Source organism: Medicago sativa, chromosome 1 (genome assembly GCF_051527215.1).
Source record: "Medicago sativa cultivar Bolivia chromosome 1, Bolivia_mono, whole genome shotgun sequence".
Lineage (NCBI taxonomy): Eukaryota > Viridiplantae > Streptophyta > Magnoliopsida > Fabales > Fabaceae > Medicago > Medicago sativa.
The window spans coordinates 56,400,072-56,472,160 of record NC_140749.1 but is presented as its reverse complement, the minus strand read 5'-3'; the positions used below and the strand labels follow the sequence as shown (position 1 = coordinate 56,472,160).

Sequence of the window (72,089 nt, the reverse complement as noted above, 5' to 3'; positions counted from 1 at the left end):
TTCCAATAAAGTTATTTCCAAAATGCCAACCAAAAATATCCCTATGATGAAGAAGATGTATTCCAATGTCATCATCTGCAGATTTGCAACGAATAGTTAAGTCCAAGTTGTCAGCTAAATTGTTACTAATAGTCACATGCACTCCAAGAACATTCTGCAATGATAGCGACGACAATATACATAGCAAGTGAACTTTTTGGGTAAATATTGTCATTTCACCGTCAATTACTCTTTTCTTTGGAAGTGAATAGTCTTTGTTGTATAAAGGTTAAAAACCTGTTAGAAGAAAAGCATATATTTATAGGTTGTTTTTAGGAAAGAATGCAAATAAAAAAAAAAAAAAAGTGTCACGATATTTTTACATGGGAAGTTGTTATAGAAAGCTTCCTTCAAAAAAAAAAAAATTGTTATAGAAAGCTCAAAGGTCGTGAATAATTTGCTTGCATTTTGAGGGAATATATTAAACTAATTTTATTAAGTGTACTATTTTTTTTTTTTTTGAGAAAAATTAAGTGTACTATTTTATGGCGAAAAGTTGGGCTGGGCTCAAGAAACTCGTGTTCTTATGGCGCTGAAAGAATGTTCCTAGGGTTTGAGAACCAAACCTAACATCTTTATAAAACACAAAAGTTTCGATGTTATCATAGTAAATACCAACTCTTCGATTAGGGTTTCAGATTGTGATGTTGACAGCGAGATCATAGTGAAGTGTGATGTTGTTTTTGAAATTGAACTGAGTAAGGGATGCGTCTGTTACGGTGAATTTGACGTAGTTAGGGTGTATGATAAGCCATGAGAAGAAAGCAAAGATTGCTGCAACGACAATGAAGTTGCAGATTACGTTTAATACGTATTCGCAACAGCCAAAGATAGATATGCAGCAGAAGCAGCAACAGCTGGAGAGACATTTGCAGCAGAAGCAGCAAGAGCCGCAGAGACAATTGCAGCAGGAGCAGTCGTCATCACTTTGTAGGTGGGAGGGATTCGGCCGCAAAATGGAAGAAGTGGAGTATGTGTAGTGAAAACTGGCCATGTTTTTCTTTGGAAAAGTGACGAATTTGATTCTAATTTTCAAGTTGGTGAAGTTATTGATGTGAAGTGAAGATTGAACAAAAATATATAAAGGAATGTATGTAGTAACTGCGTAACTTGCAACAAGTTAATGGGGTAGTGCGGGAGCTATGTGTGTGATGGAATATATGTTGGTTACTACAAGTTTATTTCTAATTACATGGCATCAATTGTAACTTCCCTCTATTTATGTAACTGTGTCTCTGCTTGAAGTTATGACAGATTGATTATAATATTTGGATTTAACTTCTGTGGTAAAATTATTTTACAAATGCATCCTATAGTGGGTGGCTATATCGTGTAAACACAGATGACTTGTCATTTTCATCAAAGAGAGGTGCTATATGGCCCGACTCTCTTTTGCCCACGAACACACACGATTTGTATAGAGCGCCTCACATACAATACATGAGGGAGAGAGAAAATTAATCTAGTGCTATGCTTTACATGTCCAAGGGTCATTAAACATTCATGCTTGTTGTCTTGCGTGTTACAGTCGTGCCAACAATCATTATTCTTTATATCGTTACATGTCCATTATTTTAAAATTTATTTATCAGTTATCACTTTTTTTTATCAAGAATCATTTTGCATTATTTTTTCAAAAGTCAAATCTTTTTCCCAGATAATTTTTTTTTTTTTGAGAGGCCCAGACAAATTGGCTATGGAGTTCATTTAAAAAGCTCTCAAAGTTTGTTTATGATTGACTCAAATTCAACCCAAAGTCACCCTTTGGGAACTTACGATAAGTTCAACTTAAATTTGTACAATACATGCTTTGAATGTGAAGATTTTTTTTGTGGTGTAATTTAAAGATTCAACTCAACGTGATTTTATAGAGAGGAAGAAAAAAAAAAGGGGAAAAATGTTCGATACTTCTTTTTTAACAGAAGGGTAAAAGTTCAATTAGGGAAGAAGACTAAGAAACAAATATAAATTTTTATTTTTATTTTTTTTTAACTTTTTTAATGTGTTGTAAGCATATGATTGGTTGTTTGTAAATATGAAGTGTTAGGTGCGCTTTCATGCAAGTATTGGTGTTATATGATGTGGTACATTTTTTTTTTGGGAAAAAATGGTGCGGTAACATATAATTAGATGTATGTGTAAAATGATGTTATACCGACGGTGTATAAAAATTAAACACATAATCTATTGTCAAAGATTATCCCATTCTCATTGAAAATGATTGTTTATAGGAAAATTCTACCATATACAGTTACATTTGACGGTTTTAAAATCGTCATTTTAAAAAATAAAATAAAAATCAATTTAAATATTACATTTTTTAAAAAATTTGAAAAGGGAAGTTGATTAGGAATGAAATAAAATAACACTAGCTACTTTTTTTATTTCTCATAAACGTTTTTAACATTTTTTTTTAATTTATTGTGCATATTATGGGTAAATACATAAAAAATTGTATTAATTAAAAAAATTGATTTAATTTTTTTATTTAACTCCTTAAATGTTATTTAATCAAATAGGAAAGTTTCTAAAGAGAAAAAAAAAAGCTTTTTCTTAATGAATTTTTTTAATAAATATAAAAAAGTGATTTTAAGAGAAAGAAAAAGGTAGTTAGTGTTACGTTAATTCATTCTTAATTTTCCTTCAAAAAAGTGTTTTTAGGTGATTTTTAGTGTTTTTCTCAAAAGTAACGAATTTAAATCCGTTTTTTCAAGACGGGCATAATAGAAGCTCCCTTGTTTATATATTTATATTTAGATAGTTTTTGAAATGGAACTTTTGCTATTAGATTTGCATGATAATTTGAGAATTATCTTGCCAAAGGTATGTCATTACAACTAAGTGAGTGCAATGTGCTGGAACTAAAATATTATCCGACGTATAACATTTGTTACGATAAAAAGAAAAATATCACTACAAGAAATGTGACTTGTGCCTAGGTCTTTTTATCTACGGACGATGTTGTATGTCGGTAAAAGTCCATTTTCATGCATTGTCCATACCAACTGAGTTAAGCTCACGAGGACCGGTAAAAGTCCATTTTCATTCTCAAACTTTAAGTCCCTTTCTATTTTTTGTCTTCACTTTGTATGATTCGTCGAAAGTTAACATCTCTACTCCTCAACAGTCTCCTTCTTTCTCTCACCCGAACTGCCTAGAACCCTACCAAAATCACCCTTTTTTATTCATCTTTATCGACTTTTCAATGAACATGAGATGGAATCGATTTAAGCTTCTCAAAGAAATTTATGATCTCATGCTTCAAACCCAAACACTAGAGTGTAGGTTCTGGTTTTTCCATCTTCGCGTTTGTGCTTCGTCTTCTTTATCACCATCTTCGTGTTTTGTCTCTGAGTGCTGTGAATCCTCAATTTGTGAATAAGAACTAGCGAAGAAGGGAACAACACAATGACTAAATCGAAGCTGTAGTGAGTGTAACGCCTTTTTGGCTTTTGTTCTTCTTTTCTAGAGAAAAAAAAACAGCACACTATTCATTTTTTGGATTCATATTTACTTGCATTGTCGTCTTATATTGTTTGGCTAGTTTCCTTAACTTCACTTTCAAGTACCTCTAGATATGATTTTACTCTTATTTCGGCATTGCAATTCCTTAATTTTATTTTTTTTTCTTGTGTTTGATTTGTTTGCTTAAAACTTAATTTCAAGTGTGTATGTTTTTCTACCGTAAAAAAAAAGTGTGTATGTTTTTCTTTTAACAATTTTGGAGATTCACCACTTTAATTCGCTGCTCAATTTGACTTGCAGTTGTGTTATGGTTGATAGTTGATGACATTGTTAAAGCACTCATCATGTGTGACCGTAGTGTTGTACGCCTTGTTAAATGGTGAATAAGAAAGCATGTTGAAAAGTGCATTAAAATATGTGTTTAGCTATTTTGTGGCCAGACTCAATAGACGAGATGGAGGCATGTTTTGGAGCTATTGCTTTGCGTCCAGGTAAAAACAAACCAACAAAGAAATATAAGCCCCGGTTTATATGATGCATATGAACATATGTCTGCAGTGAATGCTCCCAAATTATGTGTGTTTGCTTTAATTATCACTTCTTCAAAATTACAAACTTAAAACAAAAATTTGAAAGTCATTTAATTATCATCATTATCAAATACTCAAATACTCTCTTTGTCCTAAATTATATGGCATCTTGGACATTCAGCACATATTAAGAAATATAATTAATTTTGTATGAACAAAGATATCATGAGTTGTTATACAAAATTGTCCTTAACAAATAGTATTGGAAAAATAAACTAAACAATTGAAAGAAGAAAGAGTAACAAATAGTCAAAGTTATAATAGAAAAAGTAATATTAATGTTTTGTATCGCAAAACAATTTATAATTTGGGATACATTTTTTCTAGCGACTTATAATTTGGGATGGAATAAAGATTGAAAAATTAACCCTATTTTAGGCAGATATCATTAATACAAATTAAACACACATGCACAAACACATACATGCAAACTCGCACAAATATATATTTTGAGAGAGAGAATTTCCACTAAGATTTCCAATAGATAATACATTGGGTTCTTCAAACTCCGATGTACAACATTTATTAAGGAAAAAAAAAGAAAAATATGTATCACATGATTACTTATTCCACGAAGTGCAATGAGCATTATTTTCATTTGCATCCACCATTCTACACGGTCCTGACTGAGTTATATACCAATTGCAATGAGAATTACATACATGAAAATCTCTACGGTCTGCGTATATATCAAACCATTTTATCTCATCATTCCATTGAAAGGAACAATAGAATCTTGTTTCTCCAAAAAAGTTAGTTCCAAAATGCCAACCAAAAATATCCCTATGATGAAGAAGATGTATTCCAATGTCATCATCGGCAGATTTGCAATGAACAGTTAAGTCCAAATTGTCAGCTAAATTGTTACCAATTGTCACGTGCACTCCAAGAACATTCTGCAGTGATAGCAACGACAATACACATAGCAAGAGAGTTTTTTGAGTAATAAAAGTCATTTCACCTTCAATTACTCTTTTCTTTGGAAGTGAATAATCTTTGTTGTATGAAGGTTAAAAAACTGTTAGAAGAAAAGCATATATTTATAGGTTGTTTTTAGGAAATAATGCAAATATAAAATAAGTGTATATTTACTAATATATTAAACTGATTTTATTAAGTGTACTATTTTATGGTGTGTAAAATAAGTGAAAATATGATCGCCAAAATAAAAATAAAAAATAAGTGAAGATATTACTATATATTTGTAGTAATATACTAATATTCAGTAAAATCAAATCATGTACCTAGTAATATCCTTGTTTCTTTTTATTTATTTCGACAAAATATCCTTATTTCATGAAACTAGTAAATTTATGTCTATGTGAATCTGTCTATCAAATCATGCAACTTTACAAATTTATGGTAAAAGTCCGTCAAATGAAATCCTGATTTTATTAATATCTTTATTTCATGCAACTAGCAAAAATATGTCTAATGTGAATTTGTCTATCGAATCATGAAAATATTAAAATTTCTTAATTCAAACTAAATCCTAATAAACTTATTAAAAGATAAACTTTTTTTATAAGTATGAAATTCTAATCTTATGCACACTTTCATGGTTATTTTTTGAGACCTCTCATTTTATTTTATTTTTGAAGAAGCTAAACTAACCCCCTCAAATTGGCACCAGAGAGAATCATTAAAATTTCTTAATTCAAACTAAATCCCAATAAACTTATTAAAAGATAAACTTTTTTTATAAGTATGAAATTCTAATCTTATGCACACTTTCATGGTTATTTTTTGAGACCTCTCATTTTATTTTATTTTTGAAGAAGCTAAACTAACCCCCTCAAATTGGCACCAGAGAGAATCATTAAAATTTCTTAATTCAAACTAAATCCCAATAAACTTATTAAAAGATAAACTTTTTTTATAAGTATGAAATTCTAATCTTATGCACACTTTCATGGTTATTTTTTGAGACCTCTCATTTTTTTTTTTTTGAAGAAGCTAAACTAACCCCCTCAAATTGGCACCAGAGAGAATCGAACCTGAGACCTTGAGGAGAAGCATACTCCCAGGTTCCAAGCCAATACTACTAGGCCAACTCAAGTGGGTTTTTTTTTGAGACCTCTCATTATTAAAAGGTTTGTACTCAATTTCAAAAGTCCCTTAGTGCTTAGCTTGTCTGATCTATATATTGGTCGAGTTAGTATCTAGAGGGGGATGAATAGACACCCCGAATGTTCTTTCAGAATTTAAAAAAGAATGTTTGTCGTTAAGAGAATAATTGTTAAACACACATGTTAAGATAATGATTGTGACCTCTTTTTACAGTGCGACACTTATGCATCGATGTGGCAGCTGGTCCGATCCTGGTTATGTGTTTCATGCGTGGATCCCTCAAGTCTACATGAGGGTATGTACTTCATCGTGCATATCTCATGAACTGTATTCCCTTATCAAAGCACATACTCTTCCTGACTAACCAACAGCTCCTCTACGCATTCGACATCACCAATCAAGCAACCCGATACTTCATTTGGGATGACTCTAGTCTTCCTTGTCTTACTAAGGTGAAAATACATCCTTTATACCTTTACCTTAATCATTATTGACTGTGTGAGTATCATTACTTACTTATCATATCGAGAACTCCTTGCTTGTCTCATATTACTTCTCACTAAACTGCATCACTATCCTGAACATCCTTCACGAAGATTCTTACTACCAGATTCCATGTTCCATGGTTACTGTCAACAACTTTACTGATTAACTTCTGTTGCGATACTCTGATTCCCACCGGTTGGCTTAACTCAATACTCTGACCCGTTGAGACGAGTGATCACACTTCTGTTCATCTCTTGATTATTATGTTCTTGAACTATTCTTAATATTTCCTATGTTGCAACCTACTCTGCAACCTTGTACTACCCTTTGCTTGTAAGGTTAAATCTTAAGGTAAACTTACCTCTTGACATATCAATGCCATAACTACACTTGTCTTCGAGCAATCTTGATTCTTAGCGCACATCTTTGTTACCACATATCTACTATTCCATGAATCGTTCTTACAACTTCCCATGATAACTCATCTTATACTAGGGTTTATCTTCTTTGAACATCTAACATTGCATCTTCGCATTTCTCGCATACTAGGTTTTGCTTAATCATTCTGTGCTTGCTCGTTAGTTTTTCTTTTAAAGAAAATTTCATAAATTAGCGTACGGGTTATTGACGTTGATGATATATATATATATATATATATATATATGTATATATAAATATACTGGATTTAGGCCCCAGTCGTTACTCTAAAATCAAAGAACGAGTTGATAACACATACGTGCCATCAAGTCTTGCTTCTAGTGAGTTTAGCCCACTCTACGCGAGTCGTAACAGACTGGTACCCACAAAATTTCTTTTTGAGTTTCCAAAAATGTCAACTTCAATCACTCATGCGCGTATATCTTTCTAAACTCAAGTAAACTTTATGATTTAATATCATAACGAGCCTTAGCAAGTCAATCAAGCAAAACATAGGTTCGAGGGGTACTCATAACTTTGCAAAATCCAAGAACCTTGTGATTTCATATAACTCTTCACCACTTTAACTTCTTTCTTCAAGTCTTCACATCCATAACGTCCATTCTAGACACCGAAACCTCTAAACTCTTTGTCTAAGCTCCTTCTTAACTCTTAACACATTAATTTCCAAAGTTACCTTAAACCGAATCGATTTTGTTAATGATTGCCCATGCCTTTTTCCTTAAGAAATATTAGGATGTGATATGCATTCGTTACTTGATGTTATAAAGGGTGTTTATTGTATAAATGATTGTGAAAACAACCCCCCCCCCCCCCCCCCCAATAGCCACTACGGACCCTAGGGACGAACTGACAGTTTTTGAGAAAAACTGAAATTTTTCCCCAGGTTCGCTATCATCAAAATTCTCTGGAGTAATTTTGTTAATAGCGAAAATTTCGCTATTGGCGAGTTTCTTTAACTGTGTTTTCTAGAAAACATCTTTTGCATGAAAATATTACTTCTCAAGTAACCCAATGCACATCAATCATTCTAAACTTCATAAAAACATTCTATAACGTATGCATGGCAAGCATCAACCTATTCGATACACTTCTCGGCACGTTAGAAATTAATGCCTTAGTTCTGATAATATAAAACTTTCACTCAAATACTTAACTTCTTCCATTACGAGTAGTTTACCTCGTCACTTTGCCGGTTAAAGCAACTTCCCGAACACTAGAACCATGTCCACTCTGAACATACAAATCCTTAGCTTCAATTACATAGTGTTATTCCTGAGAGTCTACTTATTCCGTCAACCTACGTCGACCTCTTTCTATCATATAGACTTGCACTTGCGTTCCAGAACACCATTCTTTTCTATATCTTATACCCGTTCCAACTACGACTCTTACCAAAGCTTCATATCATACTCAGATATTTCCAAACTCTTTACTTACGGGTATATGAAGTATACTTAACATCTTACCCGACATTGTCGGAACGTTCCTTCTTAACTTTACCTTACATTTCCGGAGGATTCGCACTTCTACTACTTAGTTCACCGGCCACCTACCGGTACGATCAACTTCTTACTAATACTCATTTCAAGTTCTTACTTCTGGGTTCACACTTTCCAGTGCATCTTCATCACATACTTCGTTCCTCCAGGGTCCTATTTAGCTCTCAAGCATCCGTCCTAATCGTCAAATGTTAAATTGAGTTGATCACGCTCAACTAACAACAACAACTAGAACATTTACCCGGAACCCAATGGTCCCACTACCTATGTTGTAACTTAATGACCCAAGGCATGATCTGAATCAACCTGCTCTGATACCAAATGTAACACCCATACTAGACGTATCTAGAAAGTCTAGCATGTGCGTTACTTTGATATTGGATACATTAAAATTTACAACAATAAAAACTTCGAATGAATATCTTATACAACAATTGTGCATTCGTATTATAATATTACAACTCAACTTTTCTAAAACATAGTAAAGGTGTCCTTGCATAACCATATCATCCTGCAGCGGGTACGAACGAACACTTGCTGAAACATCCATTCGGCAAATAGCTTGCCATCCAACCTGTTTATCTGAAACAAATAAGGATTGGGATGAGACATAATGTCTCAGTGAGTTCTACCTAATCCTAGGCTATTGGTAACCTCAGGGAAAACCTACGGTCACCACGTGTCTAAAATACAACCTGCCGGTTGATTATACGTGTGTGGGGACTTGCTTATTTAGACGATCATGCATACTAGGGCCGTCATAATCTCATCTTAACTTGTTATAGGCTTCTCTTCTTATACGTGTCATGGCGGTTAAGGGGAAACTAAAACCGCAATCCCAAGATACGCTCTACGCATCGAGGCCTAATCATACTAAAATCATGACACGATTCTAAACCGGACGATTAGGGGAAACCAAAGATCGTCATCAGAATAACTTCCTTTACTTGCTTCTACTTGCTCGAATATGTTGCATCTAACAACATATCATAACTTATCACAAAAGTGATCTTGCTGACTTGCTATTTCTTGACGATCTACGCCAAGTCTCTACTTGTTCTTGACGATCTATGTCAAGGCTCTATGACATAACATAAACATGTCTATAATGAATATGCATAGTCAACTTCATTGATTATGTTAGCGTTGAACAAACAAACATTTTCTGAGTTCATTTTATGGATTAGTCCCAGGTGGAGTAACCCCGGAAGTTAATCCCTTACTACCGGTGAAATGCTTAGCAAGAGCGCACCGGGCTCCCTTAGTGATGTGCGGGTTCCTTATGGCTTACCTCGTTCCCCTTGGAGAACCTTTTATATCCAACCTTGGAAGGAATACAAAAGACACGACACCTTAACTTAGTGACATGCGGCTCCCTTGCGGCTTAACCATTCCCCTTGGGGAACCCCTTGAATCCAATTTGGATTGCAAGAGACATGACACTCTTATCTTAAAAAGTCTTAGTCTTATGCATGAATGAAGGTTAAACTTATACATGCTTGCTCTTTTACCTCGGATCCTTAAACGATCCAACTAGAGGTAAACTTATGTTTGCTTAACCCACTTTGTGAATAGATATCAATCGATTCACATCTTGCCATACTTGTATGGTACTTTTCTTCTATGCGAAGATAATACTCTTATCACCCCGCGTCTTATCAAGCATATCTCTAATGCATAGCATTCTATTCTTTCTAACTAGTCTAGTTCTCGACAAACTATGTCGAGGCTCTACTTTAATCCCTTTCTTAGTGCTTTCTACCCGAATAATTGGCTAAAACTCTCTTGTTCCTTTCTTGGTGTACATGTTAAGATTACCATGATTCTTGATTCAAAGATCATTTGATGTTATGTGCATTGCCTAGATGTTGTTTTGGGGTTATAAAGTTGTAATACGTTGATAGAAAGGCTTTGGAATGCACCACCGGCCCTAAAATGGGCCAACAAGTCAAAAACATGTTGGCTGGGACAGCAAGGTTCGCTAATAGCGAAAAATTCTGGCCTGTTGTCTGAAGAATTTTGCTATTAGCGAAAATTTCGCTAATAGCGAGTATCTTCAGGTTTGTGGTACAAAATTTGCAATTTTGACCCAAAACTCGTCAAATTCAATCCTGAAATGCACTATAAACATCCAGCAACTTATATAACATTATAAAACATCTTTCATGGTAGTTTTAACATGAACAAAGCAAGATCAAGGCTAGGGTACTAAAAATCTTATTTTCTAAACTTAACTAAATTCATGTTTTCCTTGCAAAATTTAGCACATAAACCCATAGGTAGGTTCTATCTAGGAACTCACATGATATTTGCATCATCTAACAAGCTTCAACATCATCTTGTTCAAGATCAAACCCTAACTTCAAGTTTCCTCAATCATGCTAAACTTCTCCTTCTTGATGTTTCTTGTCCCTAAAGCTTCCACAATCCTTGTTGGTTACCACTTGTTGATTCTTGAAAGAGTTTGAGTGGATTGGGAGAAAAGGAGGGGGCGCATATTTAGAGAGAAGGTGGAGAGAAATATCTTCCCAAAACCTAGAGAGAGAAGTGAAATGGAAAGTGAGATATTTGGTGCCCAAACATACTTATATACCCCGTTGTGGGAGATTACTTAAATGTCCTTCGTCTTGGTCGCATTTAGCCTGACACTGATACATAAACCCTTGCTTGACTGATATTTCATAATAATTCATTATGTCGTACTAACACTCCATGAACATTAGTCCTCTGGCACAAACGACTGGTAATATTCCGATACTGATAAGCGGGATATTACAAAAAAAAAGTTTTTTTATGAGTTTTTTTATTAAATACAAAAAGATAAAAGTGATTTTAAGAGAAAGAAAAAGGTAGTTAGTGATATTTTAATTCATTCCTAGTTTTCCTTCAAAAAAGTTTTTTAAAAAGTGTTTTTAGATGATTTTTAGTGTTTTTCTCAAAAGTAACGAATTTAAATCCGCTTTTTTAAGACGGGCATCAAGCTTCTCAAAGAAATTTATGATCTCAAGCTTCAAACCCAAACACTAGAGTGTAGGTTCTGGTTTTTCCATCTCCAGGTTTGTGCTTCGTCATTTATCACCATCTTCCTGTTTTGTCTCTGAGTGTTGTGAATCCTCAATTTGTGAATAAGAACTAGCGAAGAAGGGAACAACACAATGACTAAATCAAAGTTGTAGTGAGCTTAACGCCTTTTTGTTTTTCGTTCTTTTCAAGAGAAAAAGAAAAAAAAGCACACTATTCATTTTTTGGATTCATATTTACTTGCATTATCGTCTTCTATTGTTTAGTTAATTTCCTTAACTTCACTTTCAAGTTTCAACCTCTAGATCTGATTTTACTCTTATTTTGGCATTGCATTTCCTTCATTTCATTTTTTTTCTTGTGTTTAATTTTTTGCTTAAAACTTAATTTCAAGTGTTTGTTTTGCTTTTAACAATTTTCGAGATTCACCACTTCAATTTGCTGCTCAATTTGACTTCAATTTGGGGCTATTGTTTTGCGTCCAGGTGCAACCTATTTGTGTCAAGACGCAAATGTGTGGCCAAATTTTTTCTTTTCATATAATTATCACATCTTCAAAATTACAAACTTAAAACAAAAATTTAAAAGTCATTAAATTATACTCACTATCAAATACTCTCTTCGTCCTAAATTATATTATATGATGTTATCGACAATCCACACGTATTAAAAATGTAATTAATTTTGTATGATAAAAATATATTTCGAGTTGTTTTACAAAATAGTCCATAATAAATACTATGAGAAAGATAAACTAAAGAATTGAAAGAAGAAAATAATAAATAGTCAAGGGTAGAATAGGAAAAGTAACATTAATGTTTCATTAGTATTGTAAAATGACTTATAATATGAGACATTTTTTTTTCTCAGAGCGATTTAAAATTTTGGACGAAGGGAGTATAAAGATTGAAAAAATAACCTTATTTTATGCAGAAAAATCATTAGTCCAGTCTAAACACATAGAAACATATACATGCGAATGCGCACAAATATATATATATATATATATATATATATATATATATATATATATATATATGTATGTATATGTATATGTACATATATGTATATGTACATATATTTATATGTACATAGATATATGTACATATATGTATATGTATATATATATGTATGTATATATATACATATATATATATATATATATATATATATATATATATATATATATATATATTGAGAGAGAAGGGGGGAGAGAGAGAGAGAGGGAGAGAGAGAGAGTTTCTACTAAGAAGATTTCCATTAGATAAATACACTGGGTTCTAAAAACTCCAATGTACAACATTTATTAAGATAAAGAAAAATATGTATCACATGATCACTTATTCCACGAATAGCAATGAGCATTCTTTTCATTTGCATCTACCATTCTACATGGTCCTGACTGGGTTACATACCAATAGCAATGAGAATTTCAATGATGATGATCTCTAAGTTCTACGTATATATCAAACCATTTTAACTCATTATTCCATTGAAAGGAACAATAGAATAATGTTTTTCCAATAAAGTTATTTCCAAAATGCCAACCAAAAATATCCCTATGATGAAGAAGATGTATTCCAATGTCATCATCTGCAGATTTGCAACGAATAGTTAAGTCCAAATTGTCAGCTAAATTGTTACTAATAGTCACATGCACTCCAAGAACATTCTGCAATGATAGCGACGACAATATACATAGCAAGTGAATTTTTTGGGTAAATATTGTCATTTCACCGTCAATTACTCTTTTCTTTGGAAGTGAATAGTCTTTGATGTATAAAGGTTAAAAACCTGTTAGAAGAAAAGCATATATTTATAGGTTGTTTTTAGGAAAGAATGCAAATAAAAAAAAAAAAAAGTGTCACGATATTTTTACATGGGAAGTTGTTATAGAAAGCTTCCTTCAAAAAAAAAAAAAATTGTTATAGAAAGCTCAAAGGTCGTGAATAATTTGCTTGCATTTTGAGCGAATATATTAAACTAATTTTATTAAGTGTACTATTTTTTTTTTTTTTTTGAGAAAAATTAAGTGTACTATTTTATGGCGAAAAGTTGGGCTCAAGAAACTCGTGTTCTTATGGCGCTGAAAGAATGTTCCTAGGGTTTGAGAACCAAACCTAACATCTTTATAAAACACAAAAGTTTCGATGTTATCATAGTAAATACCAACTCTTCGATTAGGGTTTCGGATTGTGATGTTGACAGCGAGATCATAGTGAAGTGTGATGTTGTTTTTGAAATTGAACTGAGTAAGGGATGCGTCTGTTACGTTGAATTTGACGTAGTTAGGGTGTATGATAAGCCATGAGAAGAAAGCAAAGATTGCTGCAACGACAATGAAGTTGCAGATTACGTTTAATACGTATTCGCAACAGCCAAAGATAGATATGCAGCAGAAGCAGCAACAGCTGGAGAGACATTTGCAGCAGAAGCAGCAAGAGCCGCAGAGACAATTGCAGCAGGAGCAGTCGTCATCACTTTGTAGGTGGGAGGGATTCGGCCGCAAAATGGAAGAAGTGGAGTATGTGTAGTGAAAACTGGCCATGTTTTTCTTTGGAAAAGTGACGAATTTGATTCTAATTTTCAAGTTGGTGAAGTTATTGATGTGAAGTGAAGATTGAACAAAAATATATAAAGGAATGTATGTAGTAACTGCGTAACTTGCAACAAGTTAATGGGGTAGTGCGGGAGCTATGTGTGTGATGGAATATATGTTGGTTACTACAAGTTTATTTCTAATTACATGGCATCAATTGTAACTTCCCTCTATTTATGTAACTGTGTCTCTGCTTGAAGTTATGACAGATTGATTATAATATTTGGATTTAACTTCTGTGGTAAAATTATTTTACAAATGCATCCTATAGTGGGTGGCTATATCGTGTAAACATAGATGACTTGTCATTTTCATCAAAGAGAGGTGCTATATGGCCCGACTCTCTTTTGCCCACGAACACACACGATTTGTATAGAGCGCCTCACATACAATACATGAGGGAGAGAGAAAATTAATCTAGTGCTATGCTTTACATGTCCAAGGGTCATTAAACATTCATGCTTGTTGTCTTGCGTGTTACAGTCGTGCCAACAATCATTATTCTTTATATCGTTACATGTCCATTATTTTAAAATTTATTTATCAGTTATCACTTTTTTTCATCAAGAATCATTTTGCATTATTTTTTCAAAAGTCAAATCTTTTTCCCAGACAAATTTTTTTTTTTTTTTGAGAGGCCCAGACAAATTGGCTATGGAGTTCATTTAAAAAGCTCTCAAAGTTTGTTTATGATTGACTCAAATTCAACCCAAAGTCACCCTTTGGGAACTTACGATAAGTTCAACTTAAATTTGTACAATACATGCTTTGAATGTAAAGATTTTTTTTGTGGTGTAATTTAAAGATTCAACTCAACGTGATTTTATAGAGAGGAAGAAAAAAAAAAGGGGGAAAAATGTTCGATACTTCTTTTTTAACAGAAGGGTAAAAGTTCAATTAGGGAAGAAGACTAAGAAACAAATATAAATTTTTATTTTTATTTTTTTTTAACTTTTTTAATGTGTTGTAAGCATATGATTGGTTGTTTGTAAATATGAAGTGTTAGGTGCGCTTTCATGCAAGTATTGGTGTTATATGATGTGGTAACATTTTTTTTTTGGGAAAAAATGGTGCGGTAACATATAATTAGATGTATGTGTAAAATGATGTTATACCGACGGTGTATAAAAATTAAACACATAATCTATTGTCAAAGATTATCCCATTCTCATTGAAAATGATTGTTTATAGGAAAATTCTACGATATACAGTTACATTTGACGGTTCTAAAACTGTCATTTTAAAAAATAAAATAAAAATCAATTTAAATATTACATTTTTTAAAAAATTTGAAAAGGGAAGTTGATTAGGAATGAAATAAAATAACACTAGCTACTTTTTTTATTTCTCATAAACGTTTTTAACATTTTTTTTTTTAATTTATTGTGCATATTATGGGTAAATACATAAAAAAATTGATTTAATTTTTTTATTTAACTCCTTAAATGTTATTTAATCAAATAGGAAAGTTTCTAAAGAGAAAAAAAAAGCTTTTTCTTAATGAATTTTTTTAATAAATATAAAAAAAAAAGTGATTTTAAGAGAAAGAAAAAGGTAGTTAGTGTTACGTTAATTCATTCTTAATTTTCCTTCAAAAAAGTGTTTTTAGGTGATTTTTAGTGTTTTTCTCAAAAGTAACGAATTTAAATCCGTTTTTTCAAGACGGGCATAATAGAAGCTCCCTTGTTTATATATTTATATTTAGATAGTTTTTGAAATGGAACTTTTGCTATTAGATTTGCATGATAATTTGAGAATTATCTTGCCAAAGGTATGTCATTACAACTAAGTGAGTGCAATGTGTTGGAACTAAAATATTATCCGACGTATAACATTTGTTACGATAAAAAGAAAAATATCACTACAAGAAATGTGACTTGTGCCTAGGTCTTTTTATCTACGGACGATGTTGTATGTCGGTAAAAGTCCATTTTCATGCATTGTCCATACCAACTGAGTTAAGCTCACGAGGACCGGTAAAAGTCCATTTTCATTCTCAAACTTTAAGTCCCTTTCTATTTTTTGTCTTCACTTTGTATGATTCGTCGAAAGTTAACATCTCTACTCCTCAACAGTCTCCTTCTTTCTCTCACCCGAACTGCCTAGAACCCTACCAAAATCACCCTTTTTTATTCATCTTTATCGACTTTTCAATGAACATGAGATGGAATCGATTTAAGCTTCTCAAAGAAATTTATGATCTCATGCTTCAAACCCAAACACTAGAGTGTAGGTTCTGGTTTTTCCATCTTCGCGTTTGTGCTTCGTCTTCTTTATCACCATCTTCGTGTTTTGTCTCTGAGTGCTGTGAATCCTCAATTTGTGAATAAGAACTAGCGAAGAAGGGAACAACACAATGACTAAATCGAAGCTGTAGTGAGTGTAACGCCTTTTTGGCTTTCGTTCTTCTTTTCTAGAGAAAAAAAAACAGCACACTATTCATTTTTTGGATTCATATTTACTTGCATTGTCGTCTTATATTGTTTGGCTAGTTTCCTTAACTTCACTTTCAAGTACCTCTAGATATGATTTTACTCTTATTTCGGCATTGCAATTCCTTAATTTTATTTTTTTTTCTTGTGTTTGATTTGTTTGCTTAAAACTTAATTTCAAGTGTGTATGTTTTTCTACCGTAAAAAAAAAAGTGTGTATGTTTTTCTTTTAACAATTTTGGAGATTCACCACTTTAATTCGCTGCTCAATTTGACTTGCAGTTGTGTTATGGTTGATAGTTGATGACATTGTTAAAGCACTCATCATGTGTGACCGTAGTGTTGTACGCCTTGTTAAATGGTGAATAAGAAAGCATGTTGAAAAGTGCATTAAAATATGTGTTTAGCTATTTTGTGGCCAGACTCAATAGACGAGATGGAGGCATGTTTTGGAGCTATTGTTTTGCGTCCAGGTGCAATCTGTTTGTGTCAAAGACGCAAATGTGCTGCCAAATATAAATATTTTTCTTATAATAGTGATTGAAGAGAGTAAAAAATAAACCAACAAAGAAATATAAGCCCCGGTTTATATGATGCATATGAACATATGTCTGCAGTGAATGCTCCCAAATTATGTGTGTTTGCTTTAATTATCACTTCTTCAAAATTACAAACTTAAAACAAAAATTTGAAAGTCATTTAATTATCATCATTATCAAATACTCAAATACTCTCTTTGTCCTAAATTATATGGCATCTTGGACATTCAGCACATATTAAGAAATATAATTAATTTTGTATGAACAAAGATATCATGAGTTGTTTTACAAAATTGTCCTTAACAAATAGTATTGGAAAAATAAACTACACAATTGAAAGAAGAAAGAGTAACAAATAGTCAAAGTTATAATAGAAAAAGTAATATTAATGTTTTGTATCGCAAAACAATTTATAATTTGGGATACATTTTTTCTAGCGACTTATAATTTGGGATGGAATAAAGATTGAAAAATTAACCCTATTTTAGGCAGATATCATTAATACAAATTAAACACACATGCACAAACACATACATGCAAACTCGCACAAATATATATTTTGAGAGAGAGAATTTCCACTAAGATTTCCAATAGATAATACATTGGGTTCTTCAAACTCCGATGTACAACATTTATTAAGGAAAAAAAAAAGAAAAATATGTATCACATGATTACTTTTTCCACGAAGTACAATGAGCATTATTTTCATTTGCATCCACCATTCTACACGGTCCTGACTGAGTTATATACCAATTGCAATGAGAATTACATACATGAAAATCTCTACGGTCTGCGTATATATCAAACCATTTTATCTCATCATTCCATTGAAAGGAACAATAGAATCTTGTTTCTCCAAAAAAGTTAGTTCCAAAATGCCAACCAAAAATATCCCTATGATGAAGAAGATGTACTCCAATGTCATCATCTGCAGATTTGCAATGAACAGTTAAGTCCAAATTGTCAGCTAAATTGTTACCAATTGTCACGTGCACTCCAAGAACATTCTGCAGTGATAGCAACGACAATACACATAGCAAGAGAGTTTTTTGGGTAATAAAAGTCATTTCACCTTCAATTACTCTTTTCTTTGGAAGTGAATAATCTTTGTTGTATGAAGGTTTAAAAACTGTTAGAAGAAAAGCAAATATTTATAGGTGGTTTTTTGGAAATAATGCAAATATAAAATAAGTGCATATTTACTAATATATTAAACTGATTTTATTAAGTGTACTATTTTATGGTGTGTAAAATAAGTGAAAATATGATCGCCAAAATAAAAATAAAAAATAAGTGAAGATATTACTATATATTTGTAGTAATATACTAATATTCAGTAAAATCAAATCATGTACCCAGTAATATCCTTATTTCATTTTATTTTATTTTGACAAAATATCCTTATTTCATGAAACTAGTAAATTTATGTCTATGTGAATCTGTCTATCAAATCATGCAACTTTACAAATTTATGGTAAAAGTCCGTCAAATCAAATCCTGATTTTATTAATATCTTTATTTCATGCAACTAGCAAAAATATGTCTAATGTGAATATGTCTATCGAATCATGAAAAGATAAACTTTTTTTTTAAGTATGAAATTCTAATTTTTGTTTGAAACATAAGTTGGATATTTTTTAATCTTTAAACCACTAAGATCTTATGCACACTTTCATGGTTATTTTTTGAGACCTCTCATTATTTTTTATTTTTTTTTTGAATAATTGAGACCTCTCATTATTAAAAGGTTTGTACTCAATTTCAAAAGTCCCTTGGTGCTTAGCTTGTCTGATCTATATATTGGTCGAGTTAGTATCTAGAGGGGGATGAATAGACACCCCGAATGTTCTTTCAGAATTTAAAAAAGAATGTTTGTCGTTAAGAGAATAATTGTTAAACACGCAGGTTAAGATAATCATTGTCACCTCTTTTTACAGTGTGACACTTTTGCATTGATGTGGCAGCTGGTCCGATCCTGGTTAGGTGTTTCAGGCGTGGATCTCTCAAGTCTTCATGAGCATTTTTTTCAGTTTACTCATTCCCTAGGTGGCATGAAGGCTTGTCGATCTTTCCTCCAGTTGTTGTGGCTTTTGTGCGTTTGGTTAAAATGGACTGATAGAAATAACATGTTATTTAATAATTCCCAAACCTCCATATCTGAGCTTTTGGAAAAAGTTAAGTATCATTATTATTGGTGGTTGAAGGCTAATAGTACCATTTTTGTGTACTGTAGTCAGAGATGGTGGTCGGACCCATTTACATGTTTGGGTATCGACTAGTCATGCTTTGGTTTTTGGTTGTAATTGACTCTTTGTTCTCTTTGAGTGGTCTCTTTAGCACATCTTGTGCTAAGGAACGACTCAGTGTTCGTTAATATAATCCATTTTTTATTCTTAAAAAAAAGATAATGATTGTCACAATAGAGAAATTAATTTGTTTGATTAAGATATTTAACAAATTAGTTGATTGCATTAATTAAGTGATTAATACAACTGATTGCACTACTAAAATGATAAACCCGAACTACCAAACTTATTCCAATATTATGGAAAATAATCAACAAATGACAAAATGATTCAGTTGATGATCCGTGATTTATATATATAGTTTTAAAACCGCTCTGAGACAGTTTGATTCTTTGACAATTGAAATAATTGAATGCTCAATGGGTTTTTAAACCTTCAAAAATGAAAAATAAAGGAGTTAAGGGTCAAGAATATGAACACAGATTAATAGTGGTTCATTATGCATTGTGTTACTTCATCAAATTTCTCTATTCTTTGGAACGGTAATAAAATGCCTCATTTCAAGCCATCTCATGGTCTTAGACAAGGAGACCAACTATCTCCCTATTTATTCATCATTTGTATGGAAAAGCTATCTGTTGCAATCAACACAGGTGTTCTTCAAGGCAATTGGGACCCCATTCAGCTTTCCAACAACGGGCCTCGTTTGTCTCACCTCCTCTTCGCAGATGATGTCCTTCTCTTCACCAAGGCTAAGAATTCTCAGCTCAGATTCATCACTGATTTATTTGATCGCTTCAGTCGGGCATCAGGTTTGAAAATTAATTTATCCAAGGCTCGTGCTTTCTACTCAGCAGGTATTCCTCAAGCCAAAATTAACAGATTCACATCTATTTCTGGCATAAGAAGTACTACCTCTCTCGATAAATATTTGGGCTTTCCTATTCTTAAAGGAAGAGCGAAAAGAAGTGATTTCGTTTTTATCATTGAAAAAATGCAAACAATGCTTGCTTCTTGGAAAAACAGGTTACTTAATAAACCAGGAAGATTAACTCTTGCTTCATATGTTCTTTCCTCCATTCCATCTTACTATATGCAAATTGTTTGGCTCCCTCAAAGCATATGTGATAGCATTGATCAAACTACCTGTAACTTCATCTGGAGAGATAATAATAATAAAGGTATTCACCTAGTTGGTTGGAATAAAGTTGCTAGACCAACGCAAAATGGTGGCCTAGGGATCCGAACTGCAAGGGAAGCGAACATTTGCCTCCTAGGAAAGCTTGTTTGGGACATAATTCAATCTTCTCCAAAACTTTGGGTGGATCTTCTATCCAACATGTACACTTCAGGTCCCAAAATTATCTACGCTATTACACACCCGAAAGACTCATCCACTTGATCCTCCATCATTCATGCTAAAAATGCTCTAAAAGAAGGTTACTCTTAGCGTGCGGATTCAGGTAGTTCTTCTTTTTGGTTTTGTCCTTGGAGCTCATTGGGATACATAGGTTTGATGGTTCCATATATTGATATTCATGACTTGCACTTGACTGTTAATGATGTTGTCTCTTCAAGTGGTCAACATTCTCAGGTTTTGTACTCTCATCTTCCCCCAGAGGCTTCAAAACTTTATCAACAACATGAACATCAAGTTCAACTCCTCCTTAGAAGATGCTTTCATTTTGACATCAAATAAAAACGGTGTCTACACTACTAGAAGTTGTTATGCCTGGCTACTTTCCCATATTAACATGGTTACTAATGTTCAACCCTCTGCCACTAGGTCTTGGATTTGGAAATTAAAACTACCAGAAAAGCTTAAATTCCTTTTTTGGTTGGTGTGCCACAATTCTGTTCCCACTCTCTTTTTGCTCAACAACAGGAATATGGCCTCTTCGGCTCTTTGCTCTCGTTGTGGTCTTGAAGATGAGACTTTTCTTCATTGTGTCCGTGACTTCAATTTCTCTAAATCTATTTGGCACCATGTGGGTTTTCATGATGAGAATTTCTTTTTAGATATGGAGGTAAGCCACTGGTTAAAGGAGGGTTCCTTAGGTCATTTATCTTTCATTTTTGCGGCCACTGTTTGGTGGACTTGGCGTCATCGTAATCTCATGTGTCTCAACAACGAGACATGGACTCTTAGTCGCCTCTCCTACAACATTCACATTATGGTAGATTCTTTCAATCTTTGTTTCAAAAATAATTCTCAAGTTGATCAAGTTGACAGATTCATTAGATGGAATAATGATAATTATTCTTGTGTCATTCTTAATGTCGATGGTAGTTGCAAGGGTACACCCGTGCGAGCTGGTTTTGGTGGAATTATCCGGAATAGTGCAGGATACTATTTATCAGGTTTTTCTGGTTGCATCAGTGTTTCTTCTGACATCCTATATGCTGAGCTTTACGCTATCTACCAGGGGCTTATTTTGGCAAAAAGCTTGAATATATTTGAGCTTGTTTGCTATACCGACTCCTTGCATTGTATCAACCTCCTCAACGGGCCACCAATGAGATACCATGTTTATGCTGTCTTGATTCAAGATGTTAAGGATTTAATTGGGAAAAATAATGTCATTGTTTGTCATACTCTTAGAGAGGGAAATCAGTGTGCTGACTTCTTTGCTAAACTTGGAGCTAATTCGGATACTGAGCTGATCTACCATGCCTCTCCTCCGGATGATCTCTTGCATCTTATTAGGATGGACACAGTTGGAATCCTCTACTCTAGAGAGTAGTTCCTTATGTTTTTTTTTTATTTATTTCTTTCTTCTTTCTTTCTTTTTGTTTATGTTTTCTTTGTTTTTGTTTTTTGCCTTGTAACCAAAAAAAAAAAGATTAATAGTGGTTCATTCACATTGTCCTCGTTAGTGGCCTACTGAAAGAATGTTCCTAAGGTTTGAGAATCAAACCTAACATCCTTATAAAACACAAACGTTTCGATGTTATATAATAGATACCAACTCTTCAATTAGGGCATGTGTTTGTGCTCACGTTTGTGTGTGTGAATTTTATGTCAAGATTGGAATAGTGCTTCTATTTTTATATATGGTGCTGCAATTTTATAAATATTATTAATCATTAAGATAGTTAACTTTCCACGCATGTTTAAGTACTAGTAAAAATAAAACACTAGAACCAAGAAAGAAAATTGAAGATGAGTTCTAACAGAACAACCTCCGTTTGCAAATCCAAACACAATCAATGGATATAAATGCATTACCCAACAAAGGACCATTAAGTGATTTCAAAGGAACCTTCAAATCACAATGAACCTTAGGTTCCGCTTTCTTCTTAATCGAACCCAATTTGAACCTCAAATTAAGAAAAACCTTCACATCAATTCCATAAATTCCATCTTTCTTCTCCTTATTGAACTGTAAAATCTGATCTGAACCCAAAGGAATCACTTGCTGAGCAGTAAAAATAGTGCTCAAAAAGCTCGTATATCCTTACGGTGTTGAAAGAATGTTCCTAGGGTTTGAGAAGCAGCAATTGTTTCGATATTATCGTAGTAGATACCAACTATTCTGTTAGGGTTTCAGATCGTGATATTGAGAGCAAGATTGTAGTTAAGTGTGTTGTTGTTGGTGAAATTGAATTGAGTAAGGGATGCACCGGTTACATTGAATTTGACAGCATTAGGGTGTATGATAAGGCAGAAGAAGAAAGCATAGATTCCTATAAAGATGATAAGATTGCATATTTTGCATGTTAGGTAAAACAAGCATCACGCATATTTTGCATGTTAGGTAAAACAAGCATCTCAACGTGCAACCGCATAGACATGCGCCGCATTCGCAACATTCCCTGGCTATGAATTGAATATCGGCCATGATTTTCTTTGGAGAAGAGAACAATTTCATTCAAATTTACAAGACGATGGAAGTTATTCTTTAAATGAAACCATGACTATTGATTGAACAAAAATATATAAATATTAAATTATCAATTATTTATGGCATGATCATGATATAAAGAGAAATATTTGCATGGAACTAATTTACAAGCGAATAAAATATTGGGATTCGTTAATAAAAATATTTGATCATGATAAAGAAAAGATAATGAAGTTAAGCGAGAGAGAGAGAGAGAGAGAGAGAGAGAGAGAGAGAGAGAGAAGCGCATTGTGGCATGGGGATCTCTCTTGATGGTAGTGGGTAGGGGTGTGCAAATTATTTGGTTAGAAAATTGCTTTTTCCACTCAAATAATGCTAAGAAACACCATAAAATGATCTAAATAACTCCATCAATACTTTTCTGTCGTCGGTCACTTATTATCGGTAGTTAGCTACTATCGGCTCAATCCCTACGGCAGTTAACTGCCGATCTGAAGTTTAACAGAACATCAATTGCAGTTAACTTCATAAGTTGAAAACACCCAAAACCTTTACAAATTTCATCCAATCTCCTCCAATTCCAGTTTGAAGAAAATGAAGTAAACCATTTCGACAAAGACACAAGTAAGTAGTATTAATCATTTTAAATGATAATGTTAGTTCGTGTAGGTTAATTTTTGTTAATTTTGGTAGAATGCATGTGGTTAGGGTTAATGTTGATATTGAAATTTTGGTAGATTGCATGTGTAGTTTATGATGTTATAGATGAATATAGTTGTTGTGAATGTTGTTGAGATTATGTTTAAGTTCAATGTGATTGTGAATGTTGTCCAATTAACACAATGAGTCTATGTTTCATACTTTGCACTCAAAGTGTTTGATAAAATGCCTAAATGATGATTACATTGATTTTTTGGTTGGTTTATGATGTTATAGATGAATGTAGTTGTTCTGAATGTTGTTTAGATTATATTTAAGTTCTATGTGGTTGTGAATGGTGTTTAGATTATGTTGTGAATGTTGTATATGATGTTGCATAAAATGCCTAATTATTCCTAAATACATTGATTTTTTTGATAAGTTTACGATGTTATATATGAACGCAGTAGTTGTGAACGTTGTTGCCTAAAAGGCCTAAATGAGCATTACATTGATTTTAGCTTTTGTTTTTGTGTAAATATGTCTGAGAACCCAAATAGAAGGCTCAATTTGGGTAAAGAGACGATGACTAGAAGCCTCTGACGGGAAAGGGAGGCGGCAAACCTTCATGTGCCTAAGAGGAGAAAAGGTCGGAGGCCCATTGATGGTGAAGGAAGTTCCTAGCCGACACAGTCACAGGTGGATGACCCGACCTAGTATTTGAATTATCAGGATCAGCTACACGATACCACGAACTGTGGTTATGATGCGCAGCAGTATGAGGAAGCGGTTGAGGGTTACGACATTGACCATGTGGAGGCTGATGCGCTGGCTGATGAGGATGAAGATGACGATGAGGCAACCCCACATCCCTTCGCGGCTGAAGGACCTCCCTTTCCTCGAGGTCCTGACGATTTATCTGTGTTGTCCTCATACGCTACTCATGTTGCAGTGTCGATGTGGTACACTACAAATAATGTAAGTGTATTTATGTGAAGTGAAAAAAGAAAATTGATTGGGCTACGTGGGGGATAATGTGTAAGCCTAAGCATGATGGGGGCCTTGGAGTGCAGGATCTTCGTTTCGTAAATCTGACTTTCTTGGTAAGTGGCGGTGGAAGTTGTTGCTTGATGAACCAGACATTTGAAAAGATATTCTCAAGGCAAGATACGGGACTTTAACCATGTCTCCTCATCTTGGGGAAAATCCAGGGGTCTTCGGTAGGTAGACTTTACAATGGAGGCGATTACTTTTTTCTCTTTTCTTCTGGGAGGTGGAATTGGTAGCTGAGCTTCTCCAGTTGCTACCTCAGGTAGGGTTCCAGGAGAGACTGGATGTTTGATGGTGGAAACATGAGTGGAGGGAAGACTTCTCTGCTAAGTCTTCTGATACGGCTCTTGTTTAAAGAGTAGTTGAGGAGGTCATTTCTACCGAGCTTGGTAGGACATTGTCTTTGGTTTAGAAAATGTGGGCTCCATCAAAGGTGGTTGTGTTTTCGTGGAATCTTCTTCATAATAGGATTCCTACCTGAAACAACCGTCTTAGGCGCAAAGTGATTTTTCATAAGGATTTAAGGGATTTAAGGTGTAGTTTTTGTGTTGGTTGTAGGGAGTTGGTGTCTCATTTATTTTTGTGTGTCAAAACCCTCCCAATTTGGAATGAGAATAGGGATGTTCATCTTCTTTTTTGTTATATATCTTGGGGCTAGAGAGTGGTAAAAAGAGGAGGTTAGGTTTGAGTCTTATTTGACATGTTATGTGGCTTTTGTGGAGCTCCCGCAATGATCTTATCTTTGTTCGGGGTCCTGTTTTTGAAATAAAATAAAGACAATATAATATATATTTTTAGAGGAGACAAAATATAATTGCTGCTAATGTTTATCGCCTTGTGATAGTAAAGGGTAGATTGAGTAACGGAGGAAGTTAAAAGTTGAAATGTTGCGTGTGTGCAGACTATTATGCAAGATCTGTTGCAAAACGTAAAGGAGAGGGGTGTACTTAGGGTGAAGATATTAATTGTTTTGGTAATTTTATTAGTGAATTTGAGTTGATTTTTTGAAGGATAGTGAATTTGAGTTGATTGACCATTGGTATCTTTAAACTTCAAATAGACATAGCTTTAAAAATACATTACTTTAGACCTCAATGATTGTTAAGCCAGCACTCTACGTAATTTGTAACATGATATTTTTGTTTTGGTTAAAATTGAATCTGTAATTGTTTGTGGAAAGTTGTAAGGGATGAATTTTGCTTACCCAAATTCCTGATTAAAAAAACGTTTAACAACTCCATATCCCAAACCTAACCTTACCATTTATTTTTTCAACCAAACCAAACCAAACCAACTCTGCTTTTACATGCTAATAACATCTTTTCAAGAAGAATAAACTGAAGTTTAGCATCTATTTGGTTTCGTACTTGGCGGAGAAAATGTCACAGGCGAGTCTCAACAAGCCATGGCTGTGTAAAGAGAGAAGCTGAAATTCTTAGCTTTCATGGTGACACAATTTTCTGTCAAAAAGCACATCTCAACAAGCCATGGTCTCCAAAGGAGAGAGGCTGAAATTCTTAGCTATCACGATGACGGAGTTTTCTACCATGATTTCACTAAAGTGACGCCATACCAAACACATGTGTGGTTTTCAAATATGAAACACAGACAAAGAAACAGACACATGGATACACCGACAGAGATAATAATTTAAGAAAACGTCATAGTGTCAGTGTCGTGTTGGTGTCAAACAATGGAACACACCTAATCTGATGAATGTCCTTACTTCGTATGTTTTCTATACATTATTTCTATACAACAAAAACACACTGGGTATGGGATGTATAATCCCTCCCCCAGAACAAGTTGAAAATCCTCTTTAGCTGATTTGAATTTATATTCACATTCACAATTCTCAATCAATAACAGCTTCAAAGTCAAAAAGTTTAACCAATCTAACATGAAATTGAAGAATGAATAATCAGTAATATAAAAGAAATACTACCATTAAAATTCAAAATTATAAACTTCATAACATAAAAACTCTCAAAGAGTATAACACCAATGGTCCAATCAAAAACTAACAAATATAAAATCACCTAAAAAATAAGCAATAGAATTGAAGATTTCAAAAATCTGAAGAACAGATCTAATGCCATAATCTCCATTTGTAATCCCAATCACATTCAGTAGCTTCAAAACCATGCCCCAAAGAAGAACCATTATGTGATTTCAAAGGCACCTTCAAATCACAACGAACCTTAGGTTTCGCATGTCCAATCTTAAAAAACCAATATTTAAACCTCATTTCAATCACCATCTTAAAATCAATTCCATAAACCCCATCAATTTTCTCCTTATCAAACTCCTTAGTCTGATCTTCATTCAAAACAACAACTTGTTTATCTTTGAAAACAGGGTTCAAAAAACTCGTATTCTTATGATGCTGAAAGAATCTCCCTAAGGTTTGATTCGCAAACTGAACATCCTTATAAAACGCCATCGTTTCAATGGTGTCATAGTAAATACCAACTCTTCGATTAGGGTTACGAACCGTGACGTTAAGAGCGAGATCGTAGTGAAGTGTGTTGGTTTCATTGAAATTGAATTGCGTTAGGGTTGCATCGTTGACGGTGAATTTGACGACGTTAGGTCGAACAATGAGCCAGAAGAGGAACCCGAGGATCACGAGGATGATGACGATTGTGGTGATGATTTTGCAGATTAAGCCTAAGATGCAGTTGAAAATGCAGCCGCAACAGCCTCGAACGCAGCCGCAGAGACAGCTGCAGATGCCGCAACCGTCGTCGTTGCGGTGTCGACGAGGCTTCGGTTGCGGTGGTGGAGGGATCGATGGGCCGTAATAAGCGCCGTTGAGTTGATTTCCGGCCATGAGAAGTGAAAATTGAAAAAAGTGATTATTCGATTTGAATCGATTCGAATTTTGAAAACTAGGTTTCATTGAAATTCGAATTTTGGAAGTGATTATTTGTGTGGTTGTGAAGTGAAGATTGGGAAATTTATATTAAAAAATAGGGTTAGTTGAATTGAGGGTATAATTGGAATTTCGGTGCTGCTTGGGTAAGTTGCAACGTTAGTGCGGTAACTAGATACGGTAACGTGTGAATATGAAGGATTGGAAGGGAATAGAATAAGCGCGTTATGTGATAAGAATTTTCAACAGAATCCAACTTTTTTCTATTAAGGAAATAAAAATTGGATTTGTTTTTATGAACAGATTTCAAATTATATTTTTGGGTAAAATTTTAGGATTTTTTGTTTTATTTAAGAAAAGTTTAGTAACTTTTTTACTTTTATTTGTTTTTGTTTAAGAAAGCAAAGAAGAAATTTTCATTAAATATGTCTATATTTGTTTTTTCTTATGATATAAGTCATGCCTATATTTTATCAAAGAAAAAAAGAAAGAAAGAAGTCATGCCTATATTGGTTATGAAATTAATTAATTTAGATTTCATGCCTTATTGACCTTTGGCTTGGACCAATCTTTATTGATGATGATAAAGTATTTTTCTTTGAATCTATTCATGATCAAGTAGAAAGCGATAAATCTTTGAATTTTAAAAGTCGGCATTAGTTTTCTCTCTAAACTCTCCCTTCCATTATCTATACTAGCTTAGAGCCCCGGCGTTGCCGGATTAGATAGTAAATAAATTTGTGTGCATGAATACACGTATAAACATATTAAATTGAAATTATTTAAAATTACAATTATAATACTAGCTTAGAGCCCCGGCGTTGCCCGGATTAGATAGTAAATAAATTTGTGTGCATGAATACACGTATAAACATATTAAATTGAAATTATTTAAAATTACAATTATAATAATATCTTAAAAATAAGGGTTAATAGGCTTTTACCCCTCTGTAATATAGGTGACTTTTGGTTTTGCCCCCCTAGGAAATTTTTTTTTTAGATTCCGTCCTCGTAAAATTAAGATTCTTTGGTTTTGCCCCCTGACCCCAATGAGTCAGCAGAATCTCCTATGTGGCACGCTGCGTCAGCAGATTCTGCTGACGTGGCGCGTTGACTGTATAATTATTTTTATTTTTTATTTTTTTAATGGGGTACACGTGGCATTTTTTTTTTTTAAAAATATTTAAAAAATTGAAAAATTAATAAAAAAATTAAAAAATTCTGTAAAAATGAAAAACTAATAAAAAATTGAAAAAAATATTAAAAAAATTCTGGAAAATTGAAAAATTAATAAAAAATTGAAAAAAAAATTAAAAAATTCTGGAAAAATGAAAAAAAATATTAAAAAATTCTGGAAAATTGATAAATTAATAAAAAAATTGAAAAAAATATTAAAAAATTCTGGAAAATTGAAAAATTAATAAACAAATTAAAAATTCTTGAAAATCGAAAAATTAATAAAAAATCTCGAAAAAATGAAAAATTAATAAAAAATTGTAAAAAATATTAAAAAATGAAAAATAATCTAATAAAAAGAAAAATAATGAAAAAATTCTGGAAAATAAAAAATTTCTGGAAAAAATTGTTGAAAATATTTAAAAAAATTCGAAATTTTCAAAAAAAATTAAAAAGATTAATCATTTTTAAAAAAATGAAATTTTTGAATTTTTCATTCGTATTTTTCGAAATTTTGTTTTCAACAATGTCTACTACATTCGTTGATTCATGTGTTCTATTATCGCCCATTATTTCCCCTTTTCTCGACCATTTAAAAATTACAACTAATTAGTATTTGCTCGAATTTTGCCGGTTCTTCTTCTATCGGGTGCAATATCGAACTCTATTAATCTAGCTTTCTCATTCACTAATGTTATGACATGTTGGTTCGTTTTATTTCAATTGCATGTCTTCAAATTTAAACTGGACCTAATACAACCATACAAAACTAAATTTTAAAGTGATGAATGCATATATACTAATCAAAATTTCGAAAAATACGAATGAAAATTTCAAAAATTTCATTTTTTTTAAAAATGATTAATCTTTTTAATTTTTTTTGAAAATTTCGAATTTTTTTAAATATTTTCCAGAAATTTTTATTTTCCAAAATTTTTTCATTATTTTTCATTTTATTAGATTATTTTATTTTTTTAATCATTTTTTATTATTATTAATTTTTCCAGAATTTTAAAATTTTTACAGTTTTTTATTAATTTTTCATTTTTTCCAGATTTTTTATTAATTTTTCGATTTTCAAGAATTTTTAATTTTTTTATTAATTTTTCAATTTTCCAGAATTTTTTAATATTTTTTTCAATTTTTTTATTAATTTTTCAATTTTCCAGAATTTTTTATTATTTTTTTTCAATTTTTTTATTAATTTTTCATTTTTCCAGAATTTTTTAATTAATTTTTCGATTTTTTAATTAATTTTTCATTTTTCCAGAATTTTTTAATTTTTTTTTCAATTTTTTATTAATTTTTCATTTTTACAGAATTTTTTAATTTTTTTTATTAATTTTTCAATTTTTTTATATTTTTTTATTAATTTTTCAATTTTTTAAATATTTAAAAAAAAAAATGCCACGTGTACCCCATTAAAAAAATAAAAAATAAAAATAATTATACAGTCAGCGCGCCACGTCAGCAGAATCTGCTGACGCAGCGTGCCACATAGGAGATTCTGCTGACTCATTGGAGTCAGGGGGCAAAACCAAAGAATCTTAATTTTACGAGGACGGAATCTAAAAAAAAAAATTCCTAGGGGGCAAAACCAAAAGTCACCTATATTACAGGGGGGTAAAAGCCTATTAACCCTAAAAATAAATATAAATGGTGAGATAAATGTCCAATGCAAGAATAAAAAATGTAACTAAATCAATAATGAATTAGTAAAAGTGGTAAGAGTTTTGGGTCCCTTTAAACATGTGGTCATGGGTTTGTTTCGTGGCCCATGCGTATAAGGAAAAAAAAATTGATCGAAAGGGAAGAACCCACCTTTTGTGCCCCATTGATTCCTGACGGAGATTAGTCATCTCTAACGATGGAGGAATATGTGAACCTATATCATGGTTCACATAATTTCTAAAACATGTTGCCTGAAATTAGGGTCTTAGAAATTAGGATTTTTTTTGTTAACGTGCTGAATTAAGTAGATTCCTTGTACCCAGATGTTTTACTCATTGTTTATTTCATGGTTGAGCAAAGTTGGTAGGACTAAAACTGTCATTTTTGTGCGTTTCTGGAGTTGAAAATATGGGGTATAGGACTAAAACTGTAAAAAACATGATAGTTTAGGGACGGTTTTGTACGATTTGAAATAGGCATGACCATTTTCGTGAGCTGGTCAAAATATGAGGATCAAAAGTGTAATTAAGCCTAATTTCAAATAACAACCATAAATTTAAACCTTGCATGTTATTCATAATGTTCTTGAATTTATGGGCTTGTTCTTGATGTTCAAAGGAACAACCTTCTTAACTCTGTAGAACATTCTGAGCTATGTCCAACTTTCTGAACTTTGTCTGAGTTCAAAAGTTGTAATGTCCTTTGATTGCTTGCTTCTTAGATTGATTTGTAATTTATTCATGTCTTAGTTAAACACTCAAGAACATAAACTAAATATCAAGAAATTAATCAAAATCCATTAATTTATGAATCTTCAAAGTTTGTTATTTTTAAAATTCATTAGGGATTTTGCTTCAACACGAAACACTTCTCTATTATGTTTGGAAGACTTCAAAAAGGTGAAGGAAAGAAATGATTCAATGGGGCCCACATTAAAAAGCATTTCTCACACAAATGGATGGAAAGGTTGAGCAACACCAATATTTGATTGAAAAGTTGAAAATGGCCCACCTTTTATTGTGGTTTATTTGTTTTACCATTTATTTGTCGTTTTCTTTTAATTTTTTCAATTCTTTGTTGTCTCACAATTGTATTGCTCTAATGCTTACAAGTCACATCTAGCCACACTTTCTCTTTTTCATTGACACCGTTGACGGTTAAGAGTATTTATATCAATTATTATATCTTTAAAAAAATGTTAGGTTAACTAGTGTCTCGAGGATACTACTTAAGAAAACAAAATATGTAAATTTTACATTGAAAACATTTTTTTTTATATTTTTAAATACTTGATACATTAGTTTTAAAAAACTCTTACCATACTTATTTTCTGAACTGGTACTCCAAGATGGGGCACCCGTTAGCATAAAGTAAAAAATAAGATGCATCTATAGAAAAATCTAACAAGTTAGTGACCAATATTAGAGGGATGCGGGTCTGCAACAATTTTGATGTGAGAGTGTCTTGATCCAGGTGCAAGATTAAAATGTCACGGTATTCATAATATAAATAAACTATAATTACTGCGAAAATTTCAAAATTGCGCATTGCACACCTTCACATATAGATGGCTCCGTCCATGGGTATGACTCTAAACATTAGATTATTTGACTAAAAAACAAAGAGATATTATGGATGGATTTGAACACATTTTATATCACACATATTTCAATACATTCTTTTCTATCAGTTGAATATTATTTATGTCCTATCAAATTGTGTAAGTCTCGTATAAATTTGGTGTAATCAATATCAATTTCAATCAATTAAAAAGAATTAAAATGTCATATGTGTGAGAGAGTAGGAGTATAGTTTATGTATCTGCTCAACTGAGATAGATTTTGAGCATTGCTAAATGATAGGACAGCATTCGACGAATTTGGATGATAGAAGAAAACCACTTGTCATACAAGGATAATGTAGAAACGGTGTGTGATGGATAAATCAGTAATTACGACTTTAAATCAGTACTAAACAACATTAATCTTAGATTTTTGAACATGTAGACAAATTATTAATTAAACCAATGAAATTAATGTGATATACAGGCTTAGAAATCAATAACATGGTACTAGTTATATAAAAGAGAAAGAAAAAAAAAAATAGTAGTAGTACCTATCATGCCAATCAGAAATCAACCTCACACTTGGTGGGATCAAATGGATCAACCATTTTCCCACTATTATTAGAACTAAGAGGAACCTTTAGACCACATTTTGCTTGGGCTTTGGTGTCACCAAATATAAAATCTCCAAGCCTAAACCTTATACTAAAATAAATCTTAATATCAATACGAAAAATTCCAATTTTGTAATCTTCTTGGAACTCATCAACCTCATCACGATCAAGCATCATCACATGTTGACCAATAAAAACAGCACTCATACGGTAATCCACACTTTTAGTATCCTGAAGTGTGCGCAATGGCCTGTTCATATCCGTGGTAGAGAAATTGTGTCCCTTATAGAAAGCGTTGGCTTCAACGACATCATAGTAGATTTCGAGTTTTTTGTTGGGGTTTTGAGCAGTGAAGTTGAGTACTAGGTTGTAGTTTAAGGTAGAGTTGTTGTCGGTGAAGTTGAATTGAGTGAGTTTGGCTTGGTTGACATGGAATTTGAAGGAACGTGGTGTGATTACGATGTATATAACGAGGATGATGAGGGAAGCTAGGATGATTATTGTGCAAAGAAGTATCCATAAGACACGGGAGAGACAGAAACAACATCTTGTGCTACGTTTTGAGGGTTGTTCTAATGGTGGGTTGGGGTTTTCTTGGTCCATTTGTGGTTGCTATATTTTGATGTGGCTTTTGTTTGTGGCGGTGAAGTAAAACAATCTATGAGTACTTGTTTGGTTTTTTTGAATGTTGAAAATCTGATATATATAGAGTTTGGTATTTCTAATTTGTTTGATTTGGTATTTCTGGTCAAAAGTATTTTGGTACGTACGGTCAAAACAAACCGCAGCTTGAGTTGACCTTTCTCAAGTATGAAATAGTTTTGATTAGTTTGTCACGAAATGATTTGCATTGAAGAATACTTTTAGAAGATTTAATTCCATCCCATACCTTATCTATACACATCAACTGTTGATAGTTGGCTTAAAGAAGAAGAAAAAAAATATTATATAGTCAGATTGTGGTCCTCATAAATAATCTTTTATCGAAACCACACCTCAAATAAATAAATAAATAAATAAGTAGAAACAAAATCTTCCTTTTTATTTAGGCGACAACAAGAACTTCCAATAATCAATTTTCAATATGACTGGTCTCCTAATGATATGGTTTCTTTAATGTTTTATTTTTCTTTTTCTGAAGGATGGTTTCTTTAATGTTAAACGATACTGAATGATGAAATGTTTTTTTGGGGTGAGACTTACGTTATCCGTTCATGAATTGGGGTAAATTATCCCTTGTATCAAGTATGATTTGATTCTGGATTAAAGAAGATGAAGATTACATGTTTAATGAAGCAGATGAAAAAGTTTGATGTTCTTGAGATTAAAATGATAATTGATTGTAAGAAAAAACAAACATGGTGAAGACTACATTATCCCTTGATTAATTGAGGGTAATGTACCCCTGATAACAAGTAGAATTTGATTATGGAACGAATGAGATGAATATCACAAGTTGAATGAAGTAGATGAAGTAGTTTGACGTTCTAGAGATGAAAATGGTAGTTCATTGTAAGAAAAAAATATGATAAAAATAGATTTTTCTTTGATATGAGTTGTTATACCCTAATTTTGGACCTAAAAATACTAGCTCCATTCCTCTTTTCTTGCATTTCAAGTCATTTAAACTGTCTCTGATCAATTACATCTTTCTCTGCATTTTATTTCAATATTACTTGCAAAATTCATATAAAAGGGTATTTTAGTCATTTCCTGTGTCCAAGCTCATTTTAGTCCTTTAAAAATTGTTTGAGTCTTTTCAGTTGGTTTGAATAAGTCTTCATTTCAATTCTATGTCAAAATCCATGTCAAAGACTGCATTTGAAGTCATTTTGAGTCAGTTTAGCCCCTAGGGGCATTTTAGTCTTTTCATGTGTTAAAACTCTGTTTAAATTCTAAAAATTGTCTCTGAGTCTTTCAAAATTGGTTTGAATAAACTCTTGCTTTAATTCCCGTTAAAAATCCATCTTAAAATTGCATCTGAGTCATTTTGAGTCGTTTTAGTCCCCAGGGGCATTTTGGTCTTTTCACACGAAATTTCGACAGAGAGGTTACTTTAAAGTACCTCATTTAAGTAGTTGGTTCGTTTTAGTCCGTTTTGTCATTTTTAATCGTTTCACTTTACGTTTATTTCAAATTACATTTTTTAAATTCAATTTTATTAATTTTTGCATTTTAGTCCTTTTGTGTCATTTTGCATTTTGGTCCTTGTCTTTTATTATTTTGCAGATTAGTCCTTTTGGTCCAAATTTGCAGTCCAGTCCACATGTCAATTTTTCATTTGTCCACAAGAGTTTGTTACAAGTCCAGTGACACGTGTCATTAGTCCATTGGTCCAATTATCCCAGTCATCAGCTATAAAAGCCAGTCATCAGTCAAAGTCAAAACACTACTCATTTTTTACACATCATCACAAACACTTTCATTTTTTCTCTCTCCATCAAAACAAATCAAAATCACAAAAATCTCATGAATATTCAAGAACGTTCTTGAACATTCATCACCAAACCACCACTCTAACCTCCACAACAAACTTTTCCGGCCACCCTAAATAACCACAACAACCTTCCTCCACCACCTTTAACCACCTTCAATCTTCATCCCTAACTACCACATTCACCATAACAACCTCCATAACTTCCCAAAAACCAACACAAACCTCACAAATTCCAAGTCGGTGCGGAAGAACAACATTCATCGTTCACGCGTTCACTGTTCACGCAAGGTCACTGTTCACGTGAATTCACTGTTCACGCAAGGTCACTGTTCACGCGAATTCACTGTTCACGCAGAAGAAGAAAAATCACGGAAAAAATACCGGAACCGCGTGAGGGAAGGGCATTACGGCTAGAAACGCGGCGGTTGAAGCAAATCGGACCGGAATCGCAAGGTAACCATCTTCTCTTTTCCTCTTTTCAAATTGTGTTCAAATTGTTCCTCAAACTTCAAAGTTAGATCTACTCCGATTGGTACCTCATTTCAAAAAACTAAGCTCGGATCCGTAACAAGCATGAAAATGGATGTTTGAAACTATAAAAAAAATTCGAATCCGAGCGGAAATTTTTTTTGACGCGGTGTTGCCGCCACCTCGCGGTGGTCGGCCACCGCGCCGGAGAAGAGGGACTTATCGGAGAAGAAAGAGTGGAGAAGAGAGCTTCACACTCTAGAAACTCTTAGAGAGAGAAGGATTGGGGGAAAATGGATAAAAACCGGTTCAGGCCTATGTATATGGCCATGAACCGGGTCGACCCGCCCCAAGACCGTCCCGTTCTCTCTCTAAGCCTTTCTGCACGTTTTTGCTGTACGCACCCCCCCTTTTCTGCATGTTTTACTAATTTCTTGCTAATTGCACCCCTGCTTGTTCAAAAATCCTTTAAAAAATTCCTAAAAAATTCTTATGTGTTCTTGATCATTTTCTTGATATTTTTGTGATGTTATCATGTGGTAAATCTTGATTAAAAAATGTGTGGTATTTTCTTGTCAATTGTTTACTATTTTTGTTAAAAATTGTGAAGTTTTTATATGTTTTTGTGTCTAAAAATTCTTTAAAAATTCTAAAAATTTTCATACACATTTCTTGATAGTTTTGTAGTATTTTTGTGATAATTTTTGCATATTAAAACTTGGAGGTAATAATGTGATGATTTTCTTGCTATTTTGTGATGTTTTGTGTTAAAAAATTTGTGAAAATTTGCTTGATTCTAGCTCCAATTTCTTGATAAATGTTTGTGACCTATACCATATGATTTTATGAGGTTTTAGTTACTGTTTAAATGTGTATGCTACTGCATGTGAATATTTTCGTGCTTTATTACTTGTTTTACAAGTTTTGTGTGTGAATAAATAATGTGAAATAGGCCTAACTTTTGTCCTAAATGCTTGACATGTTACACTCCTTTAATCCTCCTTGAGAAAACTGATTTGGCACTCTTTGGGAACTTGTTAAAATATGAGGATTATAAGTCTTGTTCAAGCCTTGCATTGTTGATGAATCTTTAGGCCTATTTTGCACTATTTTTGCCATGTTATGTAGTATTTTTCTTACTTTTGTTATAGTGATGTTTCCTTGCTTTTATTTCTTGATGTTATCATGTGCTACTAATCCTTTTGGTTTCATGCTTCATACACCATAATCATTCCATATCTCATCTCCTCCTTCACTTTAATTTCTTGCACTTTAATTTTTTTTACCAAGGCTTAGTATGTAAAAAACTTAGGAATTTTTTGTACTTTACTTTTATGCAATTTTTAATTCTTGCAAGACCATAGAATGTATCTAGGCCAATGATGTAATATGGACTATGGACTCTAATAATGTACACCGACACAAGCACCGACACATTCACACACCTCACTTTAGATGTATGGCTAGGATATGCATGTTTAGATATATGTTTAGGATTGTATGTTTAGATGAATGCTTAGGCTTTACACTTAGAAAAATCTCTTTTCCAAAAATATGAACAATATCACTCAAACCATTTTCTTAATAAACCTTGGGATCCAAAATCCCATTGTATTCTCTTTTATTTTTTTAATCAAATTTTAATGAATTTTAATCATACTTTGACTTTCTTTTGCAAAATCACTAATCAAACCTCACAATTTCACAATCTTATGCCTTTAAGGCCTCTCAATCTCCATTCTTCAAACTCCAATTTTCAAACTTAAAATCAACCAACAAAAACAAAAACATTTTTTGGAAGAGAACTACGGTGGATTTGATCCTTTAAACGGGTACGTAGGCAAGGACAAAATTCCTTCAATTCAAATAAAATAAAAATCCAAACACATTCTTCTCCCTCCAATTCTTCACTTAGAAAACTCTTAGGCTTAATATCATCTTTCAAAATAGCATTTAAAAATAAAGTGCGCGCGTAGAAAGTAAAGACGGTTCCTATAGGATACTATAGTCGTTATGGGTGCCTAACACCTTCCCGTAGCGAAAACAACTCCCGGACCTCGATTCTCAAGGGTTTTGCTTATTTTTTCCCTTCCCAAGAAAAAATGAGATATCACCGGTTAGAAAGGTTCAAACGTAATCAATGTTTGACACCCGAAAACCAAGATAGAACATGAGTAAATTACCCCCAAATCATTAAGGGGTAATGTAGAAAAATAGTTTTTTGATCATTTCAAGTCAACCAATATTTTTCTCTTTTTGGTGGTGGTCGGGGTTCGAACCCCGAACCTTGCATATTTTATGCATTGTCCATACCAATTGAGCTAAGCTCCCGAGGACAACCAATATTTTTCTCTTACAAACAAGTCAACCAACATTTTTAAAAAATAAATACTTAAAATAACACATGCATGAAGAATTCATTTTAAAAAACAAAAAAAAATTAGGAAATTTATAAGAACTTTTACTCTAAAAATTTAATTAGGAGGCTTAAAAACCTTTTTTTTTATATAAAATACCATTATTTTTAAAAAAAATGAGAAATTTGTTTATTACCCAATATGACACATACTCAATTTTATTTTTATGGTAGCCGGGGTTTGAACCCCAGACCTTGCATATATTATGCATTGTTCATACCAACTGAACTAAGCTTACGAGGACACACATACTCACTTTAAAGTTGTAGACTAACATGGTCAATTGTTTAATAAATAGGGAATTATTCTATAATTTTTTTTAATTTATAAATGGAGGGATTAGATTGATTCAAATACCCAATTTGGGGGACCACAGCAATGAGGGGTATAGTTTCATTATTATGATGTATGGTTAGAAAACGAGTCTTGTAACGCGTCTTTCCATAGGCTGTATGTGATATCGACTTCCAAGAATTGTGGTGTGTACTTTGAACTTTGAAGCGAGTACTTGGGTTGAGGATCTCTAAATAGGACTCACAATGAAGAGATAGTCTTACATAGGTACAAGCATTTAGGCATAAAAGTTAAACATGCACACATAAAGAAATAAAAATTAAAAGATAAATAAAATAGTCACATCAATTAATATCATTTTAATTATTTTCTTTAAAAAAAATTAAATTTTACGTGTGTATACGCCTAACATATATTATTTAGTGTTGTGTCTAACCGATTATTTCTCGACAATAAATCAAGTTATTTTAAATATAATTTGAAATTTAATTTGAAAATCAACTCTTTGAATTTGATTTATGAATTAAATAAACTGAACTTAAGATTACAATTAAATTTATAAACTCTTTGAATTTAACTCATGAATTAAATAAACTAAACTTAAGATTACAAATTAATTTATAAACTAAATGAGTTAAATCCGAGTTATACGTGGTTCTACTATTTTGGCTAATGAGTTAATTGGAGTTTGAAAGTGAAAGAATATTTTGAGAATTCTCAATTCTAGATGTTAAATTTTGTTTGATTTGGATATACTAGTTTTGATACGGTCTTTTATTTATGTTTTAGAGTATTTGTAATTGCACTACCAAAAAAAAAGAGTATTTGTAATTGGCTAGATTTTTTATTATTTTTTTATTTTTATCATATTTATTTAGGTATAAATTTTATATTTGTGTCTACCCATTCGACACACAATGTTTGGGATAAAATTTATGCGTATTTGGACCGATGCCACAAGTTAGTATTGGACCGATGCCACAAGTTAGTATTTGTAGAATGTGTTTAGGGTTTAAGACCAAAAAAAATGTGTTTAGGGTTTTGATCATTTTGAACCTTTACCTAAACAAGTGTCTTCAAGGAACATTTGTGGGCAAATTATGAGAAGCAATCATTGGATCTTTGAATGGCCCCATTATTGCAGGGTCATTATTCCAATGAAACACAGGTCATCTATATCACGATCACTGTGTAGCAGCTAGAAAATATGCATGGATCCGATCAAAGTTAGGGTCTTAACCGAGAGATCGGAACAACTTAAAGCACATACAATATTGACCTAAAAATATTTCAATGCATAAGATGCGTATAATATCTACCATTTAATATTTGGCACCACAAAAAAAAATCTACCCTTTAATATTTGAATACATAAAACACATTCATCGGTTCATGTCTAAAACAAAACACAATGGCAAAGATTGAACAACATGCAGTTTGTAAAATAAAAAATATTTTTTTTTGAAGAAGCCAAAATGAAATAGATTAATCACTAGGAGTAATTCATCTCGCACAAGGTGTGCAGAAAGAATCACTCCTCAAAAAATACAAGAAATGTATCTGTTCCGAAAAAAAACACAACAAAAAGAAGTAAGACAAAAGACTACTCCCTTACACCCATACAAATTAAAGGGTGTCGCCACCAGTCATTATAACTGAAAGCTGAAGTTAGCCTATTCGCCCGAAGCCAAGAAAAAGATACAAACTTTACTTTGTCTACTAATTGAACCAAATCTAGTGCTTTGCTTTTGAAGATCCTATTGTTTCTTTCCTTCCAAACTATCCAAACGCAGGCGTGCCAGATCACTTTGAAGAATGAATACGTAGATCGCGGTAACCCCGCCAAGTAACCAAACTGAAGTAAATGCTCACGAACAGAAATGTCAAATAAAAATATTAAAATGACAAACGTAGAAAAATGAAAATTCATCGAACAAATCCAAGAAATAAGTTATCATCGTTAAATGATGACCCTCAAATTTTTTTTTTTAGGTAGATAGAAGAGATGATAAAGCCACCATAAATTCACACACAACAAAGTGGAGGCACCAGGGTTCGAACCCCGATCATAACGTTCAGTCTAACAATTTCGACAATTTTGCCAGTTGAGCTAGAACTTATGAGACAATGACCCTAAAAAATTAACATCACACATGGTGGGTTCAAATGCATTCATGACCTTAGTCCCATCAGAACCAAAAGGAACCTCAAGTCCACATTTAATGTTACCCTTAGTATATCCACCAATGATGTCAGCAAGCCTACATTTAATCCTAAATTTGAAATATAGCTTAACATCAACACGAATAACTCCATCTTTCTTACTGCGTTCAAAATCAGACCCCGGATTGCTATCAAAAATCATAACGCCATATGCCCAAAGAAAACTCCCTTCATACGGTTCGTGCTCTTTGTTTAACATCGAAAAGAATTTACCACGATATAGCGTCCGTTGAAGTGAACGTTGATCCTTCGTAGAAAATGTGTCCCTTTACTTCATTGTAGATGCTGAGTTTTTTGTTAGGGATATGTTCCGTGTTGAGTACGAGTTTGTAACGAAGGGTGTTGTTGTGGTTGAATTGGGTGAGTTTGGTTTGTTCGAAACTGAAATTGAATGCGCGGGGCAGGACGATGAGCCAAAAAACGATGATTATGAGACCAAGGAGGATGATTATTGTCACAAGGAGCTTCCAAATAATGCTCATAAGACAACAACAACATCTTTTGATGAGCTTGTAGAATTGTATTTCTGCCATATAATAAGAAACTAACTAATCCTTACAGGTTAGAACATGACTAGTAAAATTAAGACTTACTAGAGAAGTAGTTTTTAATATGAGAGTTGTAGTTTTTTTATATCGTTGATGAGTGAACGAAAGATTTAAAGAAGTTGATAATTGTTAGAGAAGCTTAAAGCAAGTGGATGAAATGTATTTTTGTGGTGAGACAGGAGGGGTATATATGGTAGCAAAACGATAAAGGCAGTTGAAAAATCTGTTGAAAATTCAAAATTGATCTTCTCCAGTCTTAAATTACTCACTCCCATATAAACTGATCAAAATATCCCCTACGTGACTCAAATCAAGTACGTTGGAATACAACCTACGTGACTTAAGTCTACTTCGATTCTCCTTGCATCATCTTTCTTCGCCGTTCTTTCAACAAAACTTAGACCAATTGTGAGATGAAACAAACGAAACAGGATTGGGATAGAAAACGAAACGAGATTTGACAATGGAAAGAATATATAATCGCTACGGAGTTCTATCTCATGTTTTTTTTTTGTGTTGACTAAGCAATTTTTTTAATTTTCTTTTCGGGGGATCTTTTCAGAAGCAAGCTTTTGTATCTAATAGTAGAAACCCTTTCATCTCTTCGCGGTTTGATCTTCAACATTTCCAAACATAGTTGTAATTCCATTTGGGAGTATAGAAGTCTCTTGCTTTTTTGCTTGAGCATAGGAAGTCTCTTGCAGTTGTGCTTGAGCATTAGGAAACCTCTTGCAGTTGTGCTTGAGTAGTTTGAAGTCTCTTGCTGTGGTATTTGAGCAATTGTAATCAGATATTGATCTTAGTGAACTCTCCTTGGAAGTGCAAGGAGGAGTGGACTACTTCTGGATTGTGGAAGGAACCACTATAAATTGCTTTGTGTCTTTCTTCTTTCTTTCTCTCTCTCTCTCTCTCCCTCTCTCTCTCTCTCTCTCTCTCTCTCTCTCTCTCTATCTCTCTCTCTATTTATCCGCTGCAACTAGACTATGAACACTTCTTCAGAAGCTAAACACTATCAGGTTCTGAACAGTGATTTCAGTTTTAGGAGAAGAAAAAGAAAACACAATTCAACACCCCTTCTTATGTTTTTCTCACCTTCAATTGGTATCTAGAGCTTTGGTCTGTTGCCTTAACACTTAACAGTGTAATAGATAAAGATCTGAGAAAAACATGGCATCTGCTGATAGCTCAAGCTCTGGTCAGAATAACAATGATTTTCATTATGACTATGGTACCTCTGAGGATAAGAAATCTGACTCCAGCAAAGCTCCAAGGTTTAATAGAAATCCTGAAGAATTTTCCTGGTGGAAAACCAATATGTACAGTCACATCATGGGTTTAGATGATGAACTGTGGGATATTCTTGAAGATGGTGTTGGTGACTTGGCCCTTGATGAAGAAGGAGTTGTTATTGGTAGAAAGAAACATCCTCCTACTCATAAGAAGTTGTACAAGAAACATCACAAGATCAGAGGAATCCTTGTTGCTTCTATACCTCGCACAGAGTACATGAAGATGAGTGACAAATCTACATTGAATCTTATTATCAAATAGTGTCATCTTATTGTATATTGTTTTGATTGTTCACGCGCAATTCCAATAGTCAATTTAATTGAAATCACTTTTTATCGAAACTCGGAAAAACTTTTTCAAAAAGCTATTCACCCCCTCTAACTTATAATCTTATTAGCCATATAGACCGACAACAGAACCACATGCCACCCAATCCGACCCAACCATCACATCCCAATAACGACAACAAACCATAGGAACAATGATGAAAAAGAGTTAAAGTGTGATCAGCTGCAACCGGAAGGAGATGGAGAGACAACGTCGGAAAAGGAGCATTGGTGCGGAGAAAGGAGACCCTCGTCATACCACCAACCATTGAGACGACATGTCGGCGGCGGATTTGGATTTTTTTGTGGGAGGTAATGTTGTTTAGTGTTTCTGGTTTAAAGAGATGGAAGAGAAAGCGGTAACTCTACACCCTTTATTATAATAATAATAATTAGTAAACTGATAACATAAATCTATAAATGACTTGTTATGTAAAGGGAAAATTCTATGATTGCGATAAATCTATAAACTACATTATTTTAACCGAAGAATGCATGAATTTTATGTGAGATTTATTTTAGGCGATAGTAAAATATGTTGGTTATTCATCATCAAATTGTAGAACAACAACAAATATGGGAAAAGGTCCACGTATGAAATTGAAATCATCAAACTTTCAAAAAAATAGACAAATCTCAATGATCCAAATAGTATGAACCACATTTTTTGTGTGTAAAATAAACTAAATACAACAAATATTAATGATTCCATAATAATTCGAAAATAAAATAATTTTTTGTTCTTTAGGATTTTATGATCGCAGTGATCGTGATAATGTTAATCAGTGAAAAGAGAAACAAAAATTTATTTTGGCAACTTGATTCCATAATCAATGATTCAAGAATAAATATTTGATCTCACATATATTAAGAGAACTTACCTTTGAGAGGATGAATATGATTAAATTCACTATTTTACTCTCTAATTGTTCATTTGAAAATATTTTTTCTCATTGTATCACTATTTATAGTGACATATACTTGATCTATTTTGTTATAGTTTTTTGTAAGGATAAAGGAAAAAACTGGACATATACTCATATCATGTTTAATACACGATATATTTTGCGTGGTAACAAAAAAATAATATTGTATTTGTTACATTTTTTTTTAATATTTATATTCACTCTCATCCATTATATTTTGTAAAGGATAAGTAAAAAAATTGCACATATATTTTTTTTTGAAAGAAAATTGCACATATACTGTTTGTTACATTTTGTTTTAATATTTGAATTTACACTTATCTGTTTGTTATATATGTGTTATTTGTATTGAAAGTTGAGGGTAATGTGGGAAGGAGAAAAAGACAACTCAAAAGAGGCAAAATAGACCATTTTCCTTATATATAGTATAATTTTTTTTAAGTAGTATTCTCGTACAGATGTCAGTATATTTTTAAATAAGAAATGCCAAGAAGAGACCAAATTAAATTTATTTTCAAAACTTCAAGGACATAATCTTTTTTTAAGAGATTAGAATAAGAGCACCCTAAATTTCAAGGGATCACATGCATAACCAAGCATGCCAATAAATAATGATTGGTCTTTAAAAAAAAGTCAAACTTTTTTCTAGAATTAATAACTCTTCAACTAAATATAAATACCTTATTCAATACCTTGAGTCAAAACTACAATTTATTTCAAATCAATTAAATTAATCTAAATAAATAGTAGTAATGTTTTTTTCTCTCAAATTACTAATCAATTATAGAAAACCTTAACTCTGTTTGAATTTACATTGTTTAATAAATTTAGTCAACACTTTCACCAATCAAGCATTATCACATAGTTAATTTTTTTTTTAAACCGAGTATATTTTTTTCCTAGAATTGTCCTATAAATGGGTACTTCTCTTTTATCAATTATTGTAGCCTTCATAAACCAAAAGTTATTCACTTCCTAGAAAAGATTAATTGAAGGTGTGATGTCTCTATTGACTCAAAAACTGCTCTTCTTATGTGTGTTGGCATTGCTATTGATGCACAATGTTATTGGATTTGGAACGCACCATGTGAATATTGTTAACAATTTGGACAATAATCTGGATTTAACTATTCATTGCAAATCTAAAGATGATGATCTTGGAGTTCATCTTCTTCATCATGGTGATACTTATGGTTTTAAATTTCGAGATAGAATTTTTGGCAACACACAATTCTACTGTTCCTTTCAGTGGACCGGTGAGTTTCACAGGTTTGATGTATACATACAAAGTGAAGATTCTAAAATATGTGATACATGCACTTGGTATGCAAAAAATTCGGTAATATGCCGGACTACATCTTACGAGGGTTATATTTGTTTTCAATGGCATTAAGTAATTATTAACGTAATAAATTTGTAATCTTAATAAATGTTGTACGTGGAGTTATTAAGAACCTATTGTCGTATATGTGTCGATGCTTCTTAATACAATGTCTTATCTACAGGTTTGTGTTTTCTAATAATTTTTAAGTCTGTATATCCGTTTATAAGAAGTTGTTGGAACACGAAAGAATTCTAGTGGAAAGTTGGAAAGAATAAACACCATGTAAGAATTAGCGTAGGTATGACTTAAAATGTTTCACACCGGAGAGACATATTACACTTACGTAAGTTTTTACTTCCACCGTCTCTAAATTATAGTCGTTTAAGGTTTGTGCACGATTATTAAGAAAACTAGAACGCCGACCTGTGCGCTGCACGGGTCTTATAAGAAGAACGATTTCATATATAATTGAATGATAACTAAATTTAATGTTGAAAACTATAAGTTCTTTGAAATTTTGTCAGCGCAAAATTACATACGACACAATTTTTTTTTATAGTTTCTTAAAACAACATATAATAGATCAATTCATATCAAACATTTCGAAATACTTCGTCGTAGACTACGTTAGACGTCTCATACGTATCTTTACCATCTTCATCAGTATCTTCAGCTCTTCATCCATATTTTAATCATTATCAGAAACTCAACCATTAATTCAATAGTGACCTATATGTATATGTAGACGTGAGGTGTGTATTTACCACTTTGCAAAAAATAAATAAAAACAAACCCTATCATAAGAAAACTACTCCATTATCCATTGATTTCCACGTATATTAACATTCATTTCGAAATGTGTACATCAAATGTCTTTAACTAATAAGGAACTAACAATACATACATCTTAATAAAATAACTTAAAGTCAAGTCAAGTTTTGCCACAATTACTTTCATTGATAGGCCTAAGTCACTGCAATAATAATTTGATTTGGGAAATAGATTTTGAAACAAAATCTGGTAAAGAATAATATTTTTCGAGACCTCACCTATAACTGTTTGATATACAACTCAGGTGCATGTTTCCTTCAGCCTCGCATTGCACGTGATAGTTTGATATATTCATTTACACCTCACAACGATTGATCTGCACAGTTTACCTCAGAGACAGTTTGCATGCTATGTTTTTCAACCATGAGTAAAGCTATGACTCTCAAATCTAATTACAATCACCAAAATTCAATCACATAGCTATGCCTCTCCCAACACAAAACTGCCCTAGGAAAGCTCCCAACACAGACAGCAGCTGTCCAGACCAAAACAACAGCAGACATGCTGCGCAACAGACAGAAAACAACACCAACAGCCGCTGTTCCGTCATGACAGCAGCACCAAAAACGGTACTCGGACCACCCCACAGCCGAAGCACTCTGAAACACCATAGGACAGCAGCAACATTACCTCAAAAGACACTCCCGAGGCACCAACTCCACTCATAAAACAAACACAACGGTACTTGCATTCTCGTCTACATATGAAAAAAATTAAGAATCAACTTGTAATAATAATTGTATTAGAAGCACTGATTTCTGGCTGATGGACTTTGAAATGAACTATAAATATGAGTGAAAATAAGACTTTAAGATTTGTTTTAGGGTAAGAATACAAATAAATTTTTACAAAATAAAACTTTGAAATTGTTACATTATGTTGATCATAGAATTACTCTTATATTCCACTCCCTATAGTCACATAACTTGGTGCAGTGCATATACAAAATGAGATATTATATTTTCTAACATCTCTATCAATGAAGCAAACTAAGGAAATCAAAATAAATTACTACCAAAATCATAACATAAGCATAAATGTAGACTTTGTTCTATATATCTACATCAATACTAAATAAGACTTTTACAACCTGTCAAAATGGCCTGAAAATAAAATAAGGCAATCAAAATGTTTAAAATTTATGAGCATGTTAAGCAATTAAAGGTAAAACCAGTGCTTCATTTTAGCTAAGTGATGAATTGAAGCATATTCTTGAATGGTTCTGTGGACCTATTTTAAGAGACCAATTCAAGCTTTTTTTATTTTATTGACTGGAATGTGAATCTATAAAAGATAAGAGATCCACTCCAATGATCAAACCAATCATCCTACTATCATGTTTATCTTAAATCTCCATAATTGTTACTCAATCAAACATGATTGAAGAAATTTAAAGGAAAAAATATCACCAGGAAAGCATACTTTTCAACAAAGAAAAAATCAAATTTGATTTGTGATGAGGAAGACTCTAAGAAGATTAATCAGAAGAAACATGATTAAAGGCAACAATGGTCGGACTCACCAAGCAAATGATGGCCAAATGTGCAGCCAACTGATTTCCTTTATTAAAGTCAGTGTCAGATCACCAAGAAAGGGGATCTACAATCAGAAACCCTCCTAAGATACTTGATCCTTCAATGTGCATATTTAAAGAACAATTGTCATAGAGAAAGAGAAAAGAGCAAAACAGGAACTTGTAGCAAGAAACAATGAATGAGGGACAAAACATCATGCTCTAAAGCCTAGCCAACGATCAAGATGACCAAAATAGTCAGGGAGGATGAACTAATTACTATCGCCATCCAAACCAGAAGATAGAAATAAATAAAAAAGAGCTACAAAATATAAACCTGATTTTTTAGCAGCAACAACACAATGAAACAGAAAGGCATATGAAACATGGTGAGTAATTAAGTAGCAAAAAAACATTGTCTCACACAGTCACTAATCAAGATATGAAAAAAAAATGATATGAAGAAAAAGACCCCTAAATAAACTTGTTTTTTGTTATTTTAGAGATAACGTGATTTAATGTCGTTGAATCGTTACAAAGGAAAATAGCTAAAAATGTAAACATCATAGATTAGTATAACGTCGCAATGGAATTCTTAAGAAACACACTAATTATTTTCTTACTATATCCAGATTTTGGTTGTGCTACATCAAGGCAATAAGATAAACGCATTGGAAGTCATAACAAAATAAAATCTGAGGTAGAACCTTGTTACCTTGGCCATGTTTCAAATTGAAAGCAATATAACAATCAGCTGCCTGGATAGAGTAAACATATCGATCACTCATGTCAGATAGCCAAAAGGTTTGTTACGACTTACCTACCATATTTTAACTTTTTAAACACAGTAAAGAGGAAAGCACACATGATAAACTGTAAGTATGAGGTAGGGTATGCACCAGAACTAACTCAAGCATCAATTTTCAATGCACACACATATTCTAAACAAAAAAAATCATGAGAAGGAAATCTTACCCCGAACTCTAGTTACTTCTCCAACATATATACATAGTTGGCTCCGTAAATCATGAGTGCCAATGGAGCAGTCAATTCTTATATCTTTCATTGACTCCTTTTAGCCATGCCCAATTCACTGAAAATCACATTGCAACAAATCAATGCCTTCTATTTTAAACAAAGCAACAATATCACAACTAAAATATAATCATCATTAACAAATTGATACCTAAATATCTGATAAAAAAGACTGATATAAATATTTTGCAGAAAGAAAAGTTAAACTCATCACCTGCTTGTATCCCCTTTACTTTACAAATTGATCCATACCAAATCCATGGTAGACATGTGTTTCTTTATTTCATTACTTAATAAATTGCACTCATTTCATTCCTTAATAACCTCAACTGAATTAATTGACACACATTCTTCTTCCAAACAATGCCATTCAGGGTGCATAGATGTTGAAAAACTCACAAACTAAGAATTTCAGCTCTGCAAACATACAAAACAGGCTTAAGTGCAGGAAATTATTAACTTAAAAAATATCTTGTCTTCAATGTTACTTTGACCAGAATGACTGCTTAGGAAATACAATGTGTCAATTAAATTTGTTCAATTGGTCAACTATAGTGTTGTCTTCGGCTGTTATAATGGACCCAACCCATATGAATCCATTACAGCCAAATATCAAATCAATAAGATACTTGTACTGTTATAAAAGATCTGAAATTGCTCAAAGTAACTTATGATGGATTACTCTTAAACTCTTTTAAAGCATCAACTCTAATTAATTACAAAGCTTACTAATGAAAATAAGACCATTGAAAACATTAAAACACAAAATGATTCAAATACACAAAAAAACGAAACTGTTTTTACAAAGTCAACCCAAAAAATTTCTCAATCTAAGGATAAATGCTATTGATAGGATCAGAAAAGGAAAATAAAATAAAATTCAGCAAAAACAATAAAAATCAAAGAAAAGTAAACAATTCAATTGCTCTAAATTCAGCTACCATTAGAGAAGCAGATCTCAGCACTACCTCAATGGTGGAAACCCAATTGTCGCCGACAGTTTCTAAAAGTTGTATTGGTGTATTCAACAAAGTAAATAGTCTTTAACTATATCTCTTCAAAGCTTCTAATCATCTTCACACTATCCTCATGGAATTCATATCTTCATCACTGTAGAACCACTCGTCATCACCGTTGAGACATATGACAATACATTGTCATTGAAGCATATCAGTAGTGGTTGTCAAAATGAGAGTCGCAAAATATTTAGCTCAAAGTAGATAGGCAAAACCAACAAAATCATAAAACAGTGGATTCGCTGATAATCTAGTTCTTAACATAACCAAAGAATTAATTACCAAATATTCTCTCTTCAACAGTGGATTTCAAAACAGTTTTGAAAGACAAACTCAGTCAAAAAATTCAAGTAGTAAAAGAGGAATAAGGTGAAAAGAAAAATGTTGATATACAAATCTAAACATGCGCATCTATGAGTACCACATTAAAAAAGCTCATCCGTGTTCAGTTATTTTTGTCGGGAGCGAACCAAATATGACCTGCAAAAAACATAAACATTAATTTGATTAGCGAAAACATATATGAGGGAGTTCTGATCTAAGAAAAAAGACAGTGAAGAAGTAAATTACCTTAAATTAAAAGGGAAGTAAACAGAAACATGTACTTAATTGCCACTAAACCTTCACGGGAAAAAAGAAAATTTAATTTGATTGGTAAAATCAAGTACGAAAATCTCAAAATTGACATACAAACCAAACCCCAACAAACACTTAACACTTACATCCCAAAATAAGATTACATCTGCAAATGAACCTTCAATGGTTGTCGCCGGTGCGAACACGCCGAAAGAGAAAAACGTAGAGGAAGATAAGAATTACAATGTTTTTCCAGCAATCTTGAGTGTTGACATCGACGTCGAATTCGATTATGCATCTCGTGACATGTATTCGGCGGTGGAGAGAAGCAACGTGAAGCGAAGTGCGGTTATCGTAACTTGTGGCGGTGGTAGGATTAGAGATTTAGAATTTCCGTTGCGGTAGTTTGTGGAAGGATGGTGAAGATGGCGCCGCAATCTCATGATTCTTGCAGATGACAACTCTCGTATTCTCTCTCCTCCGCCGTGAACATTAGCGGTTGGTAGTCTTCTAAGAACGATGGTCGGAAATAGAAGCGGTAAGAGAGACTGGATTGTTGTGAGAGATGAAGAAGAGAATAGATGAATTTGTGTGGAGAAGATTGTAGATATTCAGTATTGATTTTTGGGTAATAGCTGAGAGTAAATGAATGTGATGTACAGTGGCATTGGAAAGTGATGAATTTACAGCACAGGTCAAAGATTGCAGAGAAACTTTGAATATGCTAGGAGAACTCAAAAGCCACGTTCATTCATTGGAAAGAGATCAGCATTAAGTGTAGATGATCAACGGTTGATTTTGAATGGTGCTTAAATGATGAGCATCCAATGGTTTAGAAAAGCGGAGGAAAAATATTAGGGTTAGGGTTAGATTGGGGGGAAAATAGAAGAGATAAAAATAAAATAGTTGTTTCGGAAAATAGAAAAGATAAATATGAAATAGTTGTTTCAGAAAACAGAAGAGATAAATATGAAATAGTTGTTTCGGAAAAATAGGGCTATAGATAAATATATAAATATATGAAATAGTTGTAGGGCCAATTTGTTTCGGAAGTAGAGATAAATATGAAATAGTTGTTTCGGAAAATAGAAGAGATAAATATGAAATAGTTGTTTCGGAAAATAAAAGAGATAAATATGAAATAGTTGTTTCGGAAAATAGAAGAGATAAATATGAAATATGATCAATGGCTAAAATTGAATGGCGCCTAAATGCGCAAGATCCAATGGCTTAGAAAAGTGGAGGAAAAAATGGGGGGAAAAAATTAGGTTTAGGGTTAGCTTTACGGGTTAAGCTTTAGTAAATAAGATGATTAATTATGTTTATTTCAATGGTAAAATTAATTTCATTTACTAAAATACCCTTATTAATTGTAGTTAGTGGAGTAATTAAGTTGGATGAAATTCAATAAATAAGGGTATAATGATGGAAAAAAATAATAAATGTTATTATAAAGTGACAATTATTTTGAAAAAAAGAAAAAAAAATGCTAAAGAGACTATTATTTTGAGACGGAGTGAGTATATAAGTGAGAGATGACCTCTGAGGCTGTGCCTTTGGGGTGCCCACTTTTGCAAACGGGTGAACGCTTATAATATACACACACAATATATATATATATATATATATATATATATATATATATATATATATATATATATATATATATATATATATATATGCATATATGCGCGACAACGACGCCGCCGCCCGTTCGGCTTGGCTTGGGTCAAAAGAAATATATTTTTTGCCACTTGAATTTAATCATTAGTCCGAAAAGCGTTTTTCTGCAACAAATAAATTTATTACGATCCGATCCAACAAAGTATTCGGAAGGTTTCAGATATATCCACACGCGTGAAAACAAACACCGCTTGCTTACAAATTAAGCTAATTTAATCATTAATCCGAAAACCGTTTTTTCTGCAACAAATAAATTTGTTACGATCCAATCCAACTAGGGGTGGCAAAAATACTCATGCCCACAGGTACCCGTGGGTAAAATTTATCACGGGCACGAGACGAGTAGCAAAACGGGTATCCACAGGTATAATAAAAGGGTATTTGACTACCCATTATTATATGGATACAAACACGGATTTGATTGTACCCATACCCGATAATAAATTAAGTAAATTACTAAAATATCCTTATATATATCTTATCTTATTCCTTAAAGTTGTTACCTTATCGAAGAAAATTTTACCGCCCACCTAAGATTCCTCATTAATAATGTTGATATTTATTGATTAAATAAATAGTAAATATTATATTTACATTGTAAATATATTTTCCTTATTCTCTAAGTAAATTAGTATAGAATATTATGTAGAATATTTATTCTGTAAATATACATAGCTTAGTCTCCAAGCTACTGAACTCTATATAATAGACATTCCGGAGTGCTATTCAATCACACGGTTATTTTCAGCATATGTCTCTCTTTTCTCTCTCATTCAACATGGTATCAGAGCCTATTGAGAGACAACCCTACACCGTGAATACCTGGTTGACCCACTGTCTTCCGGTGAGAAATTTTTTCGGCAAACCGTGTTTCAATTCCGGTTTGCCAACTTTCCTCTCCAAACCACCACTGCCACCGCCGTAGCTGCTTTTTCCGGCGACTTTTTCAGAAAACCATTCACCATGTCTGGCACTTCTCCAACAACCAGTTCTGAATCTGTCAAAAGTACCACCTCTGATGCTCACAAAAGTATATTTACCAACTACATCACATCTCCCCTTTCAGTTGAAAAATTGAACGGGTCAAATTACGACAGTTGGTCTGGTGATATAAAATTGTGGGTTGAAGGTCAAGAATATGAAGATCATCTCACTAAATCGATTAACAAGGTACCTGAAAATGAGAAATCAATGTGGAAGAAGATTGATGCTCAGTTGTGCAGTGTTATTAAGTCAACACTTCATCCAGACATTAAATCGATTTTTCGTCCTCATGTCACGTGTGAGTCTGTTTGGAGTCAGGCTAAGAAACTCTACACCAATGACATACAATGTCTCTATGGAGTATGTCACCGAATGATGAACATCATTCATTCAAAGACGATAGGTGGCTCTATCAATACCTATATCGGTAATGTTCACACTGCACTTAATGAATTTAATGAGCTTCTCCCTCTAGCCGCCAGTGATCCTGCTGAAAAGGTGAAGGAGCGTAAGCAACGCAGCACATTCTTCATGCTACTAGCTCTTTATGTCTTACCACCCGAGTATTCTTCCATTGGGGATCAAATTTTGGCGTCTGTTGATGTTCCGGATATGGATATTGCCACATCTATCCTTCTTCGAGTGCCAGCAAAGTATTCCACTGAGCCATCTGAAACTTCTTCCCCAGGTGATACAGCTGCCCTTGGATCTCTTAGTAATAATCAGAACCGCTCTCGCGGAGGTTCATCCAAGTCTCGTCCCAAGTGTGAGCATTGCAATCGATTCGGACACAAAATTGATCAATGTTGGAAGTTGCATGGTAAGCCTAAAGTGAATACGGCCCAGGTAGATTCTCCTTCTGACAATATTCTAGCAACATCTAAAACTCAGGGGCCACAGGTAAGCTACGAAGATTTTCTCCGGTGGTGTCAGAGTAATCCAAATCCTAGTTCTACTGCTTCGGTTGCACACACTGGTAATTCATCTGCTTGCTTCTTTCAATCATCTTCCATTGGTCCTTGGGTCCTTGATTCTGGTGCTTCTGACCATGTTACGGGTAATAAAAGTCTTTTCTCTTCTCTCTCTACGTCTGGGTTCTTACCTGTTATAACCACTGCCAATTGTTTTCAAACCCAATCTAAAGGGGTTGGTACTGTCCAAATACTACCTTCCCTCTCGGTGTCTTCTGTTCTATACGTATCCAGTTGTCCATTTAATTTACTTTCCATCAGTCGTTTAACTCGTTCTCATGACTGTATTGTTACTTTTACTAAAAATAATGTTGTCGTGCAGGATCGAATTTCGGGAGGTCGATTGGCGTCGGACATGAATCTCAAGGCCTTTACTACCTCTCTTTATCATCCACGACATGCTCTGCCACAACGTCACCGCTTATTATTCATGCTCAGTTGGGTCATCCAAGTCTTCCCAAGCTTCAGAAGTTGATGCCGAGTTTGTCTAAGTTATCTAATTTAAATTGTGAGTCGTGTCAGTTAGGGAAACACACTCGTAGTCAGTTTCCTAATCGAGTCAATAAACGGGTTTCATCCCCTTTTGCTTTAGTTCACTCCGATGTTTGGGGTCCTTCTCGTACTACTTCTACTTTAGACTCTAAGTATTTTGTTACTTTTATTGATGATTTTTCTCATTGTACGTGGTTATTTCTAATGAAGAATAGATCTGAATTATTTTCCATTTTTGAGCAATTTTATAGAGAAATTAAAACTCAATTTGGTGTGTCTATTCGTACTTTAAGAAGTTATAATGCTCGTGAATATTTGTCCCATCAATTTCAAAATTTTATGGCTTCTAATGGTATTCTTCACCAAACATCATGTCCTCATACACCTCAACAAAATGGGGTAGCTAAACGTAAAAATCGGCATCTCGATGAAACCACTAGGACCCTACTTCTCCATGGAAATGTTCCATCCCAATTTTGGGGGGATGCTGTATTAACAGCATGTTAACTTATAAATCGTATGCCATCTTCTGTCCTTGATGACAAAATTCCTCATTCGATTATTTTTCCACATTCCCCTCTTCACCCACTTCATCCTCGTGTCTTTGGGTCCACATGTTTTGTTCACAATCTCTCTCCTGGCCTTGATAAGTTGTCAGCTCGATCACTCAAGTGTGTTTTTCTTGGTTATCATTGGTCCCAAAAAGGTTATCGTTGCTACTCTCCTACATTACAACGATACTTTGTATCGGCTGATGTTACCTTCTTCGAGTCTGATCCATTTTTTGAGTCGAACCTGATGACTTTGGAACCCCTTCAGGAATTTCATCTTGAACCCCTTCTTCCAGAAATTATTCCTGGTCCGCCTACAATTGTTCCACGTGATCCTCGTGAGTCTATCCCACTAGATTCAGCTATAGTTGATCCCTTAGTGTCTCTTCCATTACAAACTTATCACCGTCGTCAACCACCCTCTATTGTGCCTGTTCCTGCACCTGGTAATATCTCAGAGGCCATTGCAGATTCTCCTCCGACACCATCTCCATCACCAGATTCGATCCCGCAGCCTGAGTCTGAGTTTGATCTTCCCATTGCTGTTCGTAAAGGTATCCGTCCAACACGTAATCCATCTCCTCATTATATTGATTTGTGTTATCACTGTCTTTCTCCTTTACATTACACATGTTTGTCTTCTTTGTCCTCTGTTTCTATTCCTAAATCTCCAGGTGAAGCATTATCAAATCCTGAGTGGAGGCAAGCAATGATTGACGAGATGTGTGCTCTCCAAGGCAGTGGTACTTGGGAACTGGTTCCTCTCCCTCATGGGAAATCTTTGGTAGGTTGCCGGTGGATCTATACGGTGAAGGTTGGTCCAAATGGTAAGATTGATCGTTTCAAAGCTCGGTTGGTTGCCAAGGGATACACTCAAATTTTTGGGTTGGATTATAGTGACACTTTCTCACCTGTTGCTAAGATGGCATCTGGTAGACTTCTTCTCTACACTGCAGCCATGCGACATTGGTCTCTCCATCAACTTGATATCAAAAATGCTTTTTTACATGGTGATCTTGAAGAGGAAGTCTATATGGAGCAACCACCTGGGTTTGTTGCTCAGGGGGAGTCATCTAATATGGTATGTCGACTACACAAATCCCTTTATGGTCTTAAGCAGTCTCCTAGAGCTTGGTTTGGCAGATTCATCACAGTAGTGCAAAATTTTGGTATGATGCGTAGTGAAGCTGACCATTCTGTTTTCTATCGTCACTCAACCCAAGGATGCATTTATCTTATTGTTTATGTAGATGATATTGTCATAACTGGTATTGATGAGCAGGGAATACACCAGTTGAAACAACATCTCTCTACTCAATTTTAGACAAAAGACCTTGGTAAACTTCGTTATTTTTTGGGTATTGAGGTAGCCCAATCTAAGGATGGTCTAGTAATATCACAACGAAAATATGCTATGGATATTCTTGAAGAAACAGGTCTTTTGAACGCCAAGCCAGTTGATACTCCTATGGATCCTAATGTCAAACTTCTACCCAATCAGGGGGAGCCGTTATCTGATTCAGGGAGGTATAGGAGATTGGTTGGGAAATTGAATTACCTTACAGTCACTCGTCCGGACATTTCGTTTGCCGTGAGTGTGGTAAGCCAATTCTTAAATTCTCCTTGCCAAGAACACATGGATGTTGTTATCCGGATTCTAAAATACATCAAAGGTGCTCCTGGAAAAGGTCTCATCTATGAAGATAGAGGACATACTCGAATAGTTGGCTACTCGGATGCTGATTGGGCAGGCTCACCTATTGATAGACGATCTACTTCTGGGTATTGTGTACTTGTTGGAGGAAACCTGATATCCTGGAAGAGTAAGAAACAAAATGTAGTTGCAAGATCAAGCGCTGAGGCAGAATATAGGGCTATGGCACTAGTAACATGTGAACTCATTTGGTTGAAGCAGTTACTCAAAGAACTTCAATTTGAAGAAGCACGACCAATGACACTTATATGTGACAATCAAACCGCGTTGCATATTGCCTCAAATCCAGTCTTTCATGAGAGGACCAAACATATTGAGATAGCCTGCCACTTTGTCAGAGAGAAGATTGAATCAGGCGATATTGTCACAAGCTTTGTCAATTCAAATGACCAGCTGGCAGATGTTTTTACAAAATCTTTGCGAGGTCCTAGAACAAGTTATATATGTGGCAAGCTTGGCGCATTTGACTTATATGCTCCAGCTTGAGGGGGAGTGTTGATATTTATTGATTAAATAAATAGTAAATATTATATTTACATTGTAAATATATTTTCCTTATTCTCTAAGTAAATTAGGATAGAATATTATGTAGAATATTTATTCTGTAAATATACATAGCTTAGTCTCCAAGCTACTGAACTCTATATAATAGACATTCCGGAGTGCTATTCAGTCACACGGTTATTTTCAGCATATGTCTCTCTTTTCTCTCTCATTCAACAAATAACATATTTTTAATTTTAATTTTTTTAATTCATCTTATTAAGTTCACTGGTTCTACTTCATTCACATCATAAAACATATAATGTGGATTATGTAAGAATCATGAATTTTCTATGGATTATGTATGATTTATGAAATTTTGAATGGATTATGTATGAATGTTTAAAAGTTGAAGTTTTTTGGTAATTAAAAAAAAGTTATTATTTGTACCAAAAAATAAATAAATTCAAAAATCCATGGGTAAAAAGAAATATATTTTTTGCCACTTGAATTTAATCATTAATCTGGATATATCCACACGCGTGAAAACAAACGCGGTTTGCTTAAGAATTAAGCTAACTTAATCCTTAAGTCACTCAGGTTTTGGTACGAGCTCTCTCTATAAAAGGAGAGTTCGTTTCACTAATTCTTTACTCTGAAAAACCCAGTTGATGATTTCTGTGTTTTTCCTCTCTTCTCCCTCTTTCGACTTGTGTTGATGAGTCCTTCTTCCTTTCTTCTACTCCATCTGTCCTTTCGGTTTCGAGTGGTCTTCTACCATATTGAGTGGTTTAATTAAACGATTAAACCATATTTGAGGGTGTTATTTCAAACGATTACTTATAGTGCAATACATAATGAAACATGTGAATTGGGCTGTTTTATCCAGAAGACGGCACAGTTGTTAGTCTACCTTGCACAAACTCGGGTAGTGCCGCGAAATGTTTTGAAGAAAGCAACCTGGTCGTGACTCAAATCGGTAATATCTTCGGTGATGATTACACTTTTTTAAAAAAGGTGTTTTTTCTAATTCTGAAAACAACAGAAGTCATAGTAACCAAATACACACATAGTTCTTTCTATTAATGTTTACTTTGTTCTTATCTAGAGGTTTGTGTTTTATAATAATTTCCAAGTTTGTAAATCCGTTTATAAGAAGTCATAATAACCAAATACCTACATAATTCTTTCTATCAATGTTTATCTTGTTCTTATAGTTCCCACCACAGAAGGGTGTTTTTGCGTCAATTTATGATCTTAAATGATCCCACCAAAATTATTGCCTTAAATAAGGACAAGGTACAAGAATTACATGAACTCAGTTTCATCATTAATCAAATGGAGATAATATCTACCATTCTATAGTCTTCGGCTACTACTAAGCACGCATACGATCTTGTTATCTACTATCTAAAAAACAAAAGATGCGGGGTGAGATCTACTTATCTCGATGGATTTTTCTACTAACCTTATTCCTTTATTACCTAATCAACAAGCTCAATTTAATCATATTTCAAGCAAACAACATTCTCAGTTTTATAAATATAAATTTTTTAAACACTATTCATCCCATATAACGTGTATTACCTTGCCATATCGACCAACACAAATACCTACACGGTGGTTTCCCCTTGAAGTGCTAGGTTCATTATCAGAGGTAATGTTTTTCTGACTAGATCTTTTCATGTGGCATGGTTAAGTTACAGAGCACAGACCATGCTCTGATACCGCCTGAAAGTTGGAAAAACACGGGGGGGGGGGGGGGGGGGGTTAGAGAGAGAGAGAGAGAGAGAGACAGCAGACACAAAACAAAATTATACTGGTTTCTCCTACAATTCAAGAATAGTTCAATCCAAGACTTTTATGCTCTAGGACTCTAACTAAAGACTTCTTCTCAAGGACAACTGCAACAGACTTCCCTTTGCTTAAGCACAACTTCTTAAGACTTTACCTTGCTCAATCACAATTGAATGAGACTCCTAGATATGCTCAAGGTTTCACAAAGACTTATATACTGATGATAGTGAAGGTGAGAAAAACACAAGAAGGGGGGGGGGGGTTGAATTGTGTTTTGAAAAATTCTTCGTTTCTCCTATACAACTGAATACACTGATCAGAAGCTAAGTGAGACAGCTTCTGAAGTGATGATCAGAATCTAAATGCAGCGGAAAAAACAGAGAGAGAGAAGAAGAACGACACAAAGCAATTATACTGGTTCCTTCCACAAACCGGAAGTAGTCCAGTCCCCCTTGCACTTCCAAGGAGATTTCACTAAGAGTAATATCTGATTACAATTGCTCAAGCACACAAGCAAGAGACTTCCTTTGCTCAAGCACACAAGCAAGAGACTTCCTTTGCTCAAGCACACAAGCAAGAGACTTCCTAACTAAACAAAATTACACAGAAAATTGTTTAAGGTTGAACACTTGATATACAATCAGAGGTGCTCACAATACAAATCAGATACAGACTCAATGGACTTAAGAATTTCTAAGATATGACTATAAGACACAGAAATTCTAAGTGAATGCAGAACAATTTCAGCAGAGGTTTGGCACTTGTAAAAATGTTGTGAGTCTTTCGTTCAGCGTTCTTGCATTACCAAATCTCTAGGTCTTCACTCCTTTATATAGAGGTGTGAAAGAGACGTTGTGAAATTACCAGCACACCAAAGAGTCGTTGTTGAAGCTTGATCTTTCACCAATGATATATTGCCTGATTTGGTTGTTGTCCTATGAAGAACAAATTTGAAATCCATTCCTTATCCAAAGGAACATATATGCAGGCGAAATCGTATTCTGGAGCTGTTTTCTTGTCCTGTAGCGTGGACACAAAACAGAGTAGTGGAGAACGTGGTTGTACAATTCGTACAAAGTACAATGTCAACGCTTTCGTCCAAACTGCAAGCACAGGCCTTCAAACACCTTTGAAATGACCGTTGCAAAATTCCACTAATCCTTTGTTTGTGTTTTCGAATCCAATAGACAGCTTTTGCATTGATAATTCTTCAATTCTTGATTCTTTGCAAATCCAGTTGAAATTCAGCTTCTGGTGAAATGGCTTCTGATGAGGCAGCTTCTGATGATGCAGCTTCTGATGATATGACTTCTGCAGCTTCTGATGATGCAGCTTCTGATGATATGACTTCTGGACTTCTTGTCTTCAGGACCACTATTCTTACTTCAGAAGCGTCTTAACGTCAGGAGCACTATTCTTACTTCAGAAGCGACTTAACTTCAGGAGCGCTTTTTCTTCTTTAGTAACAAGTTGCCTTCAGGAGCGTCCAAGCTTCAAATTTTTGTTGTTTCCTTTGCTCTTTATTTGCTCATTCAGAACCAATGATGATGTAACTTTATAATTATGGTCCTGTACACTTGAACAAATATTAGCTAGTCCAATTTACAATTTTTAATACCTTGTTATCATCAAAACTCTTTAAGGTTCATTGTTAAACACATTTTGTTCCAACAATCTCCCCCTTTTTGATGATGACAAACAAAAGTATTTAAAATTGATCAATTGTTGTTAATCTAATTAACAAGTTGACTTTGGGGTTCTGAGGTTTGTAAGCTCAGAGTCTGAGGTTTGTAAGCTCAAACTCCCCCTGAGTCTGATAGTCTTTAAGGTGAGGTTTGTAAGCTCCCCCTAAGTTCTATCCAGGTTAATTAAATTCATTTTTCGTACAATAAAATTATCAGAGCTTTTTTAAAAAAAATTGAATCATTGAAAGAATTAACTTATAGATAAGAAGAATGGTTCAATTAATTTTACTTGAAATTTTGATACTTCTTCGTTTGTTCATAGCTTATACCAATAAGGTAAAAATGATAGAAGTTTTTCAAAAATTTCAAATGCCATTAATGGGGCTCAGAGCCTTTAAATACTTGTCGCTTATACTCCCCCTTTTGTCATTATCAAAAAAAATGAAATAAAAAAAAAAGCATAAAAGACAAAAAGATTTGAGAAAAACTCAAACAAAAGAGAGTATACAAGAAATTAATTAAATAGATCAAAATATATGAGCATGAATATACAATTATCAGAAGCAGCTAATCAGTCAGAACCAGTAAGCATTCAGAAGCAAAGAGAAATAAAACAAGATGGTTTCAGAAGCAAGGACTAAGAATTTAAAACAAACAACAAACAAAAATAACACAAATGTGTGCAACTAAGGGTTGGTTTGATGTTGTTTCTTCATCTTCTCCATTTCTTCAATTTTCTTCTGCAACAGTTCTTCAAGCTGTTGATGCCTCTGGAGAAGAGCCTGTTCCCTTTCCTTAGCTTCTTGCTGCTGCTGTGCCATCTGTTTCTTCAGAAGCTTACACAACCTTGCTTCTCTGGTCAAGTAATCCGTTTCTAAGAAGAAAGGCTGGTTTGCCAGGAGCAGTGTAGAACTTCTTACTCTAAGACTCTGATTCAAATTTTGCATTAGCCTTCTGACTGAAGCTTGCTTGACTCTGATGCATTTAGCCTTGATATTTTCAATAAGCTCAGCTGCCCGGTTCTGAAGAGACGCCCAGGAGTCTTCATATGCACTTGTGAGATCAATTGTCCTTCTTTGATCCACCAGATTATGCATTTGACTTAGGATTGTGAGAAGCTCAGCATTGATATATCCAGATTCCAGGATGTTTGTGGGTGGATGTTCAAGGGTTTCAAGATCAGAATCACTGATTTCCAAGTCTTGAACAGGGTTAGGAACTGGAATGGTAAAGTGTGTTTGTGTGTTTGAAGATGAAGGCTGGTCAGAAGCAATGTGTGTGGTAGAGGTTGAGGCTTGAACATTGACTTGAGAGATGTCAACATCCATAGGAGTTGGTTCTGGGGAGTGTTCAATTTCAGTTGGTGGTTGTTTTGGTGAAGTTGATGTTTGAGTGTTGAGTTGGGGGTCAATGGTAGCTATTGGTGATTGTGGGGGTGTTGTAGGTTTAAGTGGTTCAGGTGTGTGTTGATGGGGGTTTTCTGAAACAACATTTTCAGAAGTAGTTGCTTCTGGAGTTGTTTCAGAGGCCTTCTCTGAGGTTTTGTCTTTGGGTAAGTCACCTGAATAGTGTAGAATAAGATTGTCTAAGACAGAAGTGTCTTCTATTGGTTCAGGTACTGATGGTGAAGAGGGTGAAATGGGAATAGAGGTGACTGGAATCTGGATTACCTGAACTGCAGGGCCAGCTTCAGAAGTGATCTTCTGTGGACCAGCAGCTTGAGGAACTACTTCTGAAGTTCCATCTTCTGGAGCATTTTCAAAAATGAGCATCATATCGTCTTCCTCATTGTCTTCAGTAGGCTTACCAGCAATGGCTCTTACTTCAGCCAATTTATCTTTGTAGAACCTATCACAGTCTTCCAATCCCAAAGCCTTGAGCTTTTCATCTCTTTGATGAATGTATTATGCTTTTTGTTCCTTTCTGTCTGATATAAGATCAGAAGCACGTTCATCTGCCATCCTTTTCATTCTTGGAGTCATCTCAACCATAGGACTCACAAGTTGAAGGGGAGCCTTCTTCTTCTTTAGCTTGGGATCAGCCTCTTCTTTCTCTATTTCTTTAAGAGCTTCCTCCAGCTGCTCTTCGGTGATTACCAAATCTGCCTTACCTTTTCTTCTTTTCTGAGGAATAGAAGCAGCACCAATCTTCAGCATCTTTCCTTTATCCTTGATAGAAACAGGTTTAGCAATAGCAGCTTCTGACTCAGTACTAGTTCTGGCCCTCTTTCCTTTAGTAGAAGCAGCATCAGATTCTGAACTAGTTCTGGCCCTTTTCCCTTTAGGTGCATCAGAAACAGCAGCTTCTGACACAGCAACTGCTTTAGCCTTCTTGCCTTTCCCTTTAGCAAGAGCAGCTTCCTCCTGAGAACTTGCATCATTTTCCAAGACGTACTCAGCTACTAATCTAGCTAAGTGTTCAGGATTACTTTCCTTAACTAAGGAAGGAAAGTCCCTGATAATCTCAGATTCTTCTGTGGTCATCTCCAACCACTTCTCATCTTTAGGAGTTGTCTTGAAAAAGTGCATTGAATGCAAAGTCTTGCTACTGATAGTCTTTTCTGCAGTAGAGACTTCGAAGCATTTATCAGAAGCATCCCTTGTTCTTCTCAATAAATCCAGCACTTTCCCTTGATAAAAGATCTCAGAGAGCAATCTTCCATAGGGCACTTGTTTCCTTCCTTTGACTGTGCCTTCATTAATAGCCCAGCAGAGATGATCCAATACATATCTTGGAAAGTTTATCTTTTCCAGATTGGTCATGAAATAGATTGCTAGCTTCTATTGGTTGTTGGGTTGATCAGACCCACCTGCTCTTTGAAAGAAGCAACCGTTACTGAATTTCACCAACATTCTGTTGTGAATCTCCATTTCAGAAGGCTTAGCATCTTTGTTACCACCCAGAAGAGTGTTGTAGTAGTTTTGCAGCAGGACATCATCCTTTTTAACTATTTCTTGAAATCTTCCTTCTGCATCCATTCTACAAGCTTTAGCAATTATCTCCTCTGTGATGATTACAGGAATACCCATCACTTCAGACCTTATCTCAAGGCTACTGAAGGAAGTGGGATTCAACTCAAACTCCTTCTTTCCTTTCTTCGACCCAGTTGGTTTATCTGCTGCCTTCACAGGCTTTCCATTGACGATTTCAGCCCTTAACCAGAAATCTTTGACCAAGTTCACATATGTTGGCCCATTTAGCATGTTGAAGTATCCAGACAGTTTCTGAGTTTCTACATAGCCTTCCATGTTCACTTCGTACTTCTTGAGTGAAGTGAAGTCCACTGGCGATTCTACTTGGACGATTAAGGATTTCCATGGAATATCCATAGTCTTCTCTTTGTAGATGGACCCAGATTCTGGTACGCTTTGCATGTTTGATGTAGATTCTGAAACTTTTGAGCTTGATGATGCCATTTGATGATTGACGAAGATTTGAAGAAGATGAAGATTTTAGGGTTCTAAGGTTGAGAGAATGCGCTTACTTCGCAAGAGGTTTGAGAGCAAATGTGTTTGTTGTGAGTGAGTAGTGTGTGAATTGACAAAGTGTTAAAAGTAAAACGATTGCAATTCAAAAGAGACAAACAAACATAACATTAATGACAAAATTGGGGGCGCGTGAAAAGTACTTTCAAAGCTATTAAATCATCATTGCCCTTTTTAGTTATACATCAACACATACAGGCCACGTAAGAAGTTCACAGAGTAACTACCAAGTTAGTGGGCCAGAAGTTACTTTTTAAAAGGTAACTTCCAACGTTTCCACTAATTCAACTATTCAGAAGCAACAAATCCAGCTTCTGGACTTCAGATGCTGACGTCATCATCAGAAGCGAGTTTTCCTCAGAACCTCAATATAGAGCTTCTGATGGACTACCGCTTCTGAACTGACTTCAGAACCTAAAACCCTATTCAGGAGCAAGCAAGCATTTAATCAGACACAAAGTGCATGTTCAAATTTTTCTTTATAAAATCAAATCTTTCAACAGTTAAAGGCTTGGTAAATATATCAGCCCATTCAGTATCAATGAATTGTATATCTAAAATTCCTTTTTGAACATAATCTCTGATAAAATGGTGTTTGATTTCAATGTGCTTAGCTCTTGAATGCAAAATTGGATTTTTAGACAAACAAATAGCAGCAGTATTATCACAATAAATGGGAATACTGTTAGCAGTTATCTGATAATCTTCCAACTGATGTTTCATCCAAAGTAGTTGTGTACAACAACTTGCAGCTGAAATGTATTCTGCTTCTGCTGTAGACATAGCAATAGTTGTTTGTCTTTTGCTAGCCCAGGATATAAGATTATCACCCAGAAATTGACAGTTGCCACTGGTTGACTTTCTTTCAATCCTATCACCAGCATAATCAGCATCACAGAATCCAATTAGCTTATAATCTAAGGATTTCCTATAAAGGAGTCCAAGATTAGTTGTTCCCTTCAAATACCTGAAGATTCTCTTGACAGCAGTCATATGAGATTCTCTAGGATCTGATTGGAATCTTGCACACAAGCATACACTGAATAAAATATCTGGCCTAGATGCAGTGAGGTATAACAAAGAACCAATCATACCTCTATACAGCTTCTGATCTACTTTAGCTCCTTCATCTTCTTTGCTTAAGTTGCACGTAGGGTGCATTGGAGTGTTCATCACTTTACAATCTTCAAGTTTGAACTTCTTCAGAAGCTCCTTTGTGTACTTTGATTGATGAACATAGACTCCATCTTTGCATTGATTGATTTGAATGCCCAGGAAGAACTTCAGCTCTCCCATCATGCTCATTTCAAATTCATCCTGCATTAACTCAGAAAATTCCTTGCAAAGAGATGCATTAGTAGAACCAAATATTATATCATCAACATATATTTGCACAACAAGAATATCTTTCTCAAGGGTCCTTCTGAAGAGTGTAGTATCAACCTGTCCTCTTTTAAAATCATTTTTGATTAAGAAATTACTTAGTCTATCATACCAAGCTCTGGGAGCTTGTTTCAAGCCATATAGTGATTTCTTCAGTTTAAAAACATGGTCAGGATATTTAATATCCTCAAATCCAGGAGGTTGCTTGACATACACTTCTTCTTCTATGACACCATTTAGAAATGCACTCTTGACATCCATTTGATATAATATTATGCCATGATTAACTGCATAGGAAAGAAGTAACCTGATTGCTTCCAATCTTGCAACTGGAGCAAACGTTTCAGTGTAATCAACGCCTTCTTGTTGACTATACCCTTGTGCAACAAGCCTGGCTTTGTTTCTTGTTACTTCACCTTGCTCATTCAGCTTGTTTCTGAATACCCATTTTGTTCCAATAATGTTCTTGTGCTGAGGTTTGGGTACCAGATCCCACACATCATTTCTTTGAAATTGATTCAACTCTTCTTGCATAGCTAGGATCCATCCATCATCTGAAAGTGCTTCATCAACTGTTGTAGGTTCAATCATTGAGATTAGTCCAATCATTGACTCTTCTTGTCTGAAATGTGATCTTCTTCTTCTTGGACTATCTTTGTTTCCAATGATTAGCTCCTCAGGATGTGAAGACTTGTGTTTGAATGTGTTTCTGGGAGGATCTTCTTGATGTGAGCCATCTTGTGCTTCATCAGAAGTAGGTTCATCTTGCGCTTCTGATGTGGGTTCAGCTTCTGGACTATCTTCAGATTCAGCTATCTGATCAGGTTCTGGAGTAGCTTCAGGAACCTGTATCTCTGCAGAACTTTCACCTTGCTTTGAAGTTTTATCTTCAAGCTCCTTGTCATCAAATTTAACGTGCATAGATTCTTCAACACAAAGTGTTTCTGAATTATACACTCTGTATGCCTTTGACCTTTCAGAGTAACCTAAAAAGATTCCTCTTTGGGCCTTGGCATCAAATTTCTTTAGGTAGAGCTTGTTGTTCAGAATGTAACATGTACATCCAAATTGATGAAAGTAAGAGATATTGGGTTTTCTTCCTTTAAAGAGTTCATATGCTGTTTTCTCCAAAATAGGTCTAATATAGATCCTGTTTTGAACATAGCATGCTGTATTCACTGCTTCTGCCCAAAAATGTTTTGGTAAATTGTTTTCATGAATCATGGTTCTGGCCATTTCTTGTAAAGTTCTATTCTTTCTCTCTACAACCCCATTTTGTTGTGGTGTTCTAGGAGAAGAGAATTCATGGAAAATTCCATGTTTTTCACAAAAAGCTTCAAATGGCTCATTTTCAAATTCTCCACCATGATCACTTCTGATTTTCAAAATTTTTGATTCTTTTTCAGATTGAATTTGAGTGCAGAAGCTACTGAATATATCACACGCAACATCTTTACTCTTTATGAATTTCACCCAATTCCATCTGCTGTAATCATCAACAATGACTAATCCATATCTACTTCCATATAAGGATGCAGTACTCACTGGTCCAAATAAATCAATATGGAGTAATTCTAAAGGTCTTGAGGTTGAAACAATGTCTTTGGTTTTAAAAGATGATTTCACAATTTTCCCTCTCTGACATGCACCACAGAGTGCATCTGAATGATAGTCAATGTCTGGTAGCCCTTTCACAAGTTGTAACTTACTAAGCTTAGAGATTAACCTCCAGTTAGCATGTCCCAACCTTCTGTGCCACATCCATTTCTTATCATTCACTGATAGTAGGCAAATCACCTTCTGATCAGCCAGTTCAGAAAAATTGATTTTATAGACATTGTCAACTCTCTTTCCCTTGAACACAATGGATTTGTCTTCCTTGTTGATTATTGTACAGTTGGGTTTTTCAAAAAGCACATCATAACCATTATCACAAAATTGACTAATGCTCAAAAGGTTATGCTCAAGACCATCTACCAACCATACATTATTAATTGAGGTAGAGGAATTACCAATAGTTCCTGTACCTATGATCTTGCCTGACTGGTTGCCTCCAAATTTCACATTTCCTCCCTCTTTCATTGTTAGGCTGAGGAACATGGACTTGTCTCCTGTCATGTGTCTTGAGCAACCGCTGTCTAGGTACCATGATCTTTGCTTTGGCACTGCTCTTAGACATACCTGCATCATTGACATTTTTAGATTTAGGTACCCATTGTTCTATGGGTCCTGAAAGGTTAGTACTTAAGGCTTTACTCTTCACTTCTTGTACCTTGTGCTGTGAGTTGGGTTGCTTCTGATTAACCATCACCTTAGGTTTTGGTACTTCAGAAGCAGTAACTGTCTTCTTCTTAAACTTAGACTTCAGAACCCCAGATTTTGGTTTCACCAGACTCTGAGGAATAGGTTCTGATCTTTTCAGGATCCTAACCTTTGAAGTCTTGGAATCAGATTTGATCACAACCTTTGACTTAGAGTTCTTTGGCTTTGAAATAATCTTAGCCTTAGAACTAGAAGCTTCAGGTTCTGATTGAACAACAGTTTCCAACTCAGCCCCTTCTGGTACAAAGAATGTTTTCAGACCTTCCTTGATGCATTCACAACAAGACTATAGATTGGTTTTCTCAAGTTTCACCTCTGGAAAACCAATTCCTCTGCCATTGTTCTTGTAAATGCTATAAATCATAGAAGCTACTCTGCTTCTGTCAATGCCAGATATAATGAAATCTTCAAGAGCAATTTCATGATTACTTAAAGGTTTTTCATTACACTTTTCTTGTAGCTTCTGACATAAGAACCTGAGCTTATCTTCATATGTTTTACACATGAAGTCAAAACCCCTAAGTCCTTGTTCAGAAGCTTTCAGATCCAATAGAGTTGATTTTTGCTGTTGTACCAAATCAGCATATTTTTCTTTTAAATCCTTCAACTCATTGGTTCTTACTTCAAAATGTGTAAGAAGTTCTTTAAGTGACTCAACAAGTTCATCTCTGGGAATTTTGGAATATACCTCGTTTTCATCTTCTGAGTCTGAATCTGATCCAGCTTCTGAAGTTGCTGTTGCTACCAACCCAACAGCTACCTTTGCATCTTCATCAGCTTCCTCTTTATCAGATCCAGATTCACTACCCAAATCATCCCAGGTTGCCATTAAACTCTGCTTAATCTGCTTCTTGAATTTGCTTGGTTTGAATGTAGACCTCTTTGATTTGTCCTTTGACTTTTCTCTCTGAAGATCAGGGCATTCAGCAATGAAGTGTCCAGGCTTCTTACAGTTGAAGCATCCCTTCTGATCTTCTTTCCTTGAGCTTCTGGAGTTACCCCTTTTGGCGAGAAACTTTCTGTTCTTCTTGGCCAGATATTGAAGTCTGTTTGAGAGCATGGCCATTTCAGCAGCATCTGGTTCAGAATCTGAACTTGACTGTTCTTCCTCTTCAGATTCAACCACTCTGAGAGCTTTTGATGACTTGCCTTTGGATGGAAGAGCTATTGATTTACTCTTCTTAGTCGACTCATGTTCATTAAGACTTAACTCATGAACTTTGAGAGAACTAACAAGATCTTCGACACTTAAAGTGTTTAAATCTTTAGCTTCCTCAATGGCAGTCACCTTCGGTCTCCATCTGGCAGGTAAGCTTCTGAGAATCTTGCTTACATGATCAGAAGCAACATAGCTCTTCTTTAGAATCTGTAGCCCAGAAACTAAGGTTTGAAACCTTGAGTACATCTCCTCAATAGTTTCATCATCCTTCATCTTGAATAACTCATACTGATGTACAAGCAGAAGAGCCTTTGCTTCTTTGACCTTCTTGCTCCCTTCATAATTTGAACAGAGAGAAGCAAACATAGCTTTAGCAGTGGATTTGTCACTCATTTTCATGTACTCTGCTTTGGGTATGGCAGTGACAAGAGCTCCTCTGATAATATGATGCTTCTTGTAGAGTTTCCTCAGTTCTGGAGTATGTTTCTTTCTATCCACAGCAGCTCCTTCTTCATCAAGGACTAAATCACCAACACCATCTTCCAGAATATCCCATAATTCTTCATCTAGGCTCATGATGTAACTGTAAAAATTGGTCTTCCACCAAGAGAACTCTTCAGCATCTCCATTGAACTTTGGAACTTTTCCAACACTGGTTTTCTTACTATCACTATAATCATGTGAGACATTTTTATAGCAAGTATCACTTGAACCAGAACCATTAGGAGGAGGAGTAGTCATGTTTTTCTCAGATCTTTGACTGTTGCACGGTTAAGTGTTACACAACAGACCAAGGCTCTAGATACCAATTGAAGGTGAGAAAAACACAAGAAGGGGGGGTTGAATTGTGTTTTGAAAAATTCTTCGTTTCTCCTATACAACTGAATACACTGATCAGAAGCTAAGTGAGACAGCTTCTGAAGTGATGATCAGAATCTAAATGCAGCGGAAAAAACAGAGAGAGAGAAGAAGAACGACACAAAGCAATTATACTGGTTCCTTCCACAAACCGGAAGTAGTCCAGTCCCCCTTGCACTTCCAAGGAGATTTCACTAAGAGTAATATCTGATTACAATTGCTCAAGCACACAAGCAAGAGACTTCCTTTGCTCAAGCACACAAGCAAGAGACTTCCTTTGCTCAAGCACACAAGCAAGAGACTTCCTAACTAAACAAAATTACACAGAAAATTGTTTAAGGTTGAACACTTGATATACAATCAGAGGTGCTCACAATACAAATCAGATACAGACTCAATGGACTTAAGAATTTCTAAGATATGACTATAAGACACAGAAATTCTAAGTGAATGCAGAACAATTTCAGCAGAGGTTTGGCACTTGTAAAAATGTTGTGAGTCTTTCGTTCAGCGTTCTTGCATTACCAAATCTCTAGGTCTTCACTCCTTTATATAGAGGTGTGAAAGAGACGTTGTGAAATTACCAGCACACCAAAGAGTCGTTGTTGAAGCTTGATCTTTCACCAATGATATATTGCCTGATTTGGTTGTTGTCCTATGAAGAACAAATTTGAAATCCATTCCTTATCCAAAGGAACATATATGCAGGCGAAATCGTATTCTGGAGCTGTTTTCTTGTCCTGTAGCGTGGACACAAAACAGAGTAGTGGAGAACGTGGTTGTACAATTCGTACAAAGTACAATGTCAACGCTTTCGTCCAAACTGCAAGCACAGGCCTTCAAACACCTTTGAAATGACCGTTGCAAAATTCCACTAATCCTTTGTTTGTGTTTTCGAATCCAATAGACAGCTTTTGCATTGATAATTCTTCAATTCTTGATTCTTTGCAAATCCAGTTGAAATTCAGCTTCTGGTGAAATGGCTTCTGATGAGGCAGCTTCTGATGATGCAGCTTCTGATGATATGACTTCTGCAGCTTCTGATGATGCAGCTTCTGATGATATGACTTCTGGACTTCTTGTCTTCAGGACCACTATTCTTACTTCAGAAGCGTCTTAACGTCAGGAGCACTATTCTTACTTCAGAAGCGACTTAACTTCAGGAGCGCTTTTTCTTCTTTAGTAACAAGTTGCCTTCAGGAGCGTCCAAGCTTCAAATTTTTGTTGTTTCCTTTGCTCTTTATTTGCTCATTCAGAACCAATGATGATGTAACTTTATAATTATGGTCCTGTACACTTGAACAAATATTAGCTAGTCCAATTTACAATTTTTAATACCTTGTTATCATCAAAACTCTTTAAGGTTCATTGTTAAACACATTTTGTTCCAACAGATAGGTCATCTTACGTTATTCTTGCATGTTTTTCAGTATTTTTTAGTATGAAATAACAGCAAAAAGGAGGAGTATTTGAAAGATTACCTATGATTTCCGGACTTTTATAATGTTTTCTATATTTGAGTCTGTAATTCTAGTTTTCCCGAAATATAGCAATTTGAGGGGGTTTGTGAAGTAATTCACCAAGAAATCATGCAAATCGGCAAATCAAGAACAACCGAAGAATTGTGAAGATTCAAGAAACATAGAATAAAGATTCAAGAGGCCTCAGAAGACTTACAAGTGGGAGGAATTATGTTCCCAATGTACCGAGGCAAGTTATTTGAAGACGAAGACATAAAAATGACGGAAAATCGGAGATTTGGGCCCGGAAGAGAGACAAATGCGCCTAGGGCATGAAAATTAATTATGTGCGCTTAGGGAATTTGAAAAGTGCCCCGTTCATGCAAATTATTTGCACTATGCGCCCCTTTCATTTGCAATGTGCCCCGTGCACGCAAAAAGTCGGGGCGCAACTCTCTTTTCCTGCTTCCAAAATGGGTAAAGCCCGCACTTTTAGCCCAAACCTAGGTAGAAACTCTCACTATAAATACCAGCCTTCCTCATTCAGAATTTCTCATTCAGAACTAGAGCAGTTCAAGATGAAGGAAACTTTGGAGCTTCGGGAGAGTTTCTATGTTCTCCTTGATTTTCTAGGGTATGTTTTTATCTTTAGTAATTTGTTTTTAGTTACCATGTGTATCTAAATCTTTTTAGGTTAGAGTTTTAAGATGAACCTTTGTATATTTTTGTTGGATATTTATTTAATTTAATATGTCGTTATTTATTTTATTTATTTTTTTGTTCGCTATTAAGTTTTATTAGATTATAGTCTTTATTTCTGTGAGAGGTGCAACCCAAGATTAGGTACTAAGGTTGTGATAGGACCTAATATTGCTATCACTAACCGGATGCTTATATTTTGATATTTATATCCCTTTACTGATAACTATCTGTCTAGGAAGTAAGTGATTATTAATTAGCCAAAGAAACCACTGGAA

At 34.2% G+C, this 72,089-nt stretch overlaps 1 protein-coding gene, 1 long non-coding RNA gene and 4 pseudogenes across 7 annotated transcripts; 1 reads left to right on the top strand and 5 right to left on the bottom strand.

Moving 5' to 3' along the window:
• Positions 1 to 22,597: 22,597 nt before the first annotated feature.
• On the bottom strand, positions 22,598 to 23,269 carry LOC146955615 (NDR1/HIN1-like protein 10 pseudogene; annotated as a pseudogene).
• Positions 23,270 to 26,908: 3,639 nt separating this feature from the next.
• LOC146955614 (NDR1/HIN1-like protein 3 pseudogene) lies at positions 26,909 to 27,897 on the bottom strand (annotated as a pseudogene). Its single transcript, XR_015017104.1, has one exon. The product of XR_015017104.1 is annotated as an NDR1/HIN1-like protein 3 pseudogene (transcript).
• Positions 27,898 to 32,810: 4,913 nt separating this feature from the next.
• On the bottom strand, positions 32,811 to 33,464 carry LOC146955613 (NDR1/HIN1-like protein 3). The gene has a single exon (XM_085748864.1). It carries the CDS (start codon positions 33,462 to 33,464, stop codon positions 32,811 to 32,813), a length of 654 nt encoding a protein of 217 aa, XP_085604990.1.
• A 7,102-nt stretch (positions 33,465 to 40,566) lies between these two features.
• LOC146955612 (NDR1/HIN1-like protein 10) lies at positions 40,567 to 41,325 on the bottom strand (annotated as a pseudogene).
• Positions 41,326 to 45,914: 4,589 nt separating this feature from the next.
• LOC146955611 (uncharacterized) lies at positions 45,915 to 50,830 on the bottom strand. 5 transcript variants are annotated; one of them, XR_015017069.1, is made up of 8 exons: positions 50,232 to 50,830; positions 50,080 to 50,130; positions 49,462 to 49,989; positions 48,708 to 48,910; positions 48,434 to 48,551; positions 48,174 to 48,216; positions 47,468 to 47,577; positions 45,915 to 46,642 (listed from the first exon to the last, which is right to left on the bottom strand). It is a non-coding gene; the product is annotated as an uncharacterized LOC146955611 (long non-coding RNA). The 5 variants fall into 5 exon arrangements; XR_015017081.1 differs by having other exon boundaries at positions 47,468 to 47,544; XR_015017075.1 differs by lacking the exon at positions 48,174 to 48,216.
• A 5,385-nt stretch (positions 50,831 to 56,215) lies between these two features.
• Positions 56,216 to 57,175, top strand: LOC146955610 (secreted RxLR effector protein 161 pseudogene; annotated as a pseudogene).
• The last annotated feature ends 14,914 nt before the right edge of the window (positions 57,176 to 72,089 follow it).

Excerpts from the sequence above, each read along its gene's own strand:
- LOC146955613 (XM_085748864.1), bottom strand. The coding sequence starts at position 33,464 with ATGGACCAAGAAAACCCCAACCCACCATTAGAACAACCCTCAAAACGT.